At 35.6% G+C, this 72,089-nt stretch overlaps 1 protein-coding gene across 1 annotated transcript; it reads right to left on the bottom strand.

Annotated features, from left to right (window-relative positions):
* Positions 1–31,388: 31,388 nt before the first annotated feature.
* LOC108985474 (isochorismate synthase 2, chloroplastic-like) lies at positions 31,389–39,148 on the bottom strand. The gene is made up of 16 exons (XM_018957783.2): positions 38,917–39,148; positions 38,604–38,792; positions 37,502–37,752; positions 37,262–37,379; positions 36,979–37,095; positions 36,682–36,828; positions 34,964–35,038; positions 34,779–34,847; positions 34,466–34,584; positions 34,294–34,351; positions 33,853–33,963; positions 33,630–33,714; positions 32,579–32,676; positions 32,376–32,468; positions 32,183–32,250; positions 31,389–31,792 (listed from the first exon to the last, which is right to left on the bottom strand). Exons 1-15 carry the CDS (start codon positions 39,043–39,045, stop codon positions 32,191–32,193), a joined length of 1,719 nt encoding a protein of 572 aa, XP_018813328.1. The 5' UTR covers positions 39,046–39,148; the 3' UTR covers positions 31,389–31,792; positions 32,183–32,190.
* Positions 39,149–72,089: the final 32,941 nt, after the last annotated feature.

Below are 72,089 nucleotides of genomic sequence, written 5' to 3'. Positions count from 1 at the left end.
TTGTCTGAAGGGCACCATTTAATTTTTCCTAAACAAGGTCTCACAAATCTCATGATTAAAACCCTAAAAATAGAAATCCATCAATCCAAACAATAAATCAACAACAAAAACAACAAATTTCACAAATAACTTCAACAGTTTCTAAACCTTAAATCATTAAATTAACAACAAATAAAATCCTATAACAAAATATAAGATGTAAGGCTTACCTTACAGTGGCTCACAGCAATGCAGGTGACAGGGAGAGAAGATGTTGGAGAAGGAGAGTCAGAAAGGAGAGAGAGTTCCTGTGCGAGAATGAGGGGAAGAAGTGAGAATGAAATGAAGGGTGTCCTGCGTTTTGGACCCCCTGGTGAATAAGATGACGTTGTTTTGCTTTAAACGGAACGACATCGATTAGTTAGGCCAATTTTTTTAAAAAAGTGTAAGAGTTCGGAGTGCATGTGGGCTCTGAACTCCAACTCCGACTCAAACTAAAGAAGCTGGAGTAACTCCGACTGTAACTTCAATTTTCAAAAACTGCTTTGAAGTCTTATTGGTAGCTTCAATTGAAGTTCCCTCACCTTGTGGGCAAGGTGCTTTGAAGGGGAGGGGTATGTTATGTATTGGAAGGAAGGTTCTGATGTGGAGAAGCTTCATTAGAAGCCATATAAGCTGGTAGAAGCCATAGCTTGAAGAAGGGTTAAATGCAGAAATGGAAGAAGGAAGAAGATGATAGTTAATTTCGTCAAGTGATGTAGATATATGACGTCATGTTGTATAAATAAAATGTTGTTGTTTTGATTGGTCTTGTTAATGTGAAGTGATGTAAATATTGTTGTTTTTAGTATTAAATCCTTATATGAAAAATTTTCGTGCAAGAATGGGAAGAATGAATAAAAAGGGAGTGAAAAGGAGGAAAGCATTACAGAAGGATTACACCATTCAATTCTCTCTCTCTCCACTTTCTCAAATTATCTGCAGTCAAGGTTTTTCTAAGTGATGTCGTCCAACTGGAGAAAGAAATCTTTGGTAGCACCTTACTTTTCCAAATACACTTCCAAGGAAGTATAATTTTGACTTGACAAAACCTTGTACAGTGATCACATAGTAAACTTCCTAGTACTTGTCTTCATCCAATCATGAGTAGCTCTACTAAAACAATCATTCCATTTTGAAGAACTACTAGAACAATCTAACAACTCATATTTCAAATAATCTTCCTTAAAGACTACCCTTCCTAATGTACCTCCATAACTATTTCCTAAGGAGTGCCTTATTCAAAATCCTCATATTTCAAATTCTCACTCCTCCACTAGAAATTGTTGTACATACCTTATTCAATTTGACCTGGTGAAATTTAGTCTCCTCTCCAATTCCTCCCCACGAAAAAGCTCAAAATGTATACTCAATTTGATTAGCCACACTTGCAGCAATGGAAAAATAGATTAAAAAGAAAATAAGTGGGTAGATTAGAAAGTGTACTCCTAATAAGAGCGGTTCTTCACCCTTTTGACAAGTACAACATTTTCCATCCAATCAATCTCCTCTCAATTTTCTCCGCGATCCCATCCCAAATAGTCTTAGGCTTGAAAGTGACCTCGAGTAGAAGGCCCAAGTATTTCATAGGTGAAGAAGCTACCTCCAACCCAAAATACTTCCCAACTTTCTAATGTTCCTTACCTTGCCCATTGACACCATCTCAGACTTCCCATGGTTCACCTTGAGACCAGAAACAACTTTAAAAGAAATCAAAAGAGACTTCATTGCCAAACTGTGACCCGAGTCTATATCACAAAATAGTAATGTGTAATCTGCAAAAAGAAGATGGAAGACATTAATAAAATCATTGTTAGTGATTCCCACCAAAAAGCTAGATAGAAATCTAGCACTAACGCCTCCAGTATTCAACTAAGCACATCCATAACATTCACAAAGAGAAAAGGGGATAATGGGTCTCCACTTGTCTCAAACCACATGTACTATTAAAAAACCAGCAAGGATACTACTAATCATAACAAAAAACCAAACCGTAGTTACACAATGTTTAATCCATATACACCATCTCTTCCAAATCCACATCTCTCAAGTAAGTAAAAAAGAAAATCCCAATTCACATTGTCATAAGCCTTCTCCATATCCAGCTTACATAAAATACCTGACACTCTCATTCTCAATCTACTCTCCAAACATTCATTTGCAATAACAACCGAATCAAGAATTTGTTGCCCTTAACAAAAACACTTTCTGGTTTTTGAAATAATCTTCTCCATAACCGTACTCAAACAATTAGCAAGTATCTTATAAATAATCTTGTACTGCCATTTACAAGGCTAAGGGGATGAAAATCCTCGACATCCGTCACCCTACCCTTTGAATTAGTGCTAAGAATGTTATTTTAAGTTATTTCTCAAACATTTTTTATAAGAAAAGAATTCATGAAAAACACTCATAATCTCTCTCTTCACAATATGCCAACAATCCTGAAACAACGTCATAGAGAAACCATCTGGCCCAGGGGCTTTGTCTCTAGCCATCCCTCTAACTACATGGTGCACCTCACCCTCCTCAAATAGTTTCTCCAATAAACTTGAACTCGGAATATCAATAGTCTTAAAAACTAGCCCATCAAGTTTTGGCCTCCACAAATGTTGTTCCGAGAGAAGTGTTTCATAACGATAAACCACATGATTCTTGATATCAAAGTGATCAACAATAACATGCCATTCATAATGGAGCATCTCAATAGCATTATTCCTACGATGAGAATTAATGCCCGATGAAAAAACGTTGTGCATTGATCTCCTTTTCTCAACCAGAGAGCCCGAGATTTTTGCATTATCAAAACTCCCTCCATCAAAATTAGCTTTTCAAGTTCAGTAGTCACTAAACTTTTCCTACTCAACTCCTCCTCCGATAAAACCCTTGGCCCTCTCTTCCAACCTATGCAACTCCCAAAAGAGGAACTTTGTTTGACTTTCGGCATTGCCAAAAACTTCCACATTCTACTTTTTCAAATCATTCTTTAAAGTTTTAAGCTTATTTGCCAATATAAAACTCTGGGTACCAATAAACTAGTAAGAAGACCACTATTGTCTCACCATATCCATAAAACCTTAAGCTTTTAACCACATATTTTCAAACTTGAGATACATACGACCCCATGAATACCCCTATAGTCCATAATGATAGGAAAATGATCCGAACAAATCCAATACATTCTTTTTTGGCAGCACTCTGTAAAATGAGCCTCCCAAGAAGGGAAAATAAGAAATTTGTCCTACCTCATCCAAACTCGATTGTTAAACCAAGTGAAAGCATCCCCCCACCAGAGGCAAGCCCAATAACTCCATATCAAAAATAAAATAAGTTTACCATAGCCGGACATAACCGAGACTCTCCTAACATCTCACTCAGAAATTGAGTAATGTTGAAATCCCCTCCAATACATCATGGCAATCTCATCCCACATAAGCCTTCTACTACCATTCAAATTAGGCACATAAAGGCCGACAAAGCCCACTCAAACCCATCTTCCACATTCTTGAAAAACAAAGCCACCGAATATTCCCCAATACACTCCTCTAAAAGCTTCAGAAGCCTCTGGTCCCCACATCACACAACGATCCACCAGAGGCCCCCTCAGAGCCAAGGAATTCTCATCCCACATAAGGCAGCCTCATAAACTTTTGATGTTTCTCCTATCAACCAACTGCAACTTTGTTTCCTGAAAGCAAAAAACATCAACCTTCCATTGGTAAGTAAATTTTTAACATGGACGCGCTTGTTATGGTTGTTTAGCCCCTAACAATACAGAAAAGAATTTTAGGCATCATAAAGTAAGATTTGAAGCCCTCACCTTACTCCTTCCTCGACTTACACTCCCTTTTGGTGTATAATTTACTAATTAGTTAAGTATCTTCAATTCTCTTTCTTTTTTCAATGATAATTTTGCAGAAGAAAGACGGTCCACTTTAATGGCAATAAGGCCTTAAATGGATCTTCAAATCCCTCATAGTAATACCCCAAGCACTCCTAAATTTATTGGACTTTCTCAAGCACCCATTTTGGAGAGTGCCCAGGCATACTCACATCTGAGAGCAAAGTACATAACGGATAGGATCATAACCCACCTTCTCTATTTCGATAGGATTACAATCCATACTCTCCATAACCTTTATAATCAACTGCATCTCAGTAAGCACCTAGTCATCCCCCAAAAGCTTTAAATCATCCCCCGCCATCAAACTAAAATCAAAATCCTTCTCCCACACAACAACACCACACCCAGAAATGCACTCTAAGCTTCCCTTTAGATTTTTGAGTGTAGAGTGAGGAAAGGTGTAATAACCTTGCCCAAACCCAAGCACAAATTAATTTATAAGCCCAGGCCCGATCTGCCCAAACCCTACAATTTTTTTTTCTCCTTCTTTTTCCCTTCTTCTGTTTCTCCCCCTTATTTCCTCGCAACCCCCTTCCCCACACATCCCAACCCTCCTTCCCTCTCTTTGATTGCCAATTGTTGCCGATAGACTGTGGTGCCACCGATAAGCCTTATGTCTGTCACTCTCGTGTTCTCTCTATCTCTCTGTCTCTCTCCCTCTAACTCTCTGTTAATCTCTCTCTCGTGTTGTCGGTTTCATTCTCTACATCACTACCGTGTAGTGGCCACCTCTGAAAGGCCTATACGCCACCCAGTCCTGCCGTACCAAGCTCTGGTACGATGTTTTCTCTCTTATTTTTAGGTTGCGATTGATAGAGGCCACTAGAGTAAACATGTGTCTCTTGCCGCCAAGGTATTTTCTCTCTTCTAATTCATTTGATTTTTGTTTTGTCCGCAATGCATTATTCCACCATTTGAAATCGATTTTGACATTTCCCTTGTGTCAAAGGGTATTGCAAATGCTGCTAGGCAGTGCCTTTCATTCTCGAATCCAATAGACCATTGTGACATCATCCAGGTAAGGTACCCTAAACGTTAATTCAGCAAATCATACTTGTAACACCCGAACATAGAATTTTTATGGTTGAACTACAGAATTATTTATTTATTTATTTATTTGGGGATCTTGACCCTTTTTTTAAATCTTGGAAAAACTATCGGTTCATGAGCAATTTCTCAACTGCATGTCTCTGTGGTATTTTATCCACTCCTTGCACACGCACGACTCTATTTCCATCCGCACACACATCTCTGACTCTATTTTCATCCGCACGCATGTCTCCCTCAACTCTCTAGGGTTTTCACATCACATATATATACGCACACATTAGCCATGTATAGAGAACTGCCTTTGTTACATTCGCTGCCACCGCTAGCCACTCCTCCCCACACAAACAGCAACCACGACTCCTCCACAGCACAAACCATTTCCACCGTGCACCGCCTAGAACTCTCACTGTCGCCATACAAAAATTGATGCAACGCACGCATAACTCCATCTTGTTCACTACCTTTCCGCATTCTCGGCTCTATGATCGTCAACTTTGCCACCATAAACCTCCACCGCAAACCACCAACACCGAAAGATAGCCACTGCAGAACACTCCTCTGCCTTGGTCACGTAAACCTACCCCAAGCCATGCAGCACCCCTAACCGCAGGCCAAGCCGTAACGCAACATGGTTTGATTCTCCATGACGCCGCTGCCCTGCCACACAAACTCACAGACAGCAACTCCTCCTTGCAAACAGCGCACAACCCTCAAGGCTGTCCTCGCCACCACGGAAAGCCAACCACTGTCGCCTAGCCGTTGAAGGAGGAACACACATGGCATACTCTGTTTTCCCACTCTCGAAACAAAGCAATCCTTGCTCAAGCCGTTCCACTGATCTCCTCCGCCGACCTCTCCCTCTCCCTGTGCCCCTCGATTTTTCAGCCACATTACATGACGGAAGCCACCGCATGAAGCTCCTAACCAGTCGCACGCCTTCTCACAGTCCCACGGTGAGCTCTCTCCCCCTTCCGCACGCCATACTCTCTCCGTCTCTCACTCATACATTCACCACATTTCTCTCTCTCACTCTTTCTCGCTTCTAGTGCTCCGCCGAGATCACCACCACTATGTCGCTAAGCTTCTAGCCCCTCGCTGCATCACATGCTGCCGCGTGATTTCCTCCGTGAGTAAGCCCCTGCCATGCAACTTATTTGTTTTACGTAGGTTTTTGTTGGTTTTCAAAGAATTGAAAGAAATTACATTAGTGCCCTTTTACTACATGTTATATTAATGTGCTGTTAAATTTTTATTATGTATTAGTACACTCTTATATAATTATGATTACAAAAATCACTTAACTATTTTAACATGTTATTAAGTAAAGATTTATTTTAAGAGTAAACAATATTGGAGTAATGTTTTTTTTACACTTTAGATATGATTTAGTCTATTTAAAAATAGTTATGGTTTATTTTAAAATATTTTGGGATAATTAAATTATCTAGTATTAAACTTTATAGTTTGTTTTCAATAATGAATAGGTCAAACTTTTAAATGTTTTAGTCATAGTTATTAAATCAACATTGATGACTTTAGAAAGTGATGATTTGTAATTTTAGGTTTTGAGGAATTAAATAGGTTGTTTAGAAGCTTAGGATTAAATATTGAAATACGTTATTAATTGGAAATTTACGAGAATTACTTGGTTATTTTATAGGTGACATTTAATTATTGTTCAACATTTTTTTAGGAAAATTCCAAAAAAGCTAAGAAGTCTATGTAAGCGGGGTTCCTATGCTAGACTTTGCATTAAAATAAAATGAGTTGAGGTTGAGTTTTGAAAAATATACATATTTGGTTATGAAAATAAATTTGAACTACCTCAGTTATTTGTTTTGCATTACTCATGAGATTCTATTTAAGAAGAAGATATTTTCTGTCATGACTGGTGTAAACATGAACTTATTTTTTAATTCTGTTTCTGAACTTTGAAAAAGAGAGCGAATATGAAATTTTTTGCATAAATTATATTGTGATATGATTTTGTTCTGTTCTGAAGATGTTCTGTACTCTGCTATGATTTGATTTGATTTCTGAAAACCTCTGGCATAACATTCTATTTCTATTTCTGTTTCGTTCTGACCTTACTACGGGTGTAAAACTGTGGCCTCTGTTAGGGTTGGTACTAACTTTTCTGTTTCTAGTGCACCAATTTTGGAAACAAGGTGGTTTTCTGTGTGGTCTTTCCTATGTGCACACTCGAGGCTCCGAGAATGAATAAGGGGAAGATTCACATTCTGTTTCTGTTCGGTTAGCTACCATGGGGGTTAAACATGGTATTTGTTCTGATATAATAAGATAAGATGGGATGTTTCAGTTTATGCTATGCCAAAGGCATTTTGATTATGAATATTTTTGAACTTTCGCTCTGATATTTTTGATAACATGCTCTGACGCTGTATTTTGAAAACAATATTCTGATTCTGCATTTTGAAAGAAAATATTTTGTTCTGCATTCTGAACTCTATAAATCCTCATGTTTACACACTAGTATATGTCCTCTGCTTACTGAGTTGTTGATAACTCAACCCTTATCTCCTTATATTTTTCAGCTAATTTTGATGGTTCAGCTGGAGAACAAGAGTAGGAAGTTTTAGTAAGGTGTGATGATCGTAGTGGAATAAGTGCCTGAGGGTACAAGTGCTTATTTGAGAGTCGTAGTTAGTAAACTAATTTATTTTTCGGGTATTTTGACTTGATGAGTTAAGGATATTTTCAAGTTTTTGGAGAATTTCTAATTTATGTTAGTGAGAATTTCTTTATTGTCCCCCTAAAGGAACTTAGATATTTGGATTGATAAAATGGATTAATATTTTATGGGATTTTATGGATTTTATAGTTTTGTTATTTAAGTTGATATTAGGCATTAAGAGCTAACTCTCCGGACCTCCGGGAACAGGGCTTTACAGTTGGTATCAGAGCTAGGTTTGAGATTCTGCATACTACAATGAGGTGATTGATGAGAGTTAAGGTTTTAGAATTTTGTACGCACTGGATCATGATGTTGAGGAAATAATTTTTAGAGTTGTGGTGTAGACATTTGTGGACTGTAGGAGGTGATTTTTATCGGTACTTAGGGTATTAAAAGTTTCAAGCATTAGGCAAGATATCTTATGGAATTTGAAGTGTAGGATTTTTATAGATCTTCTGAGATGGTCTTGTTGATTGAGGTTCGTTTTGGTTTTGTAGACTGCATATAAGACTTTTGACAGGATTGAAGGTTTAGAGTCTGGAGTTATATAGTTACTACTGTTGAGTGTACATTTATATATATATATATATATATATATATATTTGTTATACTATTATCACCATTTGCTTGTTTTGTACAAACCCTTTATTCTTTTAATGTTTTTTTTAATAATCCAAGTTGTCAGGATGCCACCTCGTCGTCGGGAAAGAACTGTATCAGGTATGAATGCGACAAATGATGAATGGGGATGCACCATAGAACAGTTTAATCGAATGCATCCTCCCACATTCAATGGTTGGGGCGATACAACCTTAGCAAAAGACTGGATCCAAGATATTGAGGAGATACTCCACGTTATAAACTGTACGGATGAACAGAAGGTTCTATACTCTGCTTTCAAACTAACGGGAGAAGAAAAAAGATGGTGGATTTCTGAGAGAACTATCAGAGAAGCGGAAGGGACGGTAATAGTCCATTGGCTGCACTTCAAGTAGATTTTTCTGTAATTCTTTTTTCCAACCTCAGTCTGAGACGACAAGGCTATGGAGTTCACTAATTTGGTATAGCGAGCTATGACAGTACACCGGTACGTAGCTAGATTTATCGAGTTATCACATTTTGCTGCATATTTGATCCCTAATGAGGAGAAGAAGGCTCATAAGTTTGAATGGAGGTTGAATGAAAAGATTTACGAACGAATTGTGGGCTTTCAAATTTGGAACTTTTCAGAGTTGGTGAATAAGGCCACAGTATTTGAGCGGAGCCTTCAAAGAAGCGCAGCACTGCTGGAACAGGGTAAGAGGACTGCGCCACAGGGGTCTCAATCCATTTGGAAACAAATTGGTTTTTTGCGTGGTCTTTCCTATGTGCACACTCGGAACTCCGAGAATGAATAAGGGGAAGATTCACATTCTGTTTCTACTCGGTTAGCTACCGGGGCTTGCACAACCCTACCTCGGGGGTTAAACATGGTATTTGTTCTGATATAATAAGATAAGATGTGATGTTTCAGTTTATGCTATGCCAAAGGGATTTTGATTATGAATATTTTTGAACTTTTGCTCTGATATTTTTGATAACATGCTCTGACGCTGTATTTTGAAAACAATATTCTGATTCTGCATTTTGAACTCTATAAATTCCCATGTTTATACACTAGTATATGTCCTCTACTTACTGATTTGTTTATAACTCACCCCTTATCTCCTTATATTTTTCAGATAATTTTGATGGTTCAGCTGAAGAACAAGAGTAGGAAGTTTTAGCAAGATGTCATGATCATAGTGGAATAAGTGTCTGAGGGTACAAGTGCTTATGGAGAGTCATAGTTTGTAAACTTATTTATTTTTTGGGTATTTTGACTTGATGAGTTAAGGATATTTTCAAGTTTTTGGAGAATTTCTATTTTATCTTAGTGAGAATTTCTTTATTGTCTCCTAGAGGAACTTAGATATTTGGATTGATTAAATGGATTAATATTGTATGGGATCTTCTAGATTTTATAGTTCTGTTATTTAAGTTGATATTAGGCATTAAGAGCTAACTATCTAGACCTCCGAGAACGGGGCGTACCAGTACTCTTATTTTTCCTGACTTGTATGTTTAGTGCTTACTGGGAGTTGAGTTGTCCCTATTGCATGTTAGAACCTATAAATTTTGGTGAGTCTCCTATTTGAAAAGTCATGAATGGAGGATGGGACGAACATAAAATGTGGGTTGGTGTTCCAATGTGTAGGGAGTAGCAAGTTTTGGGTATTAAGCCGGGTCATTATAAACCCAAGGCACTATGTTGGACTATTTTGGTTGATGGGCTATTTATGGACTCATTAAGCTGTAGTCGGGAATTAGAATTTTATTAGTTAGAATGGTGTTGTGTTAGTGTGAGTTACTAATATTAGTGGTATTTCTGGATTAGGTCGTGACACTGCTATCATTTGAGTTCAAAGCTTAGATAGTAAATTGCAAAAGTCGAGTAAGCAGTGTTTCTCTGCTAGACTTCGCCTAAAATTGACTGAGGTTGATTTAATGAAAACCTACATATTTTGTAATGAAAACAACCTAGGTTATTTTCCACTTTGAAATGACATTTTATCATGACTGGTGTAAACATGAGCAAAGTTGTGTCCTCTGATTCTCTACTACATAAACTATGAATATGAAATCTAAAATATTATTCCAATTATATGATATTATTTTATTAGTATACAATTCCTATTATTGCATTATATATGGAAATCTTAAGGCATAAAATTAAGTTCTGTTTTGGTTACAGGCCCGATTTATAAATTTGGCTTCTAATATCTAACCTTGCCGCGGGTATAAAATTGTGGTCTCTGATGTCCGACCTTGCCCCGGGTGTAAAATAATGGCCTCTGATGTCTAACCTCACCACAGGTGTCAAATTGTGTCCTCTGATTTCTGAGTGCAATCACTTTGCTAACTTGGTGATTTATGTTCTGCTTGGCTTTCCGTAGAATGCACAACCCTACCACGAGGGTAAACATGGCCTCTATTCTGTTTTTTATGTTGTTCAATATGCTTGTGCCGAAGGTCCTTTTGTGTGTATGTGTGTGTGTGCGTGTGTGTGTGTATATATATACACACGATTGTGATGCCCCCAGAATCTTCTGTAGGTCCTCAAAGAGTTTTAGCACTTCACACATAAAGTTCTTGGCTGACTCAAGCCATTCTACTAGTGTTGGCTCACTGAGCGCTTAGGGTTCTTCGGGGCTTCTTTCTCCTTTGGGGCATCCTCATGTTTGCTTTTTCTCATCGTCTATTCTTATCACAACTTCTACTATTTCTAAGGGAATGGTAGTGAAATCTACCATGGTGAGATTTCAAACAATCTCAGCAAGTTAAATCAATAACATACAAGAAGATAATATAAGTATGTGAAGGCAAACCATGAATATGAATGCATGAGGATGGACATGAACTTGACTAAAAACTCGTTTCTTTCTTGTACGTGTTCTTTTTCAAACATTGACCTAGTAAACATGTGACCCTTGCCATGCCTGAAAACCCCTTTCTCTTCCTTCATCCACTTTTAGGTCTACATACAATGAATCTAGCCGAGGGATATGGCACAATTGCCATGTGGCATGTGGCTCCTCAAAATGGAAGCTTTTATGGCTTATTCCCTTCTTGAAAAATCAAAAGTCTCATTATGCATGTGTGTTAAATGGCACTTCCTTCCCTATGGCCAAAAATGGCCTTTCCCTTCCTTCTTACAAGTTTCTTCTAGAAGTTTGGTTGCATGCTTGCCAAGTGGCAACTTTTCTTGTCAAAATAGAAACCCTTTAAATGATTAGGGCTTAGGGAAACTCAAGGATCTCTTCTTGCATTGGGCCCCTCTTCCAATAACCAAAACCCTAATTGGATTCTCCTCCAAACCCTAAATCCTCTTGGCCGAACCTTACTAATCCTTTGGGCTTTTTTTTTTGTAGGCTTGGGCGCCTATCCTATTGGCAATAAGGTAAGGTCTGAGTCATTTACTAGGTTCCCATCTTCACAATCCATCAAAATCCTAATTGGACTAAGGCAAAAAAATAAAAGTAACAGGTGAGGACTTGGCTAAGTCCGGGTTATCACACCGATCACTGAATTAAGATGCTTATGGAAAATCCCTACTATTTTGATAATTGGTTGTCTTATGCATTCTGTAAATGGTTTATGTTACACACTGGTATAGGATCGCTGCTTCTTGAGTTGTTGATAACTCGCACATTTATTGCTAATATTTCTTTCCATATGACTCTAAGGTACCAGTTGAAGATCAGGAATAGGATGCATGGGTGAGACAAGTTAAGCATAGAGGAATAAGTGCTTGAGAAGTAAAAGTGGGTTAATAGCTCTGAATAAGTGCCAAAGGGTACAAGAGACCATTGGAATACCTTACCGATTGTTTTTTTTTTTTTGGCTTACTGATTAAGGAAATGTTTTTTAATGAGTTTGTAATTTTTTAAAAATGTTTAAGGGTTTTAAAAAAATGTGTGAAAAAAAAAAGCAAAAATAAAAAAAATTTGCCTTGTCGATGTGAATTCTCAGTGCTCGGTGGCTCTAGCAACCCCCCTTTGAGTTAATGGTACAAGTTTTTAGACTTGTGGTGTGAAACCCAAGATTTTTGTGTGTTTTTTCTTTAAGAGAAACAAAATTGAGCCTAAGTGGTTGTGTGTGGTTTTATTTATCTATTGTGAGTGTTGGGTCGAATTTTAGGCCTAAGAGAGAGAGATTTTGGGCCGAACCTGTGTCATTGTAACCCCAGTCCCTCCCCCACTTGAAAAGATGCCGTTTTGGAGTCGAAGGATAAAACCCTAATTTTCTTCTTCCCTTCCCCTGTGCCGCACGACCCTTCCTTTCCCTTTCTTTTCTTTTGCTTTTTCCTTCTTCTTCCTCCTCCCACCTGCAAACCCGTGAGCCATATGCCTTCCTCGTGACCTGCAGCGCCGATCCCTACCACCACCACCTCGGCTCCATGTGTTCGTCGGTTAGAACTCCTCTCCTTCCAATTCCTCCACCGTGCACTTTGCCCAGCCCACGCCCTTCAGGACCTACAACCGATGAGGCCATGGCAGCTGCTCGCTGCCACTACCCTCCACTCGTCACAAGCCACACATGCAATGCTCGTGAAGCCCACACCGTCCCCCACCACCAATCACAACAACAGCTGCGAAAGCTGACCCCCAACCCTCAACCTATCTTCTCTTCTTAATCTTATCTTCTCTATCCATTTACCTACAAATTTAAGGAATACTCAAACCTAGTAAATCACTCTCGGAGTTCAACAGAAAACATTATGCAGCAGCAACACAGTAATTTAAAATGTGAAATGAGAATTTACTTCAATCTAGCCTTTCTTTCCAACGTTGGACGAATCTTTTGCAGCAAAGGCCAGATCTCCAATCAAAAATCAACCACCACTATCAACTGGGGTTTAGGATCATGTAAAAGCAAGTTTTACATGTTTGGGCATTTGCGATTTCTAGCATCTAGGAGGGGGGCTTCAAGAGCGTCGCGGGGGCGGATAGGGGGGCTTCGAGGTTTCTGGTATCCGAGAGGGTCACGGGGTAGCAGAAGGGGGTGGTTTTCTTGTTTCCATGCGAGAGGGGGGCGAGAGGTGGGTGAGGGGACGAATGGCTCTGGAGATCTCAGTGTGAGTGTAACACCAAGCCCAAGCCGTAGAAACCCTAAATTTTTTTCTTTTATTTTTCTTTGTTTTATTTTTCCCTCCTTCCCACGTATCACCATACATGCTTCACCGTAAGCCCCATGCATGATATCAAAGACCAACCCCTCACCCCCACATTCACCACCCCAGTAGCATGAGGACTCTCTCTCCCACATCCAAAACTCCACCGAGCCACAACCGCCATCCTCCATCTCACGGAACCACCTCCTTGTGAACCAACATGACGACCCAAGTTGCTACACAATGAGACCATCACAAACTCAATGTAAACCATCACCACCGAGGCTCTGTGCTAAGCAAGGAAAACAGAGGACAGTTTCCCCATAAACTGAGAGTCACTCCCCTCTGCCTGCAGTAGTGTTTATACGATAGACGTTGAAGCTATTCTGCACCACAGCACCTTCACTAGCCGTCGTCATCCTCCCTCCCATGCTCAACCTCTTCGAGTGCTAACCCACGATGTTGGCTTGAAAGCCAAATCGGCAGGAAACCACTTATGACCAAGCAGTCAAGCCTAGCACATGCGGACTACACCACTGTATCCTATAATCAAGCATCATTGCACCACTGCTTCATGCCGACAGCCACCCTAAAAGCCAAAGCTCCTTCATGTGGCTACCACCCCTCCCTTCAGCCACCAAGGTTGCACCACACGACAACCCTTGTATCATAAAACCATACCCACTTCTAGACCAAAACAACCCCTATTGTAGCCCCCTGAAATAGAGCAACAATAGCCTAGCCCTCAACCCCTTTTTAGTGCCACCAGTCACAACAAGGAAATAGAGCGGCGTCAATTAGTAGAGCCCCAGAAAATGCAGGTCGTGCTACCCTAGGTCTGCCGTTTTCCTCATAGTAAGCCACCGGCACCCTCTCCATTTCTTCCTCTCTCGGTACTCTCTCTCTCTCTCTCTCTCTCTCTCTCTCTCTCTCTCTCTCTCTCCCACCGCCTAGTCAACCACCTCCCACCTCGCGGACCACCCACGACAATTGCCTAGTCCCTTGCTCCTCCGCATGCCTCCTTCCTTCTTGGTATGCCTCAGCTGTATCACCCCCTCTGTGTTTACTTTGTTTTCAAATAGAAAGTGGTTTTTTGTTGTTTTCCCATAAGTCTTAACATGAAGTATGAGTAGTTTTGATGAAATTACACTTATGCCCTTTGAGTTATAAGCTATAGTGTATTTATAATTTTGGATGTGAGTTTTCGCGTGGGTCTCAATAGCTTACCAAAAAACTTGTAAATATTTTTTAAGTGGACCTACTCTCACTTTTTTATAGTCCAAAAATTATATTTTTCATAAATATCATAGAATTAATGCATGAGTCAGAGTGGTTAGCAATATCGATAAAACTGGAGAAGTGATGGTATTTTTGGGTTATGATAATTTTTGGGTTTTGAAGTATGAAAATAGGTTAATTTAGCATTTTAGGTTTAAATATAGAAATATGTGGTTGTTTGGAAATTTATGGAAGTTACGTGACTATTTGTTATAGGTGATTGATTTTTTGTTCAGCTCTATTGTGAAGAAATTCTGAGAAATTAAAATTCCAGGTAAGCGGGGTTCATACACTAACTTTGCATAAAAGAAATGAAATGAGGTTGACTTTGTTACGTGACTATTTGTTATAGGTGATGATTGATTTTCTTTTCCGTTGGCACTGTTGTGATAAAATTCAGAGAAATTAAAAAGTCCAGGTAAGCGGGATTCTTATGCTAGACTTTGCATAAAAATAAAAAGGACTGAGGTTGATTTTTGAAAAGTATGCATGTTTTGTAATGAAAAGAAATTTGAACTACCTTAGTTATTTGTTCAAAGTCAATCTCATTTCATTTCTTTAATGCAAAACTAGTATATGAACCCCACTTACCTGAACTTCTTAATCTTTCGAATATTTCCTCAACAATGCCGAACAAATATTAATCGTCACCTATAAATAATCACATAATACTCGTAAATTTTCAATCGAACACGTATTTCAATATTTAAGCATGACCTTCTAAAATAACCTATTTTAGTTCCTCAAAACCTAAAATTCTCATAATCCCAAAATATATCATCACTTTCTAAGATTATCAATATCCATTTAAAAAGCTAACTTATTTACTATTGAAGTGTAACTATAAAATCAGTCACTAGATAATTATATAATTATACCAAAATATTTTAAATTATACAACGACAGTATAATAAACTAGATCATAATAAACTACAATATTATCGATTATTCTTTCAAAAGAAATAACAAATTTAAAACATTTTATAAACATTTTTTACTAATATAAATAAGGTGAAACTCTCATAACATTAACATTAAAAAACTTATCTGAAATCATACTGAAACCCATCATAAAATCAACCCAACGAAAAATATGAACTCAAGCCACCTTATGATTTGGCTTGTACTTAAAGGGCAAACTTGTAATATCATAAAACTAACTAAGTTAGGTTTTATTTTCTTCTTCTTTGTTTGCAGGGAAATAAACCTACACTAGATCGTTTACTTTTTAAAGAAATCTTTACTTTAAAAACAATTTAAAATACTATAAATGTAAATAAAATCGAGTCCACTAGTACCTGTAAAGTTTAAAAATAGATTAATACTCAAAGGGTAACCAAGTACTTTCGGTAATAAACATATTCATGACCAACTTACACTAAGCTTCTATAGAACTCTGCTGTATGAAAACATATTTGTGAAACAACAGTTCGCGAGGTGGAGGCTCACTGAGAGATGGAGAGCATGACGAGAGGTGAGCTGGGCTATGGACGGCGGCTGTTAGGGCGTTGGCGGGGCACTGAATGGGATAGAAAATAATGAGAGAGAGAGAGTGATGAGCGAGAAAGAGAGAAAGGAGAGTGAGAGATGCGCGAGAGAGAAACATAGAGGGAGATTACCGTGAGGCAGCGAGGCTGAGGTGGCGTGCGGCGGATTGGGGGTGACGGGAAAATTTTGCCGGCGGTTTCTGTGGGGTCTCAATGTGATGGAGTTCTTAGTGAGGGTGGTGACTGTGTCTTACAGTGGGGAAAAACCTCCCCAATTTCGGCGTGGTGCAACAGAGCACACTCATCCAAGGTTTCGATGGCTGGTACAGTGGTGGTCAGAGAAAGGAGATTGCAACACGGTGGCTTAAAGCTGTTGAAAGTGCATGGGGTGGCTGATTCATAGGAAACGTCGAAGGAAGAGTTTTGCTTTGGGGTGGCTTACGGTGGTTGCATGTGCGACTCTTGTGAAGAGTGCAACGAGGCTGCTTCCGACAGTGAAGTCTTGATGTCCGGTGCCGTCTGTTGCTGATGATGGTGCATGAGAGTGGAGGACAAGCATGCAGGGAGGCTGGCAGGTGTTGTAGCAGTGCGTGAAGACCCAAGTAACGATGACTACATGTAGGTTTGCAGTGAAATGAGAGAAACTTTGAGGGAGAGAACCGAGAGCTTGAGAGATAGGATAGAAAGAGTTTGTTGGGATAGAACTTAAAAGGGAGAAAAAAAAATAATTACAGAGGCGTGGGGAGGTGGTACTCGAGGTGGAGAGGGATTCGGAGGTGTGAAAAAAAACTGAATGGAAAGAGATAAGAGAAGTAACCATCAAGGTCAAGAAAAGAAAAACAAAAAAAAAATTGAAAGGGAGAAAGTTACCCAAAACGACATCGATTTCTCTTGAAGGCTTACAAGTACCACAAGCAAAGCCTAAATATTTATCCGCTACAACCATTCCCTGCCTACCTCAATCATCTATCATTTTGCCGAACTTAATATTTCAAATTCTAACTCTCCAATATTGTCGATCATATTCTCCCATATTTCCCCTAGCCATACAGGTTCGTGCACACTGCAATTTCAAGTCTAAAATATAAACCTCAATAATGCAATGAAAGACCAAAATAATAATTCCAAACTCTCCACATAATCTATGAACCTCAAACAAATAATGAAATAAACTCTCAAACTATAATATCACGAAAACCACGCATCCGTTGGGCACTCTAACAACTTGTAGTCATAAACACATTGTAACTCACTCATGAAGCTCTAAAATTAGCTAAACCCCACATTTAACCAGTCCATACATTTTTAACTCACCAGAGTCAAATTCATAAATTATACCAACATGATTGTACCCTCTAAAATCTCAATATCACAAATCTAAGCCTCAAGTTCCTAACCAAAGCTCTTTCCAAGAAGTCAACCTGAAGTCTAAACCTTAAATCTAGTCAGAATCATTTACTACAGTCCACAGAATTACGCCTACCATAATTAAAATCTCGAATGTCTTAAAAATCGTTTTCCTAAAACATGCAAAAATCTAAAATCTTGGATTTCATGGGACATATTTCATCGGTCCACAAGTGCTAATATGTCATCAAAATTCGTATTCGGGTGTCCGCAAAATTCTAAGACCATCAAAATCACCTTTAAAAAATTTGCAGCATCTCTAAAGCTCAGATTTCAAAAAAAAAAATCAATCCATAAAATCTACAGAATCTCAAACTTTAAATATAATCACACTCCTCATTATAGTCTATAGAATCTCACACCTTGAATTTCATCACACTCATTTATGCTCTTGAACACTCTCTTTCATTTTTAGTCACGTTCAGATCCAAAATGTTTCATAACTGACGACGAGGTGGGATCTAGAAAACTTGCATTTTAATAAACATTTCAAAATATAGAGTTCATATAAACATATGCAAATGGTTTTAACCACAAAATGAATATGTATAAAATATTTTAAATTTATAAAAACACCTATATATATAAATGTACACGCAACCGCAGTAACGATATATTTTTAAAATCTAAACCTTCAATCTTATCCAAGTCAATTTGTAAAGTCCACATCAAGAGTCTACAGAAATTAAAATCTCAATAGTCATGAAATCAGTTCTAAAAATCTACAAAATCCAACACCTCAAATTCCATAAAACATCTTTCCTAAAGCCTAAAGATTCAAATGCCTCTAATACCAACAAGATTTTTCCTTGCAGTCCGCAAAATTCTAAACATCAAAACTGAAAATTATTTCCTAAAGTTCCTAATAAACCCAAAACCCCATATACTATAGTCTATAGAACTTCAAACCTGTATTTCGGTCAAACTTATGTCAACTACAAAATCTAAACTTAAATCATATCCAAGTCATGTCCTACACCTTACAAAATTAGCTTACCGGATCTAAAACCTGAAATATTATAAAAATCATTTCATAGAATCTACAAAATCTAAATAATCAAATTTCTATACCTCCAATCTGAAATTACTTCTTAAAACCCACAGATATGTAAACCTCATATGTTTATAGTCGGCAGAACCTCAAACCTCCAATTTCATCAAACTCCTTATTATAGTATGCAGAATCTCAAACATGTCTCTGATACCAACTGTAACGCCCCAGTCCCGCAGGAGTCGAAGGGTTACTTCCTATCACTAACACTCACATTTCAACAATATAATTAGACTTCAAATTCTCAATATCATAAAGACATTTCGATCCAAACTAATTTCCTCAATATAACCAATTTTTCAAAATACCAAGTCATCATAACACAATTACATTTCATAATAAATATCGCCAATACCCATCAAAAACTTTCTATACTTAGTCCACTACTCTTAAATCATCTTACCCAAAGCTTCAAAATCTTGATCCCCAGCTAAAATATCCAAAATCATCTGAAAATTATTGTGGAGATAAGGGGTGAGTTATCAACAACTTAGCAAGCAGAGAGCATATACTAGCATGTAAACATGAGCATTTATAACGTTCAATATGCAGAACAAAACATTTTCTTTCAGAATGCAGAAACAACTTATTTACTTTTGGAATGCATAAATAAAACTTGGTACAAAACATCAAAGCGAAATTTTCAAAAAAATAAACTTATTCCCAAAAAGAAATTACATTAGCATATCCAAACTGAAACATTATATTCATATCATCTCATAGCATCACATCGAGAAAAATACCATGTTTAACCCCTGTGGTAGGGTTATAAACCACCATTATACCTGTGGCTGGGCCGTATACCATGTTTCACCCCGTGGTAGGATTATAAACCACCATTATACCCATGGTTGGGCCGTATACTATGTTTCACCCCCGTGGTAGGGTTATAAACCACCATTATACCATGCAACTAGGGATGTCGTGGGCTATGCAAGTGCTAAAACCTTAGATATCATCAAAAATCATATCCTGGAACTCGCAGAAATCACCGATCTTAAATCTCATCAAAATCACTTTTAAAGTATGTACCATCTCTAAACCTCAAACATCCTATTCAGTCCATAAAATCTGAGGAATCTCAAATCTCCAAAGTTTCGAACTCGACAACAACCAGCCATCCTGAGATCTTAACCTCAGTTAAACGTTCTAGGGAAAGAAAATAAAATATGTATAGAAAAAATATAAATACCAACTAAAATATTTAAAAAAAAAAGTTAAAATAAATAAATAAATCTATAAATCAATAAAATCTTGAACTTGTTTTAACCATTCTTAGTCATTTCTTTAATTAACTCATATAGTCTTTCCTACCATATACATATCATTTCTCTAGACTCCCTTACATCTTTAGAAACTAACCTCAAAAATCTAAACCTTAAATTAATATTATAAAGATTATCTCCTATAGTCCACAAAGTAAGCTTGTCGGATCTAAAATCCCTAAACCTAAAAATCTCAAAACTCAATCTTAAAGTCTGCAAAATATAAAACATTAAGTATCCACATAATCATCTCTTATTCTTTTAAAATTCTACTCCTCAAATCTGAAGTTTCTTCCTAAACCCACAGATATCAAAACCTCCAAGGTTTATAGTATGCAAAATTCAAACCTGTCTCAGATACCAACTGTAACGCTCCGATCCCAGAGGTCCGAAGAGTTAACTCTTAATACCTAAAATCAACTTAAATAGTACAACTATAAAATCCAGAAAAATCCAATAAAATATTAATCAATTTAATCAATCCAAATATCTAAGTTCCTCCATGGGGACAATAAAGAAAATCTCAATAACATATGTAACGCCCCGGTCCCGCACGGGTCGGAGAGTTACTTTTTAGCACTTAAACTCACATTCCAACAATATAAAAATAGACTCCAAATTCCCAATATCATTTAGAAAATTCGATTCAATCTAATTTCTTCAATATAACCAATTTTTCAAAATGTCAAGTCATCACAACACAATAAAATTTCTTAATAAAATACGACAATACTCATAAAAAACTTCTTATGCTTGAACCACTACACTTAAATCATCTCACCCAATGTCTCATAATCTTGATCATCAGCTGAACCATCATAATATCTGAAAAATATTGTGGAGATAAGGGGGTGAGTTATCAACAACTCAGTAAGCAGAGAGCATATACTAGCATGTAAACATGAGCATTTATAAAGTTCGGTATGCAGAACAAGACATTTACTTTCAGAATGCAAAAACAACAAATTTTCTTTTAGAATGCAGAAACAACATATTTTCTTTCAGAATGCATAAACAAAACTTGTTACAAAATATCGGGGCGAAATTTTCAGAAAAACAAACTTGTTCCCAAAAGAAAATCCATTGGCATTTCCAAACTGAAACATTATATAATCATATCATCTCTTAGCATCACATCGGGACAAATACCATGTTTAACCCTCATGGTAGGGTTATAAACAACCATTATACCCGTGGCTGGGCCGTATACTAGAAAACAGAACAGATATCATCGGAATCAGATCACCATCATATAAAGAATCAGAACTTCATGTCAAGGTTTTCAGATGACACATCATATCAAAACAAAATACTTAATAGCTTTAGATCACTTCACATGTTCGAGATAAACATCAAAATATTTTCATTTGTTCATAACAAAACTTTTAGATTTTCATATTCGCTCTTTTGCATAGTTCAGAAACAAAATACACAAAACTAGCTTATGTCTACACCAGTCATGACAAAAAAAACACTTTCTCTTATATTGAATTTATGCATATGCAGAATAAACATCTGAGGTCGTTTTTTAGATTTCTTTTCAAAAACAAACATGCCTATTTTCAAAGTCAACCTCATTTAAGTTCTTTTATGCAAAACTAGTATATAAACCCCGCTTACCTGGACTTCTTAGCTTTTTCAGAATTTTCCTCAAAGATGTCAAACAATAATTAAGCGTCACCTATAAAATAACCACGTGATTCTCATAAATTTTCAATTAATCACGTATTACAATATATAAGCCTAAACTCCTAAAATAACCTATTTAATTCCTCAAAACCTAAAATCTCATAATCTCGAATTATAAAACATCGCTTTCTAAAATCATCAATATTGACTTAATAACCTTGACTAAAACATTTAAAAGTTGACCTATTTATTATTGAAAACAAACCATAAAGTTTAATACTAGATAATATAATTATCCCAAAGTATTTTAAAATAAACCAAAACTATTTTTGAATAGACTAAAACAAATCTAAAGTGTAAAAATAACATTACACCAATATTATTTACTCTTAACATAAATATTTACTTAATAACATGTTAAAATATTTAAATGATTTTTCTGTAAGCACAAATAAAATAGAGTACACTAATACATATTTAAAAGTTTAAAGCATGCCAATACAGCTTGTACTCAAAGGGTAAAGATGTAACTTACCTCAAATAATATATGCTTGACCAACTATACGGTAAGCTTTGCTATTTGAAAACATGCTCATACTACGTGAGGTAATTTACGAAGCAGAGGCACACCATGAGAGAAGGGAACGTGCGACAACGTATGGAGCTGGCTGAGGTTGGCGGTGGTGGGTGTGGCGCTCGGTGCGGTGGAAGGTGGTGAACTCGGTGGAACAGAGAGAGAGAGAGAGAGAACAACAAGGGGAGAGAGAGCGAGGGCAGCGCGAACGTGCTTGCGATAGCTGGGCCAGGCTGTTTCCAGTGGAGGCTTGCGGTGGTGAAGGTCATGCAGGGGTTGATTAGGGGGTTGAGAACATGGAGGCTAGGCTTCAAAGGAGGTGATGGCGTGGAGGATAGGGGGTTGTCTGTGGTGCAACTACTCTGTTTTGGGGAGGAAAAATAGGGGAAATCCGTGGTTTGCAATAGAGGCTGCGAGAGGCGTTGGGCGGAGGCTTCGCGTGGCTGGGCACGGTGGCTTATGGTTCTACGAGGGGCTGGGCAAAGGACAGAGGCTTCCGTCATGCAGGGGGAAGCTTGCATGGGGTGGTTTCCGTTCGGCTGCGTGCACAAGGGCACTAGTTTTTCTGATGCAGCAACACTTGGAAAATGACGCCAAGTTGCATCTCGGCAGTCTCGTTTGTGGCAGTGGAGTGGTGGTTGGTTGCAGTCTGTACTGAGGTTCACGATGGGGGTGGTCTTTTTCCTAGTGGCTTAGAACCAGGCTGGAGGGTGGTGCTGCTTGCAAAGAGGAGTGGTTGGATGGTAGCGTCCGTTGGAGGTTGCTGGGTAACTCGGGTTCACGCAGGCAGTAACTGGTTTGTGGTGGATTTCCAGGTGCCTTCCGACTTGGTGCGGAGGAGATAGAAAATAAAAATAAAAATAAAAATAAAGGTAGAGAGCATCGATCTTCAAGGTGAAGTTTATTGAGAAACCAAAACGCACGGGAAAAGGGTGGTTACATGCATGGGGGCAACGGTTACATGCAGTTCCCGTGCTTGATGCGGGGAACTTCTTGTACGTGGGCATGAGGAACGGATGAGTGAGAAGAGAATGGTTGGGAGTAAATAATAAAATAAATAAATAAATATGTATATTGATTGCAAGCTCTATGCTAGACCCGGGTGTCACATTCTCCTCCCCTTAAAAAAAATTTCGGGCTCGAAATTTGTTAATACCACAAGCAAATCCTAGATATTTATCAGCTACAACCATTCCGTACCTACTCCAAACATCCATCATTTTGTCGAAGCTAATATTTCAAATTCTAACTCTCCAATATTGTCGATCATATTTTTCCATACTTCCCTAGCCATACACTTTCGCGCATACTGCAATTCCAAGTCTAAACTATAAACCTTAATAATGCAATTAAAGACCAAAATAATAAATTCCAAAATCTCCACCTAATATGAAACCACAATAAATAACGAAAAAAAAAACTCTCAAATTATCACTCACCAAAACCACGCTTCCGCTGCTCACTCTAACAACTTATAGTCCTAAAAATATTGAATCTCATACATCGGTAAAGAACTAACCTCCACATTTAACCAGTCCATACACTTTTCTGATTTAACTTGCAAAGACTCCAACGTGTATGTAGACTCTAATACACCAATATCACAAGTCTAAATCTTCAGTTCCTAATCAAAATCCGTTCCACGAAGTCAACCTAAAATCTAAACCTTAAAAACCTATCAGAATTATTTTCTATAGTCCACAGAATATGCCTACCGAAATTAAATCTCAAATGTCATAAGAATTGTTTCCTTAAAATATGCAAAATCTAAAACCTCAGATTTTGTGGAACTCATTCCATAGGTCTGCAAGTGCTAAAACCATACATATCATCAAAAATCATATCCTGAAACCCGCAGAATTCTACGACCTAACATCTTCTCAAAATCATTTTTAAAGTATGTATCATCTCTTAACCTCAAGCCTCCAAATATTCAGTCCATAAAATCTGAAGAATCTCAAATCTCCAAAGTTTCGAACTCGACGATGAGCAGTCATCGTGAGATCTTAAACTCAGCTAAACGTCCTAGGGAAAGAAAACAAAATATGTATAAACAAAATATAAATACCAACTAAAATATTTAAAAACAAGTAAAATAAATAAATAAATGAATCGGTGAAATCTTGAACTTGTTTTAACCATTCTTAGCCATTTCTTTAATCAGCTCATATAGCTCTTCCTACCATCTATAATTATAAACTCGACATCGCTCTAAACTCCCGTACATCTTTAGAATCTAAACCACAAAAATCTAAACCTTGAATTAATCTTATAAAAATTATCTCCTATAGTCCACAAAGTAAGCTTGTCGGATCTAAAAATCCCTAAAAATCCAAAATCCCAAAACTCAATCATAAAGTCTGCAAAATCTAAAACCTTAACTATCCACATAATCATCTTTTATTCTTTAAAAAATTCTAAACCCCAAATCTGAAATTTCTTCCTAGTTTATAGTATGCAGAATTCCAACCCAAATATCCACATGATCATCCTTAAATTCCTCAAGTTCCTACACTGAAATCTTTACATCCTATGAACCCACAGAAATCTAAACCTCCAAGGTCTATAGTATGCAGAATTCAAACCTGGCTCTGATACCAACTGTAACGCCCCGGTACCTCACGGGTCGAAGAGTTACTTCTTAGCCCTTAATCTCACATTCCAACAATATAAAAATAGACTCCAAATTCCCAATATCATTTAGAAAATTCGATTCAATCTAATTTCCTCAATATAACCAATTTTTCAAAATGCCAAGTCATCACAATACAATAAAATTTCTTAATAAAATACAACAATACTCATAAAAAATTTCTTATGCTTGAACCACTACACTTAAATCATCTCACCCAATGCCTCATAATCTTGATCATCAGCTGAACCATCATAATATCTGAAAAATATTGTAGAGATAAGGGGGTGAGTTATCAACAACTCAGTAAGCAGAGAGCATATACTAGCATGTAAACATGAGCATTTATAAAGTTCGGTATGCAGAATAAGACATTTACTTTCAGAATGCAGAAACAAAAAATTTTCTTTTAGAATGCAGAAACAACATATTTTCTTTCAGAATGCATAAACAAAACTTGTTACAAAACATCGGGGCGAAATTTTCAAAAAAACCAACTTGTTCCCAAAAAGAAAATCCATTGGCATTTCCAAACTGAAACATTATAATCATATTATCTCTTAGCATCACATCGGGACAAATACCATGTTTAACCCTCATGGTAGGGTTATAAGCCACCATTATACCCGTGGCTGGGCCATATTCCATGTTTCACCCCGTGGTAGGGTTATAAACCACCATTAGGCACTTATTCCACTCCAATCATCACAGCTGCTAAAACTTCCTACTCTTGTTCTCCAGCTGAAGCATCAAAATTATCTGAAAAATATATGGAGATAAGTGGTGAGTTATCAACAGCTTAGTAAGCAGAGGACATATACTAGTGTGTAAACATGAGCATTTACAGAAATCATAATACAGAACAAAACATTTTCATTTTTAGAGTGCAAAAGCAAGACATGTTATCAAAATGTCAAAGGGATGATTCAGAAATAATTTCATTCAAAAATATCCTTCGGCATAGCATAAATGATCATCATCATCATCAGAACATCATATCAGAAAAGAAGCCATGTATAACCCCCGTGGTAGGGTTGTGCATCTGCGGATAGCCAAGCAGAACATAAATCACTCTGTCACCAAGGTGTGCACTCAAAATAGAGACCACTACTATAACTCATGGCAGGGTCGTATCCACTATTAATACACGTGGTTGGGCCATATCCACTATTATTACCCGTGGTTGGGCCGTATCCACTATTGTAACACGTGGTTGGGCTTTATGCCACTATTATCACCCGTGGCAGGGCCGTAACTGAACAGAGCAGAAACAGAATCAAATTCAGAATCAGAGAGTCATGCCAAAGGTTTTCAGAATTCACGTCTTATCCAAACAGTGTACTGAACAAAATCTTCAGAACAAAACAAAATCATATTACAACATAATTTATGCAAAAATTTCATATTCGCTGTCTTTTTCAAGGTTCATAAATAGAATGTCAAAAATAAGTTCTTGTCTACACCAGTCATGATGGAAAATACTTTCTTCTTAAACAGAATCTCATGAGTAACGCAGAACAAATAACTGAGATAGTTCAAATTTCTTTTCAAAATTAAATATGTATATTTTTCAAAAATAACCTCAGCTCATTTTATTTTAGTGCAAAGTCTAGTACAGGGACCCCGCTTACCTGGACTTAGCTTTTTCGGAATTTCCTTCAAAATGTCAAATAATAATTAATCGTCACGTATAAAATAATCACGTAATTCTCGTAAATTTTCAATTAATCTCATATTTTGCTATTTAATCCTAAGCTTCTAAAATAACCTATTTAATTCCTCAAAACCTAAAATTCTCATAATCCCAAAATATATCACCCCTTTCTAAAATCACCAATGTCCATTTGATAACTTCGACTAAAAACATTTAAAAGTCTAACTTATTTATTAATGAAAACAACTTATAAACTTTAATACTAGATAATATGATTATCCCAAAATATTTTAAAGCAAACCAAAACTAGTTTTTAAATAGACTAAATCATATCTAAAGTGTAAAAACAACATTACTCCAATATTATTTACTCTTAAAATAAATCTTTACTTGAATGACATGTTAAAATGCTTAAGTGATTTTCTGTTATCATAATTATATAAGAGTGTACCAATATATAATAAAAATTTTAAAGCACATTAATATAACATGTAGTAAAAGGGCACTAATGTAATTTCCTTCATTTCTTTGAAAACCAATAAAAACCTACGGAAAACAAATAATTTGCATGGCAGGGGCTTACTCACGGAGGAATCACGTGGCAGCGTGCGACGCAGTGAGGGGCTAGAAGGTTAGTGACGTAGCGGTGGTGATCTCGGCGGAGCACTGGAAGCAAGAGAGAATAACACGGTGAGGGAGACGGAAAGTGAGGGAGAGACGAAGAAAGAGAGAACGAAGACTCACCGTGATGCAGCGAGGCGTGCGACAGTCTGGGACTGGGCGTCGACCAGAGCAGCATCCAATCACAGGTGGCTTGGGCGTCAGCATCGCTTGTAGCTACGGCAATAGGTGGGGTGGTGGCTTATGGGTGGTGAGTTGGTTGAGCCATGACTGCTCTGTTTCGGTTGTCTAAAACAGGGGAGTTTCATGGCATGCAACGGAGGCTACGGGAGGCGTTGGATAGCGGCTTCGTGTGGCTGGGCATGGTGGTGGGGTCTGGACAGAGGTTTTCGTGGGGTGGATGAACCGGCGGCAACTATGTGGAGGTGTTGATTCGCTGTTGACCGTGCATGTGTGCTGCTCAAGGTTGCTGAGGTTGCCCGAATGATGAACATTCCCAACGCAACAGTTTGTTGCTGCGACTGCTAGGTGTTGGTTCTCGGTTGTGCAAGGCTACGACGAAAGCTGGTAGCTTGCGGAGGAACTACCATTGCTTACAGCAACAAGGAAAACCCGAGAGGAGCTTGAGACGCTCTCGTTCGGGCTTCCGTGAAGGTCTTGGACGGAAACGGAGTGCAAAGTTTGATTTTTTTTTTCCTGGTCGACGGTCACACACTGCTGTGAGCACGGAAGGGAAATCTAGGTGGCTGTCGGTTTCACGTGGGGATGGAGGCTGGGGCTTGCGATTCTGCAACAGGGGGAAGCCGTGGCTGGCTATGCTTGGCTGGCAACAACCGAGTTTCGACAGTGGGAAACCGAGAGGAGAGGGGAAAAAAAAAGAACGGCTATACTATGTTTTTTTTTTGTCGAGGATGAAGAATGTGTGAATATATGGATGGATGACAAAAGAAACCCTAGAGATGAGGGAGTAATGTGCATGTGCATGGAGTGGAATCCTAAGTTCCCACGGGCTTGAGCTTCTGGCCCATTTCAAAAATATTTGGGTCCAAGTATAGTAGTAAATAAAAATAAATAAATAAATGAAATGACTATTTTTTAATATTTGGGCCTTAAACCAAAAATCTATAATATTCCAACTTGTCTCTTAAAAAATATTTATAGGCCCATATAAATATTCGACAAATCAACTAGCTTTTCATACGCATAAATTCAGAAATTTTAGAAAGCATCTTGGTGCTGATCTCGGGTGTTACATTCTCCCTCCCTTAAAAAAATTCCGTCCACGAAATTTGCTAGTACCACAAGCAAGACCTAAATATTTTTCCGCTACAACGATTCCATACCTACCCCATTTGTTAATCATAATGTCGAACCTAATTAATATTCCAAAATTGCTGACCCCAATATTCCAACTTCTAACCCTCCAATATTGATGATCATATTCTCCCATATTTTCTCTAGCCATTCACGATCTCGTACACTACAATTTCAAGTCTAAAATATGAACCTCAATAATACAATTAAAGACCCAAAAATAAATTTCAAATTCTCCACCTAATATAAAACCTCAATAAATAACGAAATAAACTCTCAAACTATCATATCACCAAAACCATGCTTCCGCTGCGCACCCTAACAACTTGTAGTCCTAAACACTTTCTATCTCAAATCAAGTACATCTGAAAAGAACTAACCTTCACATTTAACCAGTCCATACACTTTTCAGATTTAATTTTGCAAAGTCTCCCAACGTGTACATAGACTCTAATACATCAATATCACAAGTCTAAACCTCTAGTTCCTAATCAAAACTCGTTCCACGAAGTCAACCTAAAATCTAAACCTTAAAACCTGTCAAAATTATTTCCTACAGTCAACAGAATATGCCTACCTAAATTAAAATCTCAAATGTCATAAGAATTGTTTCCTTGAATTATGCAAAATCTAAAATCTCAGATGTCACGGAACTCATTCCATAGGTCCGTAAGTGCTAAAACCTTAGATATCATCAAAAATCATATCCTGGAACTCGCAGAAATCAACGATCTTAAATCTCATCAAAATCACTTTTAAAGTATGTACCATCTCTAAACCTCAAACCTCTCCATAAAATCTGAGGAATCTCAAATCTCCAAAGTTTCGAACACGATGACAACCAGCCATCCTGAGATCTTAACCTCAGTTAAACGTTCTAGGGAAAGAAATCAAAATATGTATAGAAAAAATATAAATACCAACTAAACCTCTTGGACGGCAATGAGGTGCAAAGTTTGATTTTTTTTTTTCCTGGTGGACGGTCACGCACGATTGTGAGCATGGAAGGGAAATCTAGGTGGCTGTCGGTTTCACGTGGGGATGGAGGTTGGGGCTTGTGATTCTACAATAGGGGGAAGCCATGGCTGGCTACGCTTGGCTGGGCAACAACCGAGTTTCGACAGTGGGAAATCGAGAGGAAAGGGGGAAAAAAAACAAGAACGGCTATACTAGGTTTTTTTTTGTCGAGGATGAAGAACGTGTGAATATATGGATGGATGACAAAAGAAACCCTAGAGATGAGGGTGTAACGTGCATGTGCATAGAGTGAAATCCTAAGTTCCCCCGAGCTTGAGCTTCTGGCCCATTTCAAAAATATTTGGGTCCAAGTATAGTAGTAAATAAAAATAAATAAATAAATGAAATTACTCTTTTTAATATTTGGGCCTTAAACCAAAACTCTACAATATTCCAAGTTGTCTCTTAAAAAATATTTATAGGCCCATATAAATATTTGACAAATCAACTAGCTTTTCATATGCATAAATTCAGAAATTTTAGAAAGCATCTTGGTGCTGATCTCGAGTGTTACAGAACTAATATGGAAAGTAGGGCAATGCTAGGGTTGGCCGAATGATGTATGTGAAAGTGGAGGCTGTGTATTTCAGCTAAGGCAAGGTGTTTGGAGGGAACAATTTATGGTAAGTTGACAAATTTATGAAAATGGTGACAAACACTACGGTTGTTGAGTATGTGGTATGAAATGGATCAAATGAGCAATGGAATGGATGTACACCAAGAACAAATGAAGAACGCGATGAACAAGTGATAAATAATCAAGAACAAAGTGAACAAAATATGATCAATTCAACTATGATTCACGAATTGCACATAGATAAAATAAACCTCTTTATTGATGAATTTGAAAATAACAAAGAGAACAACAACTTGGATTCACGAATTACACCAAGTTGCAAGAACAATATAGATTGAACCATACCTATTCACGAATTGCAAGGTGTGATCCTCTCTTAGGGTATTCACGTATTGCACCCCAAATAGCCCAAGTGCCTTAGTACTGAATGGTGATCTCAAGAACAAAATAGTCTACCCACTAGAGAATTTGCCAAAAGATGGTAAAGCCTAAGGGTCCTATTTATAAGGATTACAACTTGGAAACTCCTAATAGGTCCTTTGAAAAATAAATAATTAAATAATAAATAATAATAATAAATAATATGGTTGGCATGGGCCAAGTTAACCCATGGCATGCATGAGCCTATGGGTGGCCTACGTTGGCCCATGGCACGGGCCATGGGCATGGCTGGCATGGCTAACATGGCTATTGGCATGTGGTTGACATGCCCATGAAGCTGCTGTGGGGTTGTCCAATCTTGTCATGACATGGCTAGTGGCTTGACTATGGGTCACAAAACATGGAGTCCTACTAGCTCTGGAGATCTCAGTTTGAGAGGGGGAGCGAGAGGAACTGGAGAGGGGATGCATTTCGCTTTATCTCCTGATGTGCGGTCACATAGAAGTTCCAATGGAAAGCCTACGTGCACTCACCCATTGGAGGGCTGTTTTTTGGTGGAGGACGGATGGACTGCTTAGAAGATTTACTCTATAAAAATCAGGACTTTCTTCTTTCTCTTTTTTTCTCCCACAATAATTTCAGGATTTTTTGCTGAGCATATGTTGGACATGCTAGTAGTAACCGTTTGAAAGCAGAACTCAAATTGGAAACCCGATCTCGGCTGGCTAAGGAGTTGAGCTTGAATATATTCTTCTTCAGGTTGGTTAATCGACTCAAATGGGCAAACTTCAAAGCAATAGACCAAGCTAGAATCAACCATGAGTAGCTTGTTATTTCCTTGTTCGGTCATTCTAGGACTGAATCTAAGATTTTCTTAAATTTTTGTTTGAGTTTGAGGGTTTAAGTGGAAGAGAGATAAATATAAAAAATGGGTCCTATAATATTAATTGAGCATATTAGCTTGAAAACTTTGGAATCTTTCTTGGAAGGGTATAGTTATACCATAAATCAGGGAATTTATGTACTTGATAGCTAGATTCCTAGATGAAATTTCTGCAAGTCTATAGTGTATAGGAGGCCCAACAGCCATTCAAATAGGCAACCAAAATCCAGGTAAGAGCCATGCAGTATGATTCTCTAGATACAAAAGATTAACCCCATTTCAAAGGGGGAGATTTTTATTGCTCATACAGGCTAACATTACATGATTACATCATATTAGTAAGGGATATCTATACCACTTATTCCCAGTAAGTTTCAATTTATTCACCAACAACCAGACAGATGTTGTATGGAGCAGATAAACAACGAACTTGACATGAAATCTGGAGCAAGCCAATTTTACAAGATGATCGAAAAGCTGAGGAAGAAAAAACACATTGGGGGATTTTCCACTCCGAGCAAGCAAGGGCAACAACTTAAACCTGTGGTACTGCATTATCGAATTATTTTGGAGCAGAAGATCATACTACACGGTTATAATACGAATCAACAGGCTGTGAGATTCACTCTTCACCAAAGAAACCATGTCTCGGCTTCAGGACATCTGTCACCACAAAAATGGATGAGTGCAAGAGAATCACAGGTTATATGAAAAGTCGTCAATGATGACAGAATAGAGGACTTGCACCCTTATTTCCCCTTAAATATTCAGAGTACAGGCAAATCCAAAGTTGTCTGTACTATTTGACTGTGTTTATTGTAACCACTCCAGCAACATGATCTTTGTTTGAATGCTAATAACTAGAATACAAGTTATCAGCTCTACTGCATTAATGCTGGTGACTTCATCAATATTGACGAGTTAAAAACCAGAATAAAGGTTCCTTATTGGCACGACTTATACTAGCTTTTAACTGTACATGATTAGAAATAGTGTGTATGTTCTTTATCATCAACGGCTGCTGCAATCAATGGCATGTTTAGAATCACTAACCTTTCAGTTTATACTCCTGTCGTCAACTGTTCAAGCTGAGGCACTCCAATTTTAAGCAATTTGGTGAACTACAGAACAGATCAGGACATATTAAAATAGCATTAAAAAATGTCTTTAAAAATGCTGATGATTGATGCAAAGGGATTTGCTATTAACGTTGCTAGTGTTCTACACATGACACCCATAAACATACCTGAGAGATCTTGAGTTCCAGTTCATCCCACTCTAAAGATGGATTGCTTCCCTTAACTATCCCTGTTCCTGCATACATCAATGCGCCAAGACCCTGGGATCCAAATTGGTCAGCACTAGGACGTTGTAGTAGGTTCTTAAGGCAGTTACCATTAATATCTCAAAAGAGAGGTAGAAAACAATAATAGGTCTGATTTGGCTCACCTTTTCCACCAATGCTGACCTGATGCCTACAGCAAACTCACTCTCTCCTCCGCTAAACCAACCAACTGGTCCAGCATACATTCCTCGATCAAATGCCTCTGAAAACATGCATAGATCTTCCATTAATAAGGTATTTATTGAGGTTCAGGAAATATTGAGCAGCAAAAACATTGGGTTCTTTATCAGATGAGATATATGGTGTCTAATCAGTCTCTGAGTATTGTCAAATAAGGGATGAACAATCAAGTTATATATAAGTTGGTTTTGTACTGCTGAAACAATCAGATTGAGCTTCCAGTAATCCTGTTTTAGCTGCTTTGTTTTAAGGAAAATTTTGCAGTACCAATCCTTTCCTTTTGGAAACTGTATTCGTGTTTTCATAGCAGGAGGACCCCCAAAATTCTTCTCTTGGAGTCTGCATGCATCTGTTTTACCTTTTCGCTCTTTTAAGTCCAATGATATAATGATAAAGTACTTGTTTTTGGTCTGAGGCACATGATTCAACTCCAAGTGGTCCAACTTACTCTACATTTTTCAACAGAGTTATGCAATCCAAATAAATTGAGGCACCTAGGGTCTGGGACTTAGAACAGAATAATTATAAATTTAGGATCCTTGTCCCAACACTACAGCAACAACCAACGGTCCAACATGCCACCTTGAAGAACATTCTATATATACGGCAACCACCAGCACATGATCAACTGTCAGTCATTATCACAACTCTCAACTACCACCCCTTTGAACCCCCACCATTAAGTCAACCTTATTTGTAAAAACGAAATTTTCACTCCATAACTAACACACTCAATCCATTGCCACTGCAAAAAAATTATTTATTTACAGTTAATTATTTTTAACAAAATGATTATTTCTTATTAAAATGAGTATATTTTCATTACAAACAGTACTTCTCATTATAAAAAAATATCATAAATTCCGATTTTTCTTATAATGTGCTTCTCAATAGGCTGTAAAGATTTTTGAATGTATTATTGGACGTGCATCAGAAAAAATATAATTATAATAATAACAATTATATAGCACCTACCATTTTCTGCAATAAAAACCCGTGCCTCTTCTCTTGGGAATCCGCAGACTGCTGGAGTTGGGTGTAGAGAAGCTAAGACGTCAAACTGGCAAGCAAAGATATATAGAATAAAAAAATTCTGTAAATTGAATCTGAATCAGTAATCAAACTTCTAAGAGATGAAAAGGAAACATATTATTTTGGATACAGAATTTTTTTTTTATTTTTTTATTTTTTTCTTTACCTCATCATCTTCACTTGTTAATTTGGCGGCCAATTTGGCATATAAATGCTGGACTCTTTTCAGTTTCCTTATCACTTTCTCTGGTTCAACTACTACCCCATTGCCTACAGCCTGCAAAAGAGAATCGAGTCAGAATAATTTAAGATGTCTGAAAGCACTTTGACAATCTGTTAATTACCTATATAATAATTAATCTAATCATCAATTTGTAAGTTTATTTTTATGTAATCTCTTTGTGTCTGTAATATATAGTTATCTTTATACAAACTCCAATCTTCTATTACCTATATAATTCCTCATCTTTGCATTCTATATATTGAGCCCGGGCCCTTAATATTATTTCATTCTATTTTTTATTTTACTTTATAAAGAACTTATATATATATATATATATATATATATCTATAAGATCAAGATCATCAGTTTCAAAAGTAAACTTACCTCTAGGTTTTTCTTTATGGTTTCTCGCACTATAGTAAACTCAAGATGGTCCTTGGGGCTGCAAAATCAGTAACAAGTGACATGATAAAATTAATATCAACTTATTTCTCGAGAAAAGAAAAAAAAAAAAAAAAGAATTAAATTCATGTGTGGGTTATGGGGTAATAATAACCTAGAAAGTAAGTCAAGTTCCACTTGAAGATCATGAGACATTGATCCACCTCTAGCACGGGTTGCAGCCAAAGCCTCGCTACAAATGCTAAGATTTTTTCTGTGAAATAGTCGCTCCGGCTATAATTCACAAATTAGGAAATAAAAGTAAGTACTCAGACAAAGGCAAGAAATTAATCAAGTCCAAGGATTTTGAACGTGAAAATTAATGATATTATTTCTCACCCATTAAAGGGCACAATTAAAGCATATAAATCTCTAAATTAATTGATATTGTACGTATAATTAAGAAAGATAATGATCAAGATATATACCGTATTTCCAATAAACGCCGGTGATTTAGGTGGCTGTAGACAAAACTGATATGAATTGTCCTTTTCAACCTGCAGTAATGACGTTGTATAAGATAATATTTTTGTTAAAAAAAAAAAAAAAAGGAGAGGAAAAGATCATGCATTAATATCGAATGAGAATGATCATAAGAAAACATCACAAGTACCTGCAAACATGCTAACCATGTTGTAGGGTCAATATCTGTAGCAGTCACCACCCGGCTGCTTCGTGCTAGCACAACCTTCATTTTCAGGGTAAGATAATTTATTCATTATTAACAGTATCAAAGAGAATTAAAACAAAGAAGGCAGCTACAAGCTGGACTAAACTCTAAAGATATATACATATATATATATATATATATGCTGCTTCTTATTATTAAGAAAATGGGAATTATCATTCCCAATATTCCTTCAGAAATAAGATTAGATTTTACCATATGATTCCTTTGTTTAGTGAGAAGTACTAAGTATTTGTTAGAATTAGATCAAGTTTTTAAAATACCCACTTGAATTTAAGGGAAAAACCAACCAAATTATTTTTCAAGGGGTGCGGCTACTATGCCAACAACCACTGGGCGGCCGCCTAGCGTAAATTTTTTTTTTCTCTTTTTTTCACATTTTTTTAACATATTTAAATACATTTAAAAAATAAAAAAAATACATCAATACACTTAAAATCACTTCCTTAATTACTAAGTAAAAAAAATAAAAAAATAAAAATTTTGACCAGCGATCAAATGGAGGTGTCAACTTGAGGAGACAAAGTAGATTTTCTCTTTTTCAAGAACCTCAAAATTAATTCTATATATAGAAAATCTATTTTTTTTTAAAAAAAAAATGTTGGCCGGCCGCCGTATCCGAAATTTAATTTGGACCAGTACCCCCTCGGGAAGTGCACCACCATGTGGCTTGCGCACCGCTGATTTCTTCTCAGCCGCGGGCAGCTAGGGTGGCAAGGCCTCTCGATCCATGATGCCATTAGGAGTAAGAGCAATGCTACACAACCTCCCATTTTCCACACACCATATTTTTTTAAAATTTTTAAATTTTTTAATATTTCTTTTTGAATTTATTTTTTTAAAACTAATTCAATTTTCTATTCATTATTTATATATTAAATATTTGATAAAAGAAAAAAATAATAAAAATTAAAAAAAAATGTGGTGTGTGGAGGTTGTGTGAATAGTAGAAGGTTGTGTAATTTTTTGGTTAGGAGTATACTGGTTAGGCCAACCCCATGGCCCCAAGGGTGGTCACATAGATTATGAAATCCGTGCTTATTTAAAAAATATTTGAAAGAAAAGTAAGAAGAAATTGCAATTGGCACTGAGGGCATATATACCCAGTAATCAAACCTAGCTAGGCGGGATAGTACCACTAACATCCTTCGATATTAGCAGTAGAAGTAGGTTAAACTAGTGGAACAAACATATTCAATAGATTTTACTTATCACTAGTGTAAATTGAATTTTTTTATTTTTCTTTCAAATATATTTTAAAAATAAAAAATACACTATTTCACTAATGATCACTTCTTTAATCATTAAAAAAATAAAATACTCGATAACTTTGAGAAGAAAAAATCATCCAAATATCATTTTCATAACGGTTATTTCATTCAAAAATTTTATTTCATACTGATCCAATTAAGTGGCGGAGCCTAATTAAAAGAAAAAATATAAACACATCATTTTTTTACGACATTTTATATAATAATATTTTAAAATGAGAGATTATTTTTATAAAATACCTTATAAAACTAACATCATTTTATAATATATTATGAAATAAATTATTAAATATGTTGTGTATCGTTACTAAATCGAAAGGGCGCTTATAAAGAGAATCTCGGCTAAGAGATTAATACACAGTACGTACGTACCTTTGTCAGTTCAGAATTTGTTCTGTCGATTTGCTGCAAAACTCTGTTAACGGTAAGTTCCCAATATTTCTTGGAGGGACTATGGGTCTTGCTCACTATGAACGTGTTTGGACTTTGGTTTCGCATGTTTACCACAAATGAAGAAACCTGCATGCATGCGCGCACCATATTTACATATATATATATATATATTTATAATATATCATATATATATATATATATATTGCATTTCTAGAATGTATAAACGTACAAGATATATATATATATATATTATATACATGTATATATTGGACCCACCTGGCCCATCGTAGCCTGAAGTGCATCAATAGCCTTTTCCCAAGTCAGTGAAAGGGATTCGTCCCATGCAACAGTGGTGGCCAGCATTGAGCTTCCTTCAAGCTCATCAAGCTCAACCTAAAGTACGCATTTAAATATCATTATATATATATATATATAATATATTGTACAGAATCATGTTAATACAAGAACTAATAAGCAGCAGATCCAGATCAGAAAATAATGTAAAAGAAAAGTCGTGAAACCAAAACAACTGGGTTAAGTTCTTGATGATGATCTCTACCTGAGGAACTGTAAAGTAAAAGGATCCAAAACCCTCCCATTCCGGCGATATGTTAGACCTCGCATCAAAACGAATAGCCCCATAAGCACGGATTAAAGGGTTCTTTTCCGAGAGGAACCTGATTCAGACACGTGAGAAACATCAAGTTAGGAATATTATCGTGAGCTGGCTGCATGCATAATGTGTTTCCAAATCCCATAATAAAACCATTCCAGTACAAATTTTCTTTTTCATTTTTACCTTCTAATGGATTTCCAATCGTTATAGGAGAAAGGGTGGATATCCCGAAAGAAGACTGCGGAGCCCACGCCAGCAACGCTGACCAAACCCTTTGTTCCGGCCTTCTCCTTTGAGCTGCCGTTTCCATTATCAGCAGGATTGAAGACATCGGAAGATCCAACCGTACGGCCGGAAAAGTAACAGCGAGAAAGCTGGAGACTGTTCTGGGCATGGAGCCAATCGATTGCGTCAATCTGTTGCTGGATTGGCACCTTCACTCAAAACAACAAAAGGTGGAACCGTTAGCTTTAGCTCCTTTGAGCCATACCCCAAATTATTATATTATATAATATTATTTATATATATATATATAATATTTTTATTTCTGAGGTGAAAGCTGATTTAAGATCTGTCCCGCTACTCACCCATTAAATTATGCTTTTGAGATTTTAGAGGGCAAAATCACTGATTCATACCATTTTTCATATTAAGATTTGTAATCACCAATAAAAACTAATGCTACGTACTATGATGACAAGGACTTAAATGATAGCCTCCTAAAATGTATTTCAGTATAAGTGTGACTGGAGATGATAAAATCTAGTATAAGTACGTTAATTGTTATGATATTTAATTAATGCCGTTGATAGATGATACAGGTCATGATAAAGATGACCTGCCATTTACTGATCATGGTGCAATATATGCTGATCGAGTTGGAACAGAGTCGACAAGGAAAATGATTGGGTGACTCGATCCTAAATGTGTACTCCAAATGTCATGTATTTTAATTATTTTTAATAATTAAGGATTTGATTATTAGTGAATTTTTCTTTTACTTTCTATTAATTAAGAATGTTTAAAAAATATTTAAAATAAAATAAAAAAGTACAATTACATTATAGGTCATATTTGGAGTACATGTGCACGTATGAAAGTCATCGTCGACAATAGAAGTACTAGCAACAATGTTTTGGGGACAAGCTGTTCATGAACAGGCCTGCAGCTTTCCACCTGCCTTTTGGGATAAGAAAAGTTTCTCCCTCCATATTGCAGACCGATCGATCGAGACCAACCGGACATAATATCAGAAAGTACGTACTGTGGTTATAAATATTATTACCTCGAGACGTATAACTCCGGATGAAGATGGAGGTGGATGGGATTTGAGCTGGTAAATGGCAGAGTTGAGCCTGTCCATGGCCAATGCAGGTGATGGAACTGTTGGAAGTGTACGCGTTTCAATGGTTTCTACAGGGAGTCCGTGGTCTCCTTGGCAACCATTCATCGACATTGAACATGGCTTGTATCTCTGCATTCAAATTAAGCTAGTTAAGAGTTTTGTAACCCTTCATATATTACATTAAATGTATACATAAAGATCGAGATGATGATGTTCATAATCATGAAAAGCTCAGCAGTGGCCGGTGGCTTACACGACGAGAGAAACAGACAGTTTGCCTACTTCTTGAAGTTGGTGTGGCGGCATAGATGCTGCATTTTCTTGTCGATTGTGGGTCGATCAGGCGTGCAAGGAACTGCCCAGATGCACTAGCAGTCGCCATGTGAAATGGCACAGAAAGTGAGAGAGAGAGAGAGAGAGAGAGAGAGTGTGGAGGAGAGGAGAGGAGCCCCTCCAAATTCCTATGGTGGTGGTCTTGGAGTTGATGATATCAGTATAATTCAGACGTCCGGGACATTTATAGGGCAGAGGGAGCATGGGTCAGGATCCTCTGCAGCACCTGGAGGTTTTCCCGGATGTTTTAGTTGTCATAATCGTAGCCGTTCGTTTTCATTCATCCGTTTTGATTGCTCCTCGATCCGTTAGATCACAAGGGGTTTTTTAAATCCCACGTGAATCACGTGATCCACATCTGGGCGAATCTTCTTTGCAATTTTTGTCAAGAAATATTAACGGAGACGTAACAGATCCATTCCCCGCCGTCCTTTTTATTTTTTATTGTTCTTTTAAAAAATATATTAGAAATAATATTTATAATATAGAATGGCACACTCTTTCTGAAACAAATAAATAAATATGTGATTTACGTTAAAAAAATTAATTTTTTAATAATAAACTCTATTTAATTTCAAAAAATATATATAATACTTACACACCCATCACTATATCTAGTATTACTTATCATATATACAACCACTTGAATTATTAAACAATTGCTATGTTATATTTTGGGAGACATTAATATCATTCCAAACTAACAGTGGAAATAAATAAGTTCACAACGTGATTATAAAATGAAAAATGATATATATACAATTACATTTTAATTAAGAATTATTTTTTATAAAATAATTTATAGAAATAAATTTATCTTAAATAAATATCATCAATTTAAATATGTTTATATAAAAAATTATAAAAATAATTATAGTCAACATGCCTCTAGCATAATCATATTGTCATGAAGTGGGTTTGAGCACAGATAATAAAAAAAGAAAAAAATATATTAATTATAATTTTTTTCAGCATCTTCTCATCATCTCATTATGTAGTATTAGATGATAGGTTCAGAAGTGAAATATAATAAATAATATCTAATCATCTAATGTCACATCATAAAATGATGAGAAAATGATAAAAATTGAAATGATAAGTAACATTACTCATAAAAAAAATCAATCAATATGTTATATTAATACAGATTATATGTTTTTATTATCAGAATGCTACTCTACTTTCAACAAATGTTATTTTTATTGATTATGACATGATGATTGAGGGTAACTTCAACATTTTCATGATCATAGGATTGGACGAATGTACCAATTTGAAATCAATTCAATTGGCTTCATAGAGATTGTTTTGTGATTGTTTTTTCAAAAATACACTCTAAAGATCACCCCTTGCAAATTAAACAATCCTAGTGACCATTTGATGAATTTACCAAAAATTAACAAAATTGTATTCAAAAAATCAATTTTTTACTTTAGTTTTTAATTCTAGTGTTTTTAGTTTTTATATTTTAAACTTGTAGGTTTTAGTTTTAATTTAGAAAAAAAAAAAATTTGAATCTTATTTTATTTTCTCTAATTTAGCTTATAAAGCTTCTTTTTTTGTCAGCTTTCAGTATTTTTTTCTAATATGGTTTTCTACTATGTTTTTTTTTTTTTTTGCATTATTGAGGGAACATCTTTTAGGCTTTCTAGGCTTTCTAAAAAGCTCATTTATATTGATCATCCACGTTTCTACTATCATTGTTCCTCAATTAAGTAATGTACATTCACCTATTTAATATAATATTATATCACTGATTTAACGGCGCCGTTGATAGACGGCCGCGGGAAGAAACATTTCTTCTAGATCTACACGTACACGATCCTCAGAATCAGTTATCACAACCCATAACTTCTTTCCTGAATTTCTTGCCACATCAACGAGTGTATTAATCTGGGCAAACCCCCACCACTCTAATTTTATTTTTTATTTTTATTTTTGAAATGTGTGTAAGTCGCAATGTTTTTTTAATGATGTGGCATAATGGTCTATGGATACTCAATCGTCATGTACAGCTAGCATGGTGTGCCATGAAATGAATAACTCTCAATGTTATTTAAACATTTTAAATGATGTGACACCATATATACTGCTATAGTCACGTGAATTATATATGAACAAATTTGGATTATAAATTGGATACTTCTATTTTCATTTGGACATAGTGAGATACCATTTTCATGATCAAATTTTACTTATAAGTGTACCCAATACATAAAATATTTCAATAGAGTAGAACTTCTAATTTAGTATCAACTATCTATAAAGACGGCCGATCATTGATAGATACGTGTTAAGAATATGATATAAATAATTAAATTTATTTATTTTCATTAGTTTAATTTTTTTGGACAATTAGTCATTTTATATATGAAAATAAGTGATTTTGAGTTCGAACCCTAACACTATGCTTTGTTTCATTTATTTAAATATTTGATGCGTATAATATATATCCATTCAATTAACACTACAAGAGATTGCATTTTTTGGGATGAAAAATTTCCGTCTCTATTTCGTCTCAAAAGGTCTGTCTCAAAATATTTTTGAAGACAAAATTTGAATTTCATAAAAAAATACTTTTAGGGAAAAAAACTGGCGAAATTGGTCGAAAGCGCTCGAATGAGAATATTCTTTTGGGATGAAACGTTTTCGTCCCAAAATATCTTTCGAATGGAACATGTACTATTCAAACAGTCGGGTATCTGTTCGAACTTAAACGAAATTTGATTCAAACGAATTTATTTTGATCCTATTCGAATGGAGGGAGTGTTCGAACAGTTTATCATGTCTGTTCAAATAGATATATTTATGTTCGAACAAAAATAATTTAATCAAACACGATTTATATACATTCGAATTAAAACATATGTTCAAATGGGAAGTTCAATAGTTTTGTTTGAACGGTGTATGGTACATTCAAATGATGAAAAATGTGTTCGAACAATCTATTATTTGTTCAAATGTTCAAACATGAAGTCTATTCGGACAAAATTGAAGGTTCTCAAGTCATTTGAATGGTTTTGATTGGTAGTTCGAAGAAAAGCTAAAATGTGTTTGAAGGGTAATAAATTGTATTCTACTGTCAAACGGTACTCATGCTACAATAAACTGTAAATTCAAATATGAAATTAATATTAAATTGCATCAAGTTAGAATAATAAAAAGACAACTAAAAAAAATAAGTTCTAGGATTGTGGTGGTATAGAGTTTTGGGACATCAAACATCCTGTCTTTTCCAGTCGTGTGAAATCTATATCCACACACCAAACATCCTGAGTATTGAATGGCCCGCCTTGACGGACCATGTGTCAAAACATACAATTCACATGAGATTTCTTCTGAATTATCACTATATTTCGATACAAACTACATCAATAAATTTTATTCTAGTTATATCAGTGTTAAATAGAAACAAAATCTACTTTAGTGGTATGAAATTCGTAGATAGTAAGATATTTTTTTAATTATACCGTCTATTCAAACCACGAGGTGAACTCATATTCGTGCTTATTTTCGACGTTAGTTACACCTTCCAAGCGAAGTAATTGTATATGTTCACTACACATGTTCAAGTTAGCAATTAATTTGTATCAAGTTATATTATATTCCATGACTTTTAATTTATTTTGATACGCACATATCTCTAACCTCAAGTAGTTGTCAATCTTTGCACAGTTATTCAATATATATTATTGGGCTCTATCAAATTCTCGTCCACATAGGTCACAACCCCCTTGTGTGCCTATGAGATGTATGGTTTGAGAAAATACAGAAAATGATGAATTAACTCACATTTGTCGACCTTTATAATTTCGATTATGTCTTATGAATCTGGTATTAACCCCACGAAAATATATAGAACAATATGTATGTCATTCAATATCAATGTATGACTCTATAATTGAACCTTCCGGACGAGCCTTATTTCCCACAGATTGCTTAAGTTTTTTCAAAAACCATTCAATAAGATACATCCATCTATATTAGACCAGACCAGCAACTAAAGCCTCACGAGGTAGGTGCACAACCAAATGAACGATTACATCAAAGAATAAAGGTGGATACAAACTCTTCAATTTGCATAATATCACTGTAATGTCAGCTTCCATCTTTACTAATGCATCAACTTTCAACATTATATTGCAAATATCCCTAGAAAATCTCCCAAATTCTGTCAGAGCTATACGAACATCTCGAGTAAGCTTTCCACGGACACCAACTAGCAACAAACACTGCAAAACTACATGACGGTCGTGACTTTTAGAGCCAGTTATCTTCTAATCATGGGTTCGCACACATCTTGATAAGTTCGAAGCATAGCCATCAGGTAATTTGATTGTTATGAGCCACTAACATAATTTTTTTCTCTCTCATCATTTGACAATGTATACCAACCAAGAGGCATATAAGTTGACTACCCATTATCTTGCAAATGCAACTCCCTTCTTATCCCCAACTGCTTTAAATCTTTATGAGAGTTAGTTGTATATTTTTTCTTTTCTTCTATAGAGTGCCCAGTATATTCTCGCATATATTTTTTTTAATGTGCATAACATCTAGATTATAGCGCAATGTCAAGGTAGACCAGAATGACAACTCAAAGAATGCTTTTTTTGTCCAATTCAACTCCACTAGTTGTTGTTTCCTCTTTCGAGCTATTGCATCCTTCCCAAATCTATTTTCTGAAACATCAATTAACTGCGTGATAATATCTAGCCTAGACAATTCTGGTGGTAATGACATACACTCAACCCTTCCATCAAATATCGCTTTATTTGAACGTCATCTATAATCATGTGGTAAATATCGACGATGTCCTATGAAACTTAATTTTCTACCATTTTTCAACCATTGAGATTAAGTATTTTTCTTATAGATAGGACAAGTCATTTTACCTTTTGTGTTCCACCCAAACAAGTTTTTGTATGCTGGAAAATCATTTATTGTTCACAGCACTGCAACATGCATTTTAAACTCCTCGATGAGGCCAAATCATATGTACTGAGACCATGATCCCACAACTCTTTCAACTTTGCAATCAGTGGTTAAAGATATACGTTTATTTCATTCCCTGGTGACCTAGGACGTGGTATTAGTAGAATCATCATGAAGTATGGATCCTTCATGCACTTCCAAGGTAGCAAATTATAGGGCATTAATATGACTAGCCAAATACTATGAGAAGTGCTCATGTTGCCAAATAGATTAAAACCATATGTTGCTAACCTAAGTCGTATATTGCAAGGTTTTTTGGAAAATCAAGAGTACTCGACATCAAATTTTTTCCATTGTAAAGAATCTACAGGATGCAAAAGGAAGTCTTCATTTCAAACTCTTTTTGTGTGATGCCAAGACATCTTTCGCAATTGATCGGAGTACATTACGCTTATCGGATGTCCTTCTTGACTCATGAGACACTGGACATTCATCAAATTCTGCATATTATTTGCCAGAAGAGAACACAATCATTCTTACATACGTGAATGATATTATAATCGAATCCTAGCCCTTGTTTCAATTGTTTCGCTTCATAAAAATTACGGGATAATATGTTATCTAGTGGGAGAGCCTCTTTAAATAATTCGAGCAACAAGTCAATGGCCTTTGCAGAAAAACGACATATAGACTTAATATGAAGCAACCTCACTGTAAAAAACAACTTGCTATGACGAGTGCACCTCTCATGCAGTTCTCATTGTGCATCCTTCCACAATCTTCCCAAATTTCCATTTTCCTCAAATGATTGAGTAGATGTTCCTTTTTCCATCCCTCGCCCCAAACATACTAGCACCAAGATTACCTAACATTTTCGTCATATTCTCTCTATTATCATCAATATCATCATATACGTCCACATTTATGTCATTTATGTCGATGTCGTTACCTTCCTCCATTTGATTGGACTGAGTGCCAAATGTGATTCTTTTAGGAAATGGTTTACCACGTAAGAACCATGGTGAGTATTTATGATCGATTTCATTGACATATAAATGCTCCTCCGATCTGAGTCACGGTATTCTAGTAGAGGTATTCTATTGTATGCCTTAATGATCTCTAACCTCCTACTCCAATCGGGGGTCGATGTGCTAATGAAAAAATGGAGGCAACCACAGTCGGGCCCCTTAACAAGATCACCTTTAGCAAGAGTGAGGGTCACTTGCGGAAGTCTCACATTAATGTTCCAACGGTACAAGATAGTGGCATAGAGCGTGATCCAGCTTCTACTGATGCCGATGTTGATAGACAGGTTACGAGGGCTACTACCACGGAGATGCGAGCATCGCACACTTTTGATCCAGGATATGGAAAGGATCCTGGAGAGGATCACTGCGCCTATCATGGTTCGACTACAAGAGATTGAGGGACGCATTACTATCATCCAATAGGACCTGGATAATCTTACTCAATAGTTTTATTTTTTATTTGACATTCTGTTTTGTATCGAACGTTGTCGATTTAATTACTATATCATTTTTATTTGTTGCATGTAGCTAGCTTGTTTCTTATAAAAAAATCATTTTCCTTATTTTAGTTACCAAATCATGATAATATAAAAAATAACATTCCATATAAAGTAATATTTTTTTAATTGCAAATTCTAATTTACCATAACAAAAGTCATTAGTTAATTTTTAAATTAATTATATAAAATTCTTAGGATGACATATATGATATATCTTAGTTTACAATAAATAATAATAAATCCATATAGGTAGATTTTTCATCTTTAGAAAATGATAATTAATAGACTCAAATAATATTTATTTTTAAAATATTTGAATTTCTTTTACTAAATTTCTATTATTAAACTTATTTCGATTGTCTATGCTATCGTTCAAATGCGTTTTATGACAATTCGAACGGGTTACAACTCCGTTCGAACATAAAAGTACCGTTCGAATGATATAGCAACTATTCCCGCCAAATTTATTTATAACTTTCCAGCAAGAACTTTGTTCGAATGATTAATTATAGCGTTCAAACGGATTCTAACTTTCCCGGGCAAAATTTTGTATACGTTCTTGCCACGACTATTATTCGAACAGTTATGTAAGCATTTAAACATGAATTAAATTACCGTTCGAACGTGTATGAGAATGTTCCAACAGTATAGCAACCATCACCGCCAGATTTATTTATAACTTCCCACCAAAAATCTCATTCAAATAATATCTCATTCGAACGGTTTCGACCTTTTCCCGGCACAATTGTCTATACTTTTCCACCACAACTATTATTCGAACAATTATGTAACCATTCGAACGTAATTATAATACTGTTTGAACGCTTTTTTTTTTAGATGTTATATTTCGTTCTAGAAAGTGTAGTTCGAACATATATTTGTCTGTTAGAACGAAGCTAAAATTGCTTTCATATTTTGAGACGAAATTTAATTTTTGTTCCAAATAAGTACTTTTAGGGATGAAATTTAATTCGTCCCAAAGAAATTTCATCTCTAAAAATAAAATTTATTGTAGTGTGATTATTTCCGGCTCAATAACCAGTTGAGTAGCGTGACAAATATACTTCGAACAATATGACATCATTAAAGTCTCTCGACTGATCTCTTTTCTCCAAGAATAATAAATCTCGCAGGTGTAATATTATTAGTGCATGTGTAACCAAAATGGTAAAAATACAGTTCTTGATCTGATAACTCTCTTTTAATAATGATGATAATTTTGTTTTAAATGAAAGATATTTTTATGGGAAAAAGAGGTTCTAAAATTATTGATACTCCAATTTGCAATTTCGGAAGCAAGATTAACATGACATTATGCTCTTTGACAAAGACAGGTACGTAGTTGGTATATACGTACCTAGCTAGCTAGCTGCAGCCAAAAAATATGGTAGCTGGTAAATATGAGGCCCCAGAGAGAGAGAGAGAGAGAGAGAGAGAGAGCCACCTACTCAGTTTATTTATTACAATAGATATTCATGAGAAAATCATCAAGATGATGATGGTGACCCATGTACGCAGTCAGTGGTAGTAGTAGAACTAGCTAGTACTCATCCCTGATGCATTCATTCAATTTTCACATGATCAAGGCCAAAATTCCATATATGGCACTAGCTAACCCCCAGCTGCTCTTCTGCAGGCTTTCTTTCTTCTTCCGCCATTGTAACTAAGAAAACTGTTAGGTCGATTAGGGTGGAAAAAGTGTTAGTTTGGGACATGACTCACAGATGAAGATCAGGCGACGTAAAGTAGAATTTCCTGTCACGTATGGCTTGCTAGCTAGGTAGGTACATGGGAACGACGGGCTAGCCGGAGCGGGAGGGAAAGGGAGAAATTAAGGCCTCGTTTATTTTCAGAAAACATCTCATATTATATCATCTAATCATTACAACTTTCTCAACTTCTAATACAAAATAAAATAAACAATTCAACTTTTTCAAATCTCAAAATAAAAATAATATTAAAAAATATATTTTAACAATACTTTATTCAACTTTTTAACTTTAATCTCTTCTCATCTTATCTCATCTTTGAAAACAAACGTGCCTGTAGGCCATGCGTGCAGGCTGTCGTTTTCGACTTGTTTCTCCTATACGAAATGGTTGATATATATAACATGGCGTTGCGAACTGTATATTTACTGTAATGTGAATATATATATATATATATATATATATATTGTTTACATTAGGGTTCCATGCATGTAGGTACATAAGAAAGCACTGATCGATCATGAGATTTGTGTGATTTTCTTGCAAAAACGAATTAAATAATAAATAATGTTACAAATGATCTTCCAGATGAATAATTACTTGATAATAATATGGGACGTACACGCGGTACGTATTCTTATCCGTATATAAAATGCCAAGTTATTTAAAATCGATATTTATGTAAGCAATTTTAATTGTCATTTATATTACAGGAGTATCCAATAATATTATTCGCTAATGGATAACCCATTTTGTATTTATAAAAGAAGAATGATAGTTGTAGTTGTGAGTGTGAAAGTATTGTATAATTATTTTAGAAAAAATAAATATACGGGACCCATATGAAATGAAATTAATTTTTTAATAGTGGACCCCATTCTTTTTCAAAACGACTGCACGTCACTTGGACACTTCACGACTGTATGTAGGATTACTCATAAATTGATCCCTATATAGTTTGATAAGAATATTTTTCTCATTGTAGTTTGGGCAAACCCCAAAAAGCTATAGAGGAATTTTCCCTAAAAATTCAATTGTATTTTAAACAATGTAGGTTTTACAATGTATTAATAGCAAAAAGATATTATAAACATCTTTCAACATAGGAATCAAATACTATAATTAGTACTATTAATATATTTATCAACATAAGGATATTAAACCTATGGTACTAGCTAAGGATCAGGTACAGTACATAAAATAACAAAAAACTTTATATATTTAATATTTCTTATGAAGTTGGATATATATATAATAGAAAAAAGAAATTGAAAGTAAGTAAAAATGTTGAAGGGAATAAACTGATCAATGACAAAATAAGAATCATGATGAATTATTTTATAAGATCATGATGATCTGGGGTTAATTAACTAGTATTTAATTTTTTTCTTGAGTAGTACCAATTCAACTAATCATCCACGTGAACATGATTCGCTTGAAAGGCCGATATATTGGTCGTTGGGTTTTAAAATTTATACTTTTTTTCAAATCATTTCCAATGTCGTCGTGATCCTCTCTTTAGGATATCATTGTTTACATGACAGAATCAATAGCTTTGGGATATGCACTGTAATAGGGCACTACAAGCTGGAATATATCATCATCATGTGACTGCATGGCCACCCAATGAAAGTGGCCAGTGTGTTCCGGCAGTACTGCCACGCAAGGTGGTCACAATGCTGGAGGTTGTTCTTCACGATATTATATGGTGCAGTTGCACGTGCTGATCACTTTGAACGAAACAAATTGCTAGCTAACTAGTGCTACAAAATATAAAGCATGGGTTTTGCGGTGCTACTACGTACTGCATCGATCATGAGGAACAACGTACAACGTCTACATGAGTCATGGCAACGGAGACGGGGGAGATCATCCTCGTAGTTTTTTTTTTGCCTATTCAACAAATATTAATTTAATATTTAATCATTATATTTTAGCAGAATTTATAAGTTTCAAAGAATAAAACATTAATGGTTTATATAAAATTATTGGGAGTTATACGGGTTATTTAAATTTTTAGTACAATTTTCCTTTTTCTTGATGATCTAGTGATCTACTTGATCTCTCTGATCTCCGCCAAAAAAAAAAAACAAGGAAGCGACGACGGCGTTAAGCGCAGTCTGATATAAACTACGGACTGTGAAGTCATACATGCAATATCCATGCAGTAGCTAGGTACGCAATCATGAATGAATAATTAATTAACAAATTACCTTAAGTAATGACAAACCGATTGATCGTTGACAAGCTGTGGGCTAGCTAGCTACATGCACACCCAACAACTTCGGTCTATTATTTCTCTTTTTATATTCTTTCTTGTCAATATATACGAGCTGCCCACAGAGTTGGACTGTGGATTCGACTGGGAAATCATGCAACAGACCGGATCTGCAACCTTCCGCTTGAAGCTATTTTTTCTTTATTTATTTTATAATTTTTTCTTCTTTTGTTTTTTGTGTTTTTTAATGGATCTATTGGAGGCAATAACAATGTCGTCGGTAGAGGATAGTAGGTAGATACTCATCATAGTTGATTAAATATTAATGATAGAAGATAGGTAGAGAAAGAAGGAAAGATGGAGAATGCATCTTGCATGATATACATGGGGGAGGTAGATATGAGAAGAAAGGAAGATAGATAGGGAATGATCGATGGATAGGGGCAGGTGGAGAGAGAGACAAGGAGAACAACTAGCAGAAGGAGAAGATATTCCTCCATGGACAAGCTTCTCAAGAGATCAGCATGCATGCAGGCCGAGAGTGGTTGGAGGATCAGGAGAATGGTTGTTGGGAGAGGTCAGAATAAGGGTGGAGGGCGGGGACGAGAAGATGGATGAGAGATTCTCTCTTTAGAAAGTACATGCCAATAATTTCTACGTACATTGCTGGAATGTTTGATGAATGTATTTGGTACCCCAGAAAATGATAGAAAGCAATGTTCGTTGTCACGATAGGTGAACGGCCAACTCTGGTCTACTTACAGCTATATATATCAATGACATTAATTTTTTTTATTGGTACCTGGTGTTCAACAATTAAGTTCCGACTAATTTTGTAAGTGCACAGACTCTCGACAAGTAGTTAATTTACTGTAAATGCATGCACCTAGGTAATTCAATGGGAAGTTCCTCAGTCTGATGACTCGGCCTCGAAATTGTTTGCATCCAATACAAGGAATACTGCCTTTCCCAGCACAATAATGTCGCTGCTACAACCCCTAAAATCGTTGCAAATAGTTTATACCAACGCATTAAGCGTCCTTGCGTGTTGGTTGCGAAAGAAAAAATAGATACAACAATTTGTTACCATCGACTTCCCATAAACGTCACAAATATGGGTATTCGGGACGTTTCTAATTCAGCCGCAAATTTGTAATTACGCACTGGAAACAATGCCCCCGACTCATGTGTACGTATGGAATTGCAAATGTCTGTTCACGTCGTCTCAAAATCACTGAAAAAAGTATGGACTTCGTCGGTATTAACTTGGATTTTTGCGTCCTTCCAATTAATCGATGGGAATGGAAATCAATTTGGTCGATTTATTGTCGCTGTAAATGTTGTCTTCATCGCCGCAATTAGTGTGGGACGTTCTTTTCCAACACTTTCGTGAAGTCGATGGAAATAGTCTATATTTCTGACGATTTTAAGTACTCGTCAATACCAATGGCCACATGGAGCACCGGTTTTTCCCAAAGAAATTCACTTATCGCTACAAATGTCCACTAGCCACATATATTAACAAGCTGGTTCTCATCCACTGGCATGCAGTAGCGGCTAAAACATGACACACGGCGTGAATAATGGGTTGGCGACTAACAGCCAGGTTCAACAACTTCTCTAAATATCCACAACACATCGTCACACCTAGCTAACTAAAGCTCCAGCCATCAACCAAGGCATCAAGCAATATAGGCACACCTGTAGAAACAACCTATAGTGATTTTATTATAGTGATTTTTTAATATTAATAAATATTGTAGTGATTTTATTTTTTATTTATATATAATAATGATAAATATTATAATGATTTTATTTTTAATTTATATATAATAGTGATAAATATTATAGCGATTTTATTTTTTATTTATATATTCTAGTGATTTTATTTTTTATTTATATATTATAGTGATTTTATTTTTTATTTATATATAATAGTGATAAATATTTTTTATTTATATATTATAGTGATTTTATTTTTTATTTATACATTATAGTGATTTTATTTTTTATTTATATATTATAGTATTTTATTTTTTATTTATATATTTTAGTGATTTTATTTTTTATTTATATACTATAGTGATTTTATTTTTTATTTATATATTATAATGATTTTATTTTTTATTTATATTTAATAGTGATAAATATTATAGTGATTTTATTTTTTATTTATATATTATAGTGATTTTATTTTTTATTTATATATTTTAGTGATTTTATTTTTTATTTATATATTATAATGATTTTATTTTTTATTTATATTTAATAGTGATAAATATTATAGTGATTTTATTTTTTATTTATATATTATAGTGATTTTATTTTTTATTTATATATTATAGCGATTTTATTTTTTATTTATATATTATAATGATTTGATTTTTTTGTTTATATTTAATAGTGATAAATATTATAGTGATTTTATTTTTATTTATATATTATAGAGATTTTATTTTTTATTTATATATTATAGTGATTTTATTTTTTATTTATATATTATAATGATTTTATTTTTTTATTTATATTTAATAGTGATAAATATTATAGTGATTTTATTTTTTATTTATATATTATAGTGATTTTATTTTTTATTTATATATTATAATGATTTTATTTTTTATTTATATATTATAGTGGTTTTTATTTATTTATATATTATAGTGATTTTATTTTTTATTTATATATAATAGTGATAAATATTTTTTATTTATATATAATAGTGATAAGTATTATAGAATGTTTGTGAATAGTTATGAGTAGAGATTGAAGTGCGTTTGTGGGTCTCATTGAGAGTATTTTAAGTTTTTTGGCAAGTGAAATATTTTCAAAACTACGAGAAGACTTGGAAAGTGTTGAGAATACCTTGATAGCTAAACATAGCCTCAGGCTCTTTTTTGTGTCTTTCCACTTCTTCGGCATAACGTTTGTCCCGTTCACGCTCATGTTGTTGCGTAGACTCCTGTATTACCATCTCGCTTAGACCTCTAGCATACCCTGGTCTATGCCCTATTACCTCTCTAAATACAGAAGTTGTTGCCCCTTCAGTACGTTGCTCAAGTTCTATACCGTCCATCTTGCCAACCATTTGCACTGCATAAAATATAGAGTTAGTGTAAATTAAACCATAACTTATTCTTCAGTAGAATGAGGGTGTATTTATGCTACGGAAAAATATGTACATGATAGACCATAAAGGGGGTTGTTTTTATTAAAATTTTCACATAAAGCTCTTTTGTCGTGGATGTCACGAATTTATCATTCTTCCTAGACCAACAGTGTAATGCCCCGACCCGAGGGTCCGGAGAGTTAACTCATATAACCTGATAACCAACTCCAACAATCCTAATGTATTTTCAAATCGAAGAATTTATACTTCCAAAACTTCAAGTAAAACGTAAATATTTCAAATTAATAACCATCTCACAATCCAACAACTCAAATAAAAATATCAACTCTTCTTCAAGTCCCAAATAACAAATAAGAATAAAATAAAATTTACATAAGTCTCCATAAACCGTCTAAATCCATAGAAATAAACTTAATAAGTAAATAACATCCAATAGCAGTACTAATACTGCGAGATCCCCAATATCTATTCATAGATAATCTTATCCACAACCTCTAATACTGATCCTCAGTTGAACCATCATTATCATCTGAAAATATTATGAAGATTAAGGGGTGAGTTATCAACAACTCATCAAGTAGAGAACATATACTAGTATGTAAACATAAGCATTTATAACGTTTGGTATGCAAACAAAATATTTACTTTCAGAAATGCATAAACAAAACTTGGTATAAAAACATTAGAGCAAAATTTCCAGAAAGACAAACTTATTCTCAAAAAGAAAATCCATTGGCATATCTAAACCAAAACATTATAATCATATCATTTCTTAACATCACATCGGAACAAATACCATATTTAACCCTCATGGTAGGGTTATAAACCACCATTATACCCGTGGCTGGGCCACATACTATGTTTCACCTCCGTGGTAGGGTTATAAACCACCATTATACCCGTGATTGGGCCGTATATCATATTTCACCCCCGTAGTAGGGTTATAAACCACCATTATACCCGTGGCTGGGCCTTAACAGAAAATAGAACATATATCATCGGAATTAGATCACATTCATATACAGAATCAGAATTTCATGCCAAGGTTTTCAGATGACACATCATATCGAAACAAAATACTGAATAGTTTCAGATCATTTCACATGTTCGAAATAAAAAAAATCAAAGTATTTTCATTTATTCATAGCAAAAACTTTTAGATTTTCATATTTGCTCTTTTGTATGGTTCCGAAACAAAATGCACAAAATTAGCTTATGTCTACACCAGTCATGATAGAAAATACTTTTTCTTATATATATGCAGAATAAACATCTGAAACCGTTTTCAGATTTCTTTTCAAAAACAAACATGCTTACTTTCAAAGTCAACCTCATTTCATTTCTTTTATGCAAAACTAGTATATAAATCCCGCTTACCTGACTTCCGAGTATTATCTACGCTTTGAGTCGGAACTCCAGTAAAAACACCACCTAAACAAAACATATACCCAATATTTAATAAACCAATCCAGTAAGCTACTATTTATTGAGCAATAATCCAAAATATCCCCTTTTTAACACAATGCCTATCATAAAAATTAAACCCAAACAGTCCCCTCCTCAAACCATTAGCATTTAAACCCCAATACAACCACTAACATCTCCACCCCATAGCCAAACTCAACCCATACAGCCGCCTTTTATCAACACCAAACCAACCATAAAACATCTCCAAAACCAACAACAACAACTCCTATGTTTAAAACATAACACAAACAACACGTCAACTCCAACCTTCAATATAAAACTTCAGTGCAAACATCATATTTTTTTTTTAATCATTCAACATTTCAAGACTTGGGTATCCGCGCCACTCATAATACATCCAACACAACCAGCTCAAAACACCCATTGTACACACAGTCAATAAACCACCCCGAGCAGCCATCAATCACTTCCATACGCCACACACATCAACCCAAAACACCACACTTTAACATAAATAATTAAAATAGCCAAACCTATAATCACATAAAATCTCCCTTTTACTAAGCGATGAATAAAAGGGAAGAAGAGAGTAACGTGGCTTACCGACGTTGGACTCTATGACAACAACTGACAAACACAAGGGAGACACTGCTTGATGGAGGGAAAAAAATACACTGTGAAAATAAAATGAATGTGTGGTTTGAGTGTGCATGTGACTAGGTAAAAAAAAATAGAGTTTATGAGAGTTTGAGTGTGCATGTGACTAGGTAAAAAAAAATAGAGTTTATGAGAGTTTGAGTGTGTGCATGCGAGGTAGTAAGATTCTGTGTGAAAAAGAAATGTCGTGGTGAGTGCGTGAAAAACAGAGGAAAAAGAAGGCCTGGGTGCATATAAATAGAGGAAAAAGAATGAGAGTGAGATCGGATAGTGAAATGGAGATTTACCAACGTTAGGAGTTCTGGTGAGAGGGCTCGACGGCAACTCAAAAATCTTTGATCATATGCAAACACCTAAAATCTCAAATCTATCGAAAAGAAAAGATATAGGGAAGAACAGAGGGAGAGAGAGAGAAAAGCTAACCTTGGTTTATTCCAGAAACTGAAACCTAGGTGCACCAAAATCACTGAAAATCGCAAGAGAGAAAGGATACGAGAGGTCCGCACTTTAGAGAGAGAAAGAGAGGGAGAGTGATCGGTTGGGAGTTTGGAAATGAGGAAGGAATGAAAGAGAGAAAAAAAAAACTGCAATAGCAGAGAAATCGTGGCAGTTACGGGAAGAAGAAGAAAAGAAAAAGTAAGGGCAAAGTCACTCACATAAACGACAGCGTCTGGGGCTTTAGTTTATAAAAAAAAATCTCGTGGGCTTGGGCCAGGCCTTAAGGCCGGTTATTACAAACAGACTTCATTGTAGAACTCCACCAACTTTTTGTAGCCGAACGTTGTGCAACAATGAAGCAATATTACACCTTACATATGTATTTAGTTATTCCTAAATGTAACCATCTTTCATAGCGAGTAAGCAGAATTTTGTATGTGGCATTTTTTATTATTGTGCAATGTTGAAAACATGATGAAGAATACTCCTCTTTCTTAAATTTGTAGCTCTTTTGTCAACTCTAAGCTGCTCTCATTCTGGCTCGAATGGTTTCTATCTTCTCTATTATCTTCTGTATGATTTCAGGACCCAAAATTTGTCTTTCTCCCACCTCGTCCCAATACAAAGGAGATCTACACTTCCTACCATAAAGTGCTTCATAAGGTGCCATCTCAATGCTAGCCTGGTAACTGTTATTATAAGCTAACTCGACCAAAGGCAAGTGTCGAATCCAAGTTCCCTTGAAATCCAACATACACGCTTTCAACATGTCTTCCAAAATTTGAATGGTTCTTTCTGACTGACCATCCGTTTGCGGGTGAAATGCAGTGCTAAAACTTAACTTAGTGCCCATGGCCTCCTGTATGCTTCTCCAAAATTTTGAAGTGAAACGAAGATCCCTATTCGACACAATAGACACGGGTACCCCATGCAACCTCACTATTTCTTGTATATACAACTCGACTAGTTTCTCTAGCTTATAAGAAAATTTGATAGGCGCAAAGTGAGCGGTCTTCATCAAACGGTCCACTATCACCCATATTGCCTCCTGTCCAGTCAGTATCCGTGGTAAGCCTGTAACAAAATTCATAAAAATATGCTCTCATTTCCATTCTGGAATCTGAAGTGGTTGCAATAACCCTACCGGTCTCTGGTGTTCTATTTTCACTTGTTGGCAGGCCAGACACTGTGCCACAAATTTGGCAATCTCCTTCTTCATGCCATCCCACTAAAAAGACCCCTTCAAATCCCGACACATTTTTGTACTACCTGGATGAACTGTGTAAGGAGAGCGATGCGCTTCTTCGAGGATAAGCATTTTTATTTCATCATTATCTGATACACAAAACCTATTTTCGAACCTTAACACTCCATCTTCAGAAACATTGAACTCAGATTTATCCCCTTTTTCTACTTCTTCGATTAATCTCGCCAACTTAGAATCTTCTTTTTGGTCGAGCTTAATTCTGTCTATCAAAGCTGGTTGAATTATTAAACTGGCTATCAATGCCTGCTTGTCACCAACAACAACTTCAATAGCAGCTCTTTCCAAGTCCATTATTAAGTGGGGCTGAGTGGTAAGAGTTGCAATTGTTGGTCCCATTGGCTTCTTGCTAAGTGCATCAGCTACAACATTAGCTTTGCCTGGATGGTAGTTAATGTTGCAGTCGTAATCCTTAACTAGTTCGAGCCATCTCCTCTGTCTCATATTTAGTTCCTTCTAAGTGAAGAAGTATTTCAAACACTTGTGATCCGTGTAGATTTGGCACCTTTCACCATATAAATAATGTCTCCAGATTTTAAGCACAAAGACAACAACGGCTAACTCCAAATCATGTGTGAGGTAATTCTATTCATAAGTCTTCAACTGCCGAGATGCATATGCTATTACTTTCCCATGTTGCATCAGCACGCACCCCAATCCCAATCGTGAAGCGTCACTGTAAACTACAAATCCTCCTCTTTCGCTAGGGACTGTCAGAACTGGAGCTATCACCAATCTCTTCTTCAATTCTTGGAAGCTTTCCTCACATTTATCAGTCCATTCATACTTATTGTTCTTCCTGGTAAGGGCGATAAGAGGAACTGTAATTTTTGAGAAATTGTCTATAAACCGATGGTAATAACCAGCCAAACCCAAGAAACTCCTAACTTCATGCACATTGGTTGGTTGGGTCTAGTTAACTATTGCTTCAATTTTCTCGAGGTCTACTGAAATACCATCCTTTGAGACTACATGTCCCAAAAATGCAATAGACTCAAGCCAAAATTCACACTTCTTCAACTTAGCAAATAATTTCTTATCCCTGAGTGTCCCTAGTACTTGTCTCAGATGGTCTTCGTGTTCAGCTTTGCTCCTGGAGTAGATTAATATATCGACAATAAACACCACTACAAATTTATCCAAGAATTCATGAAATACTTGATTCATCAAGTCCATAAATACTGCTTGGGTGTTGGTTAGGCCGAAAGGCATGACCAAGAATTCATAGTGGCCGTACCTGGTCTTCAAAGCTGTCTTAGGCACATCCTCCGCCTTGATCTTTAATTGATGATAACCCGATCTGAGATCAATCTTGGAGAATACCTGGGCACCTTGCAACTAATCAAATAAATCATCGATGTGGGACAGCGGATATTTATTCTTTATGGTCACTCGATTCAGTTCCCTGTAGTCTATACACATCCTCATTGTCCCATAAACGACAGTGTCTGGGGCTTTAGTTTATAAAAAAAAATGCCGTGGGCTTGGGCCAGGCCTTAAGGCCGGTTGTTACAAACAGACTTCATTGTAGAACTCCACCAAGTTTGTTGTAGCCGAATGCTGTGCAACAATGAAGCAATATTACACCTTACATATGTATTTAGTTATTCCTAAATATAACCATCTTTTACAGCAAGTAAGCAGAATTTTGCATGTGGCATTTTTTATTATTGTGCAATGTTGAAAACATGATGAAGAATACTCATCTTTCTTAAATTTGTAGTTATTAAACATGCATACCTTCTCCTCTAAGACTCTCACAAATGATTTCCTCCCGACATTGTGATTGGTTTTTAGCATGTTACTGTTTTCTTTGTTTTGCTTTGACATTTTCTAACAATACAACAAAATAGTACAAATTCAAGATTGTTCTTTGTAAATGAATCTAGCTTTTCCCAGACGACAACTATCCTAAAAACATACAGGAATGTGCAGCAACTTATACCTTGAATGTCTCGCTTCCCCATCTACCACTTAACTTCACCCAAACTAAGGGGCCGACCAACCTAATCCCACTAGTCAATGCTTCTTCGTGGCTACCATATAACAAATATTTCTTATATAACAAATAAATGGACATGAGACTTTACTTATGCATTGACCTTTCAAAAAGACATCGTATAAAACATGACGTTCATAACCTTTTCTTTCATAAACATTCTTTCTTCATTTCATACTTGTTCACATATACTTATGAGTTTGAGGCCTTTCTTGACTTATAACATATAATTGAATACCTCATGGCTCCTCTATGCACCGTGTGTTCCCCGCTAGTTACCGCATCAACCATTGACCACTTTGACCAAGGTGACTACATCTTCTATTTCATATTACGGCAGTTCGCTTTTTGCCTTCATCGTTGGTGCACCCACTAGCTGTAGGTGCGATCTTGCTCCGATACCTTTTTCTTTTAGGAACCATTCGAGATCCACCGACAGTACTTCACCAACCAGGGGGTATCCCTCCATTTCAAAGACTCTCGATAGCACAGAGGAGTTCCACTAGGACATTCTCTCGTCCCAGTCTTTGGGGTCGTGATAAAAACCTTTTAATAAAAAAGACTCTTCTTCTTCTTCTTTTTCAAAAGATTTTCATATTCCCAATGCATGTGACATGACAATGAAACTTAGAACCTTCATGAGACACATGCAAATGCTGAATGCCTCATCATGATTATATAACATTCAAACATGCAATCCTAATACATTTCACGTTACGGCTTAAAAATATTAGAACATGTTCTTTTATTACAATTCTAGTGCATTGAACATCAACCAAAAGACAAACATTCAATACTTTCCATGTAAGGGATAAAACATACAAACCCTAGCATATCCAAGAATCATTCTTAGCTCCTTAAACTTAAAACACCAATAATCATACTTCATCAATAGTGTTGGCCGAAACCTCTTATTCTTAAAAACATGCATTTCAATCAATTTATATGACCTTGAAATCTTCTAATGTATTAAGCAAAAACTTTTATCAAGAAGACTCATGGGTAGCCGAAACATCTAGTGGTCGTACACAACATTTTCGTGAGCTTAGTCCAATACAAGAATTCGGTCAAGTAACAAACATTCACATACAAAACAAGAATAGTGCAATCCGAGCCCTAATATGGTTTCTTATTCCATTTTTATAACATGCATACCTTCCATTGGCCATTCTATTCATACATTAGATAATCAAGTTAAGAAAAGATTATATGACATGGAAGAGACATCAATATCACGAACAATCACATAAACTAAGCAACCAACAAGTTCACATGACATATACATAAAATATCCAAGTACAAGTTAGAAGTGCACTTACAAAAAAAATCAAAGTATCTATATTGCAAGCAAGCTGAAAATTGCATATAACACTAGTTAGATTCATCATTCAAGAAAACCCAAACCCATGTGTTTAAGTGTTGTGCTCTAGACATCTTTTTCCAAGAAAAAGACTCCAAATATTCAGACCATTCTTCCTTGAATCCGAAAGTTAACTACACCAAAAACCCTACCTCATAGAAACACTATATCCGTGGCTTTTAACCTAAAAAACACCACGCTTGTTGCTTCTATCTTTCTTGAAGAAAAATCCTAATCTAACCATGTGCATAAAAATGTAGGTTCATATGGAAAACCCTTCAAAACATGAGCTAACTCTTTCTAGCTCAAATGTGTGTGTGTGTGCATGTGCATGAGCTCTAGATAAACTTATTAGAAACCGAAACTCCATTCCCTTGAAGCAGTGCATGTGTGTGTGTAACAAAAGAAAAGTTGGCTTCATACCTTATAGACTCTCATCTTGGAAGTATCTTCTCACTTTACTTATCCTTGAAAGGATGTTTGGGTGAGAAGAAAGTATTGTAGAGAGTGTTTGGATGGTGAGAAAGTGATAGAAATTTGGAGAGAATGGTGATGGCCAAATACCTCAAGAGCAATGCACAAAGTGACTAAAGGTCCTAGGATTTTCGGCTCCTCTCCCTTTTATAGACACCAAAAGCTTCTTGCATGAGCCAAGCTCATGCATGGATGCCAAGTGGTATGTCATCCTATGACCTCTTCCTCTATCAACATTTGATTGTATTGGAAACATAATACACCTTTTTGCACAAGTGGTGCCTCTATCCTCAAAACCGAAGTCCCTTCCTCTTTTGCCCTCCATTTAACGTCTTGGTTCTAAGGGTGTAACCGGTTCGGTCTGGTCCGATTTTTGACAAAATTTAGGACCGGACTGGTATACACTGATTTTATATTTCTAAAAATCGATTACGCACAAGTTACCTTCCTAAACCAGTACCTTCGATTTTACCGATTTTCGGTCTGGTTTTCCAGTTTTAATAAAATGTAATAGACTATTGATCTTCTTATATGTCCTAAAATTCTAATAGCTTTGCAATAACATATATTATATGTATTAGAGAGTAAGAACTTGACAACAAAATCAGCTATGCTTTTTGCATGACCTACTTCTTTTATATATGTATATATATATATAGTGTAAATTAATACGTACATGAGCATGATTTAATACAACCAAAAAAAAATTATAATTACTATTGCTTCTAATAACAAATATATAGAGGACACATATATTATAAATTATATGACTCCATACTGTACACATATTTTTATAGGTTTCAATCTATCTCACGTTTCACGTTGGGATATATTCGATCATGACCTCATGGTCAGCCCCTAAATTTTAGAACATATTTTCAATAAAAGAAATTAAAGTACTACGTATAACTAGTACATGTCATTAATTATAATCAATTAACAAACAATATGACAATATCAAGTGACACCATTAAAGTATTTGATGAACACCTGAACAATAGTGAACTATATACTATACTAATAGTGATATTAATACTATATAATAATATATGGTCATAGTGATAATTATATAATATCTTATATATAATGATAATTTATATTATTATATATTATAAATAAATATTATATATAATATTAAGAAAATTGATTTAAATATATGTTATATTGAACCGGTCCGGTCCTAAAAGTCATAGAACCGGAACTGGGTTTGGTTTCGGTCGATTTTGTCGTTTTAGAAACCGGTTCCGGACCGGACCGGCTCCACCTGTTTGGGCTGATCCGGGTTTTTAGTTTTCCGGTTCAAATTTACACCCCTACTTGGTTCAATGAACCTCATGGCTCAAAGGTCTTTTATCAAGCTCAAATCTTCCTCAATTTCTTACATGTGTGCATGAGTGCCAAGTGGCATGTGAGGAGTGTGTTTGTGTGCATGGGCTGCCGAAATCCCCTTTGTTCTCTCAAAAAGATCTTCTTTCACCACACTTTTGGACAAGCATGTGATTGGTCCAATTTTGCACAAAGATCCTTGCCCTAGCCGTCCACCTCAAGGTGTTCTTACACAAGATTTTCCTTCTAGCAGCCTTAGGCATGTAAGCCTTTCTTTCCCATCTTGATTTTGCCCCTTCCCAAGATAAGCTTTTTACCTACCTTTTTACATGTATGACACATGGCAAAAAGTAAACCTTCTTTCTCCATGGTTGGCGTCCATAGCCTTTTGGCCTTCCCTAGGCTCCACTTTTCCCACAACCTAATCATTACCTTCTAGATCTCTTTCCCATAGTGACAAGTGTCACAAAGTTTCTTCCTACAAGCAAAACCTACATGCATGCGTGACACATGGCAAGAAAAATTATTGATCTCCTATAGTAGGCATGTAAGCCAAACCCTAGATCCTTCTTGCCTCTCTTCCTTATTTCTATCTAGATTCATCAAGTCCTAAACATAAGCTCTATTAGATGATAGGTGGCATGCTAGAACTTGAGTTGGGCGTGAGCCCTAGTTCCATTGGGCTTTAAACCCTAAATTTCTAATGAAGGCCAAAACTCTCTTGGACTTGCAAAATAAAAAATAAAAAATACTTACACAAAAGCCTAGAAAGTCTTAGTCGTCACAAGTTTGAACCTGCCAAATTATTCAAAAATGTCTCGAATGTTATTTCTCCATAACTTTTAGTTGTGCAACCTGGAACAGTATGCATTGACGATAACACAAGTGGGGTAACCTACATGTTTCTTGAACCATGAAGGGAACTCTATTTCATGAGTTCAATCAATATGCATTGGGTTCTTTTCCTTACATATTTGATAGTGCTCGCTACACACATTAAAACAATTTACATTAGATTTCCTTCGTGTAAATAACCACCAAATATGTGCAGTGAGCATAATGACATACTAAGTTGGTAAAAGAAGCTTATAGATGAAAACTCTCAAACTATAGAAAGATGCATACTCTATGTAGGCATAAATCTCTATGTAGTTGTTTACCAATGAGCTGAGGTAAATAGTATTAGATCTAGATGCACAGATTATGCCATACCCAATGGATGAACTTTCTGGGTAAAAATCTTAAACCCATCTCTCCCATCCTCTTCGCCACTATCAATGTTGCGGTTAGCTCGGTTGAACCTTGTCTCAATATCTTTGAGATACATCGAGCAAAATGTCAATCATTCAACATGAATTGAATGTAGGCTTTTGCTATTGAGCCTTCTGGACGAGTCTTATTCATAACATACAACTTGAATTTCTCAAGATACCTCTCAAATGGGTACATCCACCTATATTAAGCTGGACCTACAAGCAACGCCTCACGGGGCAAATGGAGGGCTAGGTAGACCATCACATCAAAAAATTAAAGAGAGAAAATCATCTCCAACTTGCATGAAATGAGGAAGATATCACATTCCAGCTGCGCTAAGCAATCTACATTTAGCGTTCATGCACAAATCTCTTTGAAGAAATTGCTAAGTTCTGTCAAAAGCAAAGAAATATCATTTCTTAAGCACCCTCAACTGCAAGAGGGAGTAGTCTTTGCAAGAAAACATAATAGTCATGGCTTTTCAACCTACATATTTTGCAATCACGAACAGAAAAACATTGTGAAATACAGGTCGCAAACTCATCTGGAAATTTCACATCGGCCAACCACTCACAAAAAAATTTTCCTCTCATTTCCACTAAGAGTAAAATAGGGGAGTCAAATCGTGTTAACGGTCATGTTCGTGTCGTGTCAAGACATATACATTATACTTAAAGGGTTAACCCGAACACAACCCGTTAAGGATTTCGTGTCAAAATCTCAAACCCTAACACGATCCATTATGATAACAGGTTGACACGACACGACTCATTTTGACCCGTTACTAAATACAAAATAGATTGATACGATATGACACGGCATGACCCAATCTGTTTTAACTTGTTTACATTAATGGGTTGAGCAGACCTGTTTCAACCCGTTTGACCTAGTTGATTTTATATAAATATTATAATATAAACAATGTCTACAAAAAATAAAAAACTAGCTACAAGTCAAAAATTAGAATTCAAACAATAAAAATACCGATATTAAAATCCCAACAATACCAAATATGATAAACACACATTGTAATAATATAAAAGTTACAATAAAAAATATGATAAACATACATTGTAAAAGATTAATGTTACAAGGGTTACTGGTTGAAGGGGGTGGCGTTAGACTTGGTCACTTGACTAGTTGAGAAGTTGAGATTTGAGAAAATTGGGGGACTCGAGGGCTATAGGGTTAGGGTTTTTTGAATTTTTTGAATTTTTTAAATTTTAAGTATAAGGGTATAAATATAAATTCAAGTTTATTAATGAGTCATAACGGGTTGACCCGTTAGTGACTCGTTAAGTAATCCTGTCTTAACGGGTCAACCCGTTTTGATGCAAACTCGTTAAGACTAAAATCAAACCTGCTTTTATCGTGTCATGTTCATGTTGGGTTAAGGGTCATGTCACATATTTCCACCCTAGCGTAAATAATGCATGTGACTTTGAATATCGGTTACCTTGATGCGTCAGATGTAATTCATTTCTTATACCTAGGTCACAACGTGCATTAATATTATCTTTACTTTTTCCAGGAATGTTCATTAATGTGCTGAGTATGTTGTCACATATGTTCTTTTCAATATGCATAACGTCAAGATTATGTTGAAGCTAAAGTATAGACCAAGACGGTAAGTTGAAGAATATGCTTCTCTTCGTCCAGTTCAACTCTTGAGCAATGCGTTTTCTCTTCTTATGGCATTTGCCAAATTCCACATCCCAAATAAGACTTAGTTGACTTACAATATTCGGTCATGATAATACACTTTGCAGCATGCGGTGATCTTCATTACCGTTGAATAGGATTTTTCTTTCCACCATACGTGGTTTGCCGGTAAAAACCGACGATGTCCCATGTAGCTGTGCTTTCGACCAAAGTTCAACCGTATTGAATCTGTACCAGCATTCCATGAAGGACAGGCCAATTTCCCTTTAGTTGACCATCCTGAAAGGTTACTATATGTAGGAAAGTCATTTATTGTCCACAATAAAGTAGCATGCAATTTAAATGTTTCCTTCGTGTATGCATCATATGTATGCACCCAATTTTCTCAAAGATCATTCAATTCATCTACGAACGGCTGGAAGTATACATCAATATCATTTCCTAGTATTTTGGACCACGAATAATGAGAGACATAATGAAGAATTATTTTTTCATGCATAACTACAGAGGCAAGTTATACGGCACGAGGATCACGGGCCATATACTATAAGGTTTTGCAAGATTGTTGAAATGATTGAAACCATCACTCGCTAAACCAAGCCTGATATCGCAAGCATCTTTACCAAACCAACTATGATCTTTATAAAATGTAGTCTAGACTCTGAATTGGCAGGATGCCTCATAGTATTACCATCACTCGCTCCTTGCTGTTTATGCCATCTCATATCAATTGAAATCTTAGCAGACATATATAGTTGTTGCAACTTTGGCTTCAAAGGAAAATTACGCAACACATTCTAAGGGATTAAATGGTTCCTATGTGTGTTTGACAACCACTTAGGGGCCTTGCATTTTGGGTACTCAATCATATCGGCATTGTCCTGTCAAAATAGTACGCAATCGTTTGGACAAGCATGGATTTTGTGGTAGTTGATTCCCAACCCCCGCTCCAGTGATCGTGACTCCTCGTATGAATGTGGCAATTGAGCCTCAAGAAATGAAGACCTCAACAACTTTAGTAGAATGTCAAATGAATTTATTAACCAACCCTCAGTAGCTTTAATGTGCATCAGTTTCACAATGAATGAGAGCTTTGAAAACTTTGTACACCCCTAGAAAGTCGACGCCGAGCATTATCCAATAGTTTTTCATATGACAAGGTTGGTGTAGCCTCGGTTATAGGTGGCTGAGCTCTAGGTTCGGTTCTGTCAGAGGGTGTATCAATGAACATGCCTTCCCTGATGTCATCTAACATCTGCTCCATGTCATCAATGTATTTGTCTTCATCACTAGGTGAGGCACCTTGATGGTCATCACTAACATTCACAATTTCCTCCTCCCCATAAAATATCCAGTGGTTGTTATTTGGATTAATCAGATTTATGAACAAGTGGGTTTCCACCTCGAGTATAGGTAGGAAGATATTATTATAGCATGAACGACATAGCCACTGAATGCGGTCATTTCCCACTGCATGGCTTCGTGATAGTGTGAGGAACTGTTCAACCCCTTCAGCGTATTGTGTTGACATAAGCCTATCATTCAGATGCATCCGACTTTTGTCTATCTAGATAGCATAGAAGTCATTATTAGTGTGACATATAGAAGAGGGAAGATAGTCCAGAGGGCATAGTGCAGCTAATAATTTGGTCAGGTATCATCGTCATTGGTCCAACATATATTCAAAAGCGGTCCAGAAAAGTTTGGGATGGATGGTAGTTACTAATAGTCAGAATCATTTCCCATAGCCTCCCGTAGTAGAGTTAGTGCCTTCGATGCAATAGTGTTCTTGTAATGTACTACATAACCATGCATCGTTAATACCACACACAGCACATGCATGCACGCAAAGAAACACAAGACAAAATGACCACTTCATATGAACATTAATTCCAAAACAGATAGGAATGACAACATGCACATTTCTGACAAATAACTTCATAATTTCCAGAATTTTACCCATATACAAAATATAACCAAACTTATTTATAATATATTGTACGAAATGCCCTAATATGCATGCTGACACATGTAGACAAAACTAAAAATGGATAATGGCTTCCAAGCCATTATTAACATCAACTATTATAATGGGAATAATCACCAATGTATGGAACTTGCCACGATACATATATTAAACAGAAAATACGAAAATGTTATGTGCCTTTTAGCAATTTGTTATAGACAAATCCCAAACCTTTTGCCTATATCTAAAGAGAAAAGATGAAGTGAGACAATTGTTTCTATAAATACAGATTAACAACAACCAATGAGTTTAAATAACTTACACGGCTCATCTAGGTAGAAATGGATTAGTTTTTCAGAGTCTAGATGGTAACTGACAACTTCACAACCAGAATAGTAGTAAACCTGTCAAGTAAGTTATCGTAAGGTTGGGGCCGAGTACCACTTCCTAGGTGACAAGTAATCAACATAGCCAATATACTTATCACATGTTTGAAGGTGTAGCATTTTCAGTCTCATTGGTTATATGTATCATAATTTACAACAAGCAAGGGTAAATGTATTGGTGTAGCTTCCTCAAACTTATTGATATACTATCCAATATGTACAGTTTAATATATTAGTTTTCTTCAACTTTCCTTTCCACATAGTTAATATATTGTTGTACGCAGTGGTTGCCCATAATGGGTTCATTAGAATATTATAAGTCGACTTTCTAATTTAAAACATTATTCATTCCACATGGTTAGTTTACAACAAGCTTATTGATGTATCATAATTTTCAACAAGCAAGGGTAAATGCATTTGTGTAGCTTCGACAAACTTATTGATATATTGTCCAATATGTACAGTTTAATATATTAGTTTTCTTCAACTTTCATTTCCACACGATTAATATACTGTCGTACGCAGTGGTTGCTTGGAATGGGTTCATTAGAATATTATATCTTACAGTATACAATGTAACAAAGTAAAATGCAATCTGTTTTTACACAAGTACAGCAACCAAAGCATACTTGAAATATACCGCAACACTCAAGAGATGCATAAAGCTGATAAAGCATGATGCAGTACATGGAAAGAAAAAGGCAGCACGAGCAGCAAAAAAGACACAAGAGATGCATAGAAAAGAAGAACCTTAGCTAAGGAAATGCATGGTTGCACACAAAGAAGTATGATGGACACGATGCATAAAGTTGCTTCTACCATATGGTCCATAAAAGTTCTGAATTGATGTTTGTAATTGTGTACATAATCAAAAGTTAATTTTTCAGTAGCTTTCTTTTTACTTTTCTGCTTTTTGTAATGTATATATATAACCCTTGTGTAATCAAAAGTATCAATGAGAATCAATTTCTTCTCATATTCACTTTCTGTTCTTAACAATTTTTAACATTATAAGTTGACTTTCTAGTTTAAAACATTATTCATTTGTAAACCTGGGTCGTATCAAATAATAACCAATATACTTGGTCAACTACATGACCAAGGGTTGAACACCCTATACTGTTAAACAAGGATTTTATGCCATCACTCCATTAAAACCTAAAAACATTCCTCATGTCTATGATCTATGAATATAAGGTTTTTATTTTGTACAAATTAGATTTCTGAACCTGTTTAACATGTTTGGTAGCAGTTAATCAAAATTAAATCAGACCAATGGAAGAAACTGCAATTATTTCGGAATGTCAACCTTTTTATTATGATGAGCTGAATGTAATGGTTGCAAAGTGGGAATGCAACACACATGGAAAATTTAAGTACGACATTTCTATCTTTTGAAGAGTATTAAATGAAGAATACTTTCCACATTCACGTTGCAAATGAGGAATACTAATAATTGTAGAGTTTAGCAGAAATATCACACAATCCAAGTTTGCAAGTGGTGCTCTGCTTGTTTATGCAAACACATGAGAGTATGCCTTAGATTCTCAGAAGTAGCTGCAAATCTTTTATCAACTGCATTTATAACCAGAAACCTACCCTTTTTAAGACATTGAGGCATGCAAACATGTGAGCTAGGGATGATATGTCTAGTTATCTGAGTTTTACCTTTGACGATGTATAGTCCACTTCACTTGATAGAGAACATTCTTTTACATAATGCACTGGTCAGTTAGGATACTATCTGAATTATCAAAAAAAATCTGGACAATTCCATATCAAACTCAATAAGTGATCCACATACTCATGTTGTGGGATCAGGAGGACATGCAACTCACAAGTAATCAAAGAACAATATTATTATTTGATTAAACTATCCTCGATCCATTTCTCTTGTTATCTTATGGGCAATTCTACAACTATATCCGAGATACCTACCATAGTACACTTCATAGATCATTTTGTCTTCCTCTTTCAAAAAATATGAATATACTTGCCTATGGGGAAGTAATAGTATTAGTAGGACCTAGAGACTAACAAGACCAGGGCCTCCAAAAAGTAAAGGCCAAATTCCAAACCATCTTCATAACAAGCAGTTTTGATTTTTAGCTTCCCAAACGCGGAGCTTGAATATAGTCCTATAAGGTTGTAAAGATATATCTAAGTTCTCTAGACCCTAGTAATAATGCCTCGAGCTTATATTTTCAACATAATGGAGTTGAGAGGCATCTTGCAACATCATATATCAATGTTGTTTAACATTCTTTACGTACTGGTTTTTCTTAGGAATGCTCTCTCAAATTCAATTGCCATAGAAAGCACAATTTTGTAGGCTACTATAAGTATTTTTTCCCATCACAACAATCTAAATTAGTCTCCTCTACTCGTGTTAATCATTATAATCCCACCAAGAAAACAGAATCACTTGTAGTGTAAATGGTAACAACAATGTATATATTTAAGGCAAATAGTTCATCAACAATGATCCCAAAGTATCTGCCCTGGTAGAGTTTCTGAAAGCGGGGGAAAATGTATAGATCTAATATTCTGGAAGGGGCTGAGGGTTGATTAACAACCCTTCAAGGAATTGTCAGAAGGGTCTCATTCTAAAATAATCGAGGTTGTAATTGTATCATGTTTGTTTTCTTTTCTTTTAGCTTTCACTATCTAGTTGCTTCACAAGCACGTCATAGCAAAAGACAATTAAACTGACATAAACACTGCATCAATTCGCATAGGTTGCCTTAGGAACATCATAAATAAAACAACATTGATGAACTAATTTCAAATATAGGAAGTTGATGGTTTTAGACCTGCATAACATCTAATTTGCTATGGGGGCCATGTATATAGATTCCTTCAATTAGGCTAATTAAGACAAATAGTTGGATTATAGAGATATAGAGACACACATGATACATAAACATTTATGATGCTGTCCAAATATTGTTTTAGGAAGTAATGAGACTCACCTGAACAAGAAGTGTTAAAACTAGATGATCCTATATATTAGCCACATACAATACGGTCAAAATTAAGAATTTCAAAAAACCAATTGAACATGTAGTCCCAGACCTAGTTGATAGATGATCCCATTCGTGTATTAATAGAAAAAAAATCTATTGATTGTACTGCAAATAGGGTTGATTAATGGATGCATGGAATAATTCACACAAAAATGGATGAATGGAATTTTAATAGGGTTTATTAATGATTTTTGTTTGAATAGAAAAATACCTTCATTCAATGGGACTTTATCTTCGTCGTTCACGATTGAGTAACAAATCGATTCTTGGATGGTGGTCATCACAACTTAATTAAAGATCCTTCCTCCAACTCTTGCATATGAATCTTCATCCAATAAATGCCCATACAAATGAGATTAAGGGAACCACACGTAAATTAAACCAAAAGTATATGCTAAATCCAAAAACCCTAAACCGCGTAGTTAGAGATTTATTTACCTTCCTTATCGTTGTTTCCACGAGAGAGATTTAGCTTGTGGAAAGTTAGAGATTTATTTACCTTCCCTCTCACCTTAGGAGGAGTATTCGGGCTCGAAATCCCTTCACCGATATAGGCATTGCTCTATTTGGAAACGAGAATAGTAGAGGGAGGTTATGGTGGTGGGAAGCAAGGGAGAAATGCCCACACGCGAAATGAAATACCAGGATTTTTAGCAGCGGGATAATATGAATTCACCGTATTAAACATTCATTACCGAAGCTCACGAGCCGCCGCGAGAAACTAGATGTTTTTGCAACGACTTGGTTGCCGTAATAGGGCACAAACTCGACCCAATAGATTAATTTACTGTTCTCTTGCGCATTTTAAGTTATTCCGCTCTAGAACTCAATGAAGATACACAAAAAACATCGTAATTAGCAAGCATTACCTGTGATTTCTTTTGCAGCATAACTAAAGGCGCCGTAATAGCTTATTTTCTTTGTAGTGATCGAAGAAGATTCGAACGTTAGACCTAGAGGGAGTGTACCACCAAGATCAAAGCTATTCATCATTCTTTTCATCGTCATCAAGTCATCTTCTATTATGTCATAAATAATTAGAAAATAATTTAGTATCCAATATAACTTATTTATCATTTAATCATTTCAACTCCATGGAAAGGAACGATGAGAGAGGATGGTGATTAAGAGAATTGTAAATAGAATTTTTCTTATATTATATTTAGCTAATTCTTAAATAGTTTAGATTAGTATAGTCAAAATAGCAGTATTATGCTACTCTTTGGTGCGGTTTTGATAGTGAGTTGAGATGAGATTAAAGTTGAATAAAATATTATTAGAATATTATGTTTTGATATTATTATTGTTTTGAGATTTGAAAAAATTGAATTGTTTATTATATTTTGTGTAAAAATTTGAGAAAGTTGTAATTATGATGAGATGAGATGAGATGAGACACTTCTTATATCCTAACAGGGCCTTCATCTTAGATTTTTTTTTTTTTTTTTTTCGATTACACTATATAATGTAACACAATTTGTATAAATTTGATTTATATGTCTACCATTTAGATGGATGACTACTTCAAATATACTACATTAGCATCATATATGACAAAAGATGATAAAATTTATGATGAAAAAGAACATTTCTCTTAACCCAATAATACTCGGTTTACCAAATATTTATTAGGAGTGATATGATCTGAATATCACGTATCTGTACCAAAAATTACTTAATAGTTATTGTTAATATTTGTTCTCCACCAAGCACAAATTAATGAACTTAATTTTTTTTTTTTTTTGGCTTTCATTTCAATCGTGTACTTAATTCTGATAGCATATATATATAGTTTTTTGCTATTTTTTTAAGGGAATTGTCTACCGTTAGCTGTCTTTCTCCCACCTAATAAAATTTGATACTTTAACGATCGACGACGATATCATTTGTAATTTTGTGGATTGTTCGACGAGTTAGGTCGATCGAGGGCCGGAGGTTGTGGCCGCCAGTCATGTGGAATATAAGGAAAACATAATTTGATAGTGAGAGTTAGGTAATTAATTACTAAAAAATAATTACGTACAACAGGACTTGGAGTACTCTTTAATATTTAAATAGAAGTAAATAATATTTTGATGTTGCATGACTATCAAAATATATATGATTAATTAATACTTTTTTTTTGAATCATTTCATCAACTTTCATTTACTGTAAATCGTTACAAAGATTGCCCTTTACAATATAATGATGTATCGAGCTTGGTACTTCTTCTATCCAAACTAATTCCTCATCAATCAAAAGTGCCATTTTTGCCAAGTTGTGAGCTACTTCGTTACTTTCCCTATAATTGAAGACCACCTTCCAGTTGCTGTACTGATGCCTTAGTTGTTTT

The sequence above is a fragment of the Juglans regia genome, chromosome 9 (genome assembly GCF_001411555.2).
Source record: "Juglans regia cultivar Chandler chromosome 9, Walnut 2.0, whole genome shotgun sequence".
NCBI lineage: Eukaryota > Viridiplantae > Streptophyta > Magnoliopsida > Fagales > Juglandaceae > Juglans > Juglans regia.
The sequence above is the reverse complement of the archived record's forward strand: the minus strand, read 5'-3'. Positions and strand labels throughout refer to the sequence as shown.

Bases quoted from the DNA above. Each gene is read 5' to 3' on its own strand.
- LOC108985474 (XM_018957783.2), bottom strand. From the start codon at position 39,045: ATGGCGACTGCTAGTGCATCTGGGCAGTTCCTTGCACGCCTGATCGAC. The intron at 34,848-34,963 runs GTACTTGTGATG...TCATTACTGCAG, and splicing joins CATGGTTAGCATGTTTGCAG to GTTGAAAAGGACAATTCATA. The intron at 32,251-32,375 runs GTATGTTTATGG...TCTGTTCTGTAG, and splicing joins TGGAACTCAAGATCTCTCAG to TTCACCAAATTGCTTAAAAT.